Genomic DNA, 60,948 nt, shown 5'->3' with positions numbered 1-60,948 from the left:
AATGCCCAGTTTGCATTTAATAACAGAGATCTTCTCTGTCTCCAGACAAATCCCCATTTTGCTGCAGCATTCCTGTTTCACTCTCATTGCCTAAAGGGCCACGGGGGAGACTCGTGATTAAACATACCAGTTTGCTGGAGAGCAGCCAAGCCCTCGGCATCTCCAGAGTTTTCATTTGTCATCAGAGATGACCCTTCCCCTCGCTCCTTTGGAAACCTGACAGCATTATTAAGCGTCACCTGGTTCCCTTCCCAGTCTTGCGCCTTTGACTGTGCCAAACGGAAATTGCGGCTCTTTGGGCAACACAGACAGAGAGAGATGCTATCAGTCACAGGCTGGTTGTTTTTTTTCAGTTTCTCCTAGCAGAAATGTGATACGTGGGGGGTGATCTTGCGTGAGATATTTTTTAGGTGTGTTTGATCTGGAGGGCAGCCTCAAAGCCTTCTGAGATTCAGCCAATATAGAGAGGTCAAAGGTTCTTCTCATACAACGGTCTTCACAAATCCCCCACCAAGGTTTCTATCAAAAAGCGAAAGCTCAAAGGCATCAATGTACCGTATATATGATAAACCACACATCTCAGAACAGCATACTGACCTAGTCCAAGTAGGTGTTACTTTATTACTTTGACCCAAGTCAAAGATATCTTACTGTCTTTATTGGGAAGAGTTAAAATCTTCTTTTTCAGGCCTGTTAAAGTCTCTTCTCTATACCTCTTCTTGTGGAGGTTGGCAGCAACAGGCAGTGTTCCCTCTAAGCTGAATTAGAGTGAGCTAGCTCACAGATTATTAGCCTCCAGCTCACAGATTTTTGTCTTAGCTCAGGAAGAATGACCCCCAGAGCACAACAATTTATGCAGTAGCTCACAACTTTAATACCAGTAGCTCATAACTTTAATACCATTAGCTCACAAAGTAGAATTTTTGCTCACAAGACTGCAATTTAGAGGAAACATTGGCAACAGGGTCTCTTTCAGTGGTGCCCCCTTCCCTTTGGAATTCTCTTCCCTCTTGAGGTTCACCTGGCATCTACCTTACTTTCCTTTGGGTGCCAGTTCAAAACATGCCTCAAATAGGTAGTGGCCTCCACTGCTGCTGGAGAGGAAGCTGGAGAACCAGACAGCCCAGCAGTGACCTATAAGAGTGAAGGCTGGCAACTGGGGAGGGCTAGCATAAGAAGGAAGATGGAGAAGGGAGGCTGGGCTTGCTACCTTTAAAGCCGAGGAGGGGCAGCAAAGGACAGACAACCCTGAGAGTTGCTATTCATCCTCATTTTATCATTTTCAAGAAGAGGTTGGGCTGAGCTCTGATTGTAGCCAAAGTCCAGAGGGTGGGTCCAATGGGGGTACAGGAAGGGAGGCAGCCAAGCCAAGGAGGAAAAACTGGGTGGGGGAACAGGGTGAGTGAGTGAGCTCACGTGGAGGGAAAGAAAACGACCAGGGGGTCTGAACCCCCTTTCCTTCCCATTCTGAGGCCAACAGAGAGCCTGGCCAGCCCACATCTCTCCAGGATGGCAGAGGGAGGGTGAGAGAGCCAGAACGGCAAAGGGGAAGCCACGGTGTTTGTTTTATGCTGTTCTGAATGGCTTTGTAGGTTTTATTTGTTGTTTTAGTTGTGACTTGAGCAGGTCTCTGGAGAGGCAACCTATACATTTTCTGAATCAAGGAAACCCATACTGGAAAGATCAAAAAGACAAAAAGATCCTACATGTAACAGCCACACATAGGATAACGAAACGAGCTCTGACCTCCAAGTGTTTATGCTGCAATAAAGGTTGTTAGTCTTTCAGGTGCTACTGGACTCCTGTTTTATTTTGCTGCAGCGAGGGCTTTTCAGCCATGAATCACAACTACTTTTTACACACTAAATAAGACATCTTGATATCATTGAGCTCACCCCTAAGCACAGATGATACCGTGGGAGGAAATTGCTTTACAGCAGCAGCTGCTTTCTTTGAAGATGAGAAGCAGACGGGTGACTAACTGATGTTTGCTCAGAGTTCCAGTAGCAAAAGGTGCAGGCTAGCTGAAGGTGGAACCCAAAATTCCTGGCATTGGCCCCGATATCACTAAGCTCCATTGACCCACAGAGGGAAGAAAGTCAACCAGGGAGCTCTCCGCTTCTTGGAGGAGGCGAGGTGGACTTTGTGGCTGGGGGTGCTTTGACAGGACTTTCTTCTATTCTTCACTCTCCACTTCCTCATCACTGATGTCGGTCAATGGAAAATCCCGGAGAACTTTTTGGGTGGTGTAGCTTTTGGTCTGCATGGAGCATCCCTCACTGAGAATTGCCTGAGGGGTGAAGGAAACAAGAAATTCAGCTGTTTGATGCTAAGTCAGATCAGTTTCACTGGTGAGGTGTGATGAAAAAGCGCACCAGATAGATTGGGGTACCCACTGGCCCCACCCAGCAACAGCCATGGTCACAGTACATGGCTCTAAGCCACAGTGTTACCCTTGTAAATTTCTTGCAGCTTCATCTGGCAAATGATACTGTGACAGCCATTCTATCCTGATGGTGGATGCAAAATTCCAGGTACATTTTGGACATTGTGGAAGCAGCTTCTGCTTCCGCTTTCCCTAGGAGTTCTCCCTGGTGCTGCAGGACCCAAGTTCTAGTTCAGGGGTGGCCAAACTGCGGCTCAGGAGCCACATGTGACTCACACATACTGTGTGGCCCTCAGAGGCCCCACTGCCCTGTCAGTCAGTTCAGGGAAGGCAGTATTATTATTATCATTATTATTTTATTTACATTCCACCCATTCCCCCATTTGGGGACTCAGAGCAGAGTACATCAAAATAGAAATAAAATCATAATAAAACCAATTACAACATTCAGTAAAGTGCAACAAGATGATTCAGAAAGATATGACAGCAAGGTGGTATAGCACAAAAATAGTACCACAATACAGCACCAGAATACAGTAGTGCAGTAGAGCAGTAGGGAGGAGGCCAATGGATCAAATAAATAGATGTCCGTTGCCTCATCTAAAAATCTGGTGGAACAGCTCCATTTTGCAGGCCCTACAAAAGGCTAACAAGCCAGGTAGGGCCCAGGTCTCCATAGGGAGCTGATTCCACCTGGTCGGGACCAGAACCGAAAAAGTCCTGGCCCTGGTAGAGGCAAGACAGGCATCTCTTGGGCCGGGGACTATCAGAAGATCTTGGGGCGACCTCCGGGGCGTATATGGGAGGAGACGGTCCCATAGGTATGTTGGTCCCAGGCCACGCAAGGCTTTGAAAGTCAAAACTAACACCTTGAAATGGATCCAGTACTCTATAGGCAGCCAGTGCCGGCGGTATGCTCACCCATACAGGTGATGCAGTCAGCAGGTGAGCTGCTGCATTCTGCACCCGCTGCAGTTTCCAGATCAGTTTCAGGGGCAAGTGAGTGCAGAGCGAGTTACAGTAGTCCAGCCTGGAAGTAACCATTGGGTCACTGTAGTCAGGTCTTGGGAGGATAGATATGGTGCTAGCTGCCTGATCTAAATCACTTCTCCAAGGCAAGCCAGCTGGCAGCTTAGAGAATACATTTAAAGTTAACATTCCTTTCTTTCCACCTCTCCCTCCCTCTTCCCTCCCCCATCTTCTTTCTCTCTCTCTCTCTCTGATAACTGTGTCTGATCACCCAGCAGGTTTCAGGTGGAGGATCAAACCTTGTCTCTAGATTAGAGTCTGACACTGTTAACCACTACACCACCCTGACTCTTAGGATGGCATGAGGGTGAACATCATCCTGCACAGTCTTCTACTTTTCACAATCCCACTATTGCACAGAATTGTCATACATGATACAGACATGCATGACACTGGATTGATGAGACCTAGAAAATGTGAGGACTCCTTGGATCCAGCTAGTTTACCATTTCAGAGAAAAACTTACAATCTTTTCCTCTTTGGCTGGAGGGCTTCGTAGGAACCAGCAGAAAGGGGCATATAGAAGGTTGATTCCCCCAATGACAACCATTAGCCAGGGAAAGCCGATGGCTCGTACAAGAGCACCCCCCGTAGAAGGACCTGGAAATAAGGAATGACAGGATGTTGTTTCTTTTCCCTCCACTTTTATGTCTCACCTTTCCTCCATGGGACTTATGGCAGCATAAGTAAGGTTCCCCGGTGGTCTCCTATCCAGACAGATTTAAGAAACTTTGCCATTAAAAATGGTGCTTGCTATAGTTTCGTTCAAATCAGTGGAACTGAAATGACTTCCAAGGAACAACTGGAAGCAGGCAAATTGCCAGGGAAATAAGTGATTCACTGCCCATGCACAGAAATTAAAAGATACCTCTTCACACAAAACTTATTTTACTAAATTTATACCCTTTCTTTCTCCCCAGCGGGGAGTTTACATCCTTCTCCTCTCCTCCATTATATCATCACAACAACCCTGTGAGGTAGGTGAGGCTGAGAACATAATCACCCAGCTAGATTCCATGTTATCTTCTTTCCTTTTCTGCACAAATTCAGCACCATTTCACTCCACTTTTCAACCCATTCGTGTGCCCTTGTCACTGACATGCAAAGTGTAGTTCTTTGCAGTTACTCCAATACATGCCCACTGAAATCTGGATTATGACTCTGAGTCAGTAAAAGGACTTGTAGTGGTGCCCTTAGAAGACTATAGCGTACCATCAATTATGCTGTAAATGCACACTTTTATGGTTGCATCTTCCTTCCAAAGCCATGCCATTTCAATACACTGCTATGGGTTCAGAGGAAATGCACTGTCCAGATTGCTCAGTCATTGCCATTGCGCTGACCCACCCGGGAACTGTCCTCACTGTCTCTCAGGTAACACATCTCTTTGTTCCCTCTCCCCCCAAGGCTGCTTGTTAAAAGATCAAAAGCTTACTGACAGTGCTCTGAAGATCAATTGTTTTTTTGGTTTTTTTTAAACCCAGAACCCTAAAAGCTATGTACCGGTAATTTAAAAACTGGAAATGAACAACATGAAGATTTAAAAACTGGAAGTGAACAATCTGGAACATAAGAAATAAACAAAAACAAGAGCAGCAGGGTGACTTTGCGTTCATTCATACCAATAGCAAAGCCCATGCAGAGAGCCACGTCAGCAATGGCATAGACGCTGCCATAGACAGAGGCGTGCCGAAGATCCACCAGGTATCCCATGATAGGTATCATTGAGGAATCCACCATTCCTACCCTCAGAACAGAAAAAAAAATACTATGAGAAATTAATCCAGGTGTGTACATATAGAGGGGGCATTCCCTCTTACCCCATATTGCAAACTTAGGGTCACCAACCTCCAAGGAGTAGCTGGAGATCTCCTGGGATTATAACTGATCTCCAGGCAACAGAGACCACTTTACCTGGAGAAAATGGCCTTTTTGAAAGATGGACTCCTATACACCATTAAAGTCCCTCCCCTCCCCAAATCCTTCCTCAGGTTTCACCTCCAAAATCTCCAGGCATTTTCCAACCTGGAGCTGGCAACCTTACCACATGTGCTTATTCTTTGGGGGTACATATTTCTGACTACTGTGAAATAACCATAGCAAATGTTCTTAAAATAGGCTAGGGGAGAGTTGAATTTTGTCTTTATTTGAGAGCAGACCTCTCAGTTTTGCTATAAAACCACACAAATGCATGCACACACAGTGTGAAGCCTCCACCCCACCCCCCAAAAACCCTGAAATATCCCCTCATAAAACCTTGAATTTCTTACCAGTAAGTCAAAAAAATGAATCAAAATAGAATGCATTTCCTGGGACAGTTCACATGGTCCAACCAATTGCTACCTAAGGCACAGCTGCTGTAGGTACATCCCCCCCTCTCATGCATGACTTTATGTATTTAGCATTGCTTGTGAACACTTTTGTACAAACCCAGAATCTTACCAAGGGCAATACCAACACCACCATTGGGCCCAATGAGTCCATAGATATTTTCTGCCATGGGAATCTGCAGGGGAGAACCAGGAAGGAAATGGGTGGACCAAAGGAATCAAATACAATTCACAGCAGTATCTCTTGTCTGCTTTATAGACTAAGGAAGTGTATGGACTAATACAACACTTGGGTAGGGGGGCGGCCCCATCTCTTTTCTGTCTTCTTTTTTGCCTTGCTGGGAAAAGGAAGGGAAGGGAGGGGAGGTTTCCCTCAATCCAACTTAACTATTCAAGCACTCAGCATGACTTTTATTTTAAAAATTTAAGAAAGATGTCCAGCCTCACTTCTTTCTGTAAATGTACCCAACTTCTGACCAGCATCCCTTTCCAATAAGCCCACTGCTTTTCCAGTGACCTTCAGGAATGAATCTCTTTAGAAGAGTGGAGTCTTGGTTATTCCATAGAAAGGGGGATCTTATCTTGCTTAGGACTGAAGCTCCCACCACTAAAACCCCTTCTGAAGTTCCTGTCCCAGCACAGGCAGTGGAAGAGAACATGGTCTTTTTCATGGTTTCCCAACTGACTATTCTGTGCATCAGTCTTGGAGGGAGCACAGATCTGGCATCATACTCACACAAAGGAGGCTGATCCCCACCAGCACCATCCCAATCAGTGAGCAAAGCCACCTTTTAAAAATGAAAAGAAGGAATTAGGAACGAAATGATGGAACATCACAGGGGAAGGGAGGAAGGAAAACACAGACAGAGTCCACTTAGTGGTGAAAAGTACCTGCCAGGCACTACTGACTTATGACAACCCCATAGGGTTTCCAAGGCAAGAGACAAACAAAGGTGGTTTGCCATTGCCTGACTCTGCATAGCAACCCTGGACTTCCTTGGTGGGGTCTCCCATCCAAGTATTAGCCAGGGCTGACCCTGCTTAGCTTCCAAGATCTAGGTCTAGGCAGATTCTACTTACCGCCCCATTTTGTTGGCCAGTATCCCAAACAGGTTGGTCCCAATCAGGTAAGACACACTGGCAGGCAGAAAAGCCACCCCTGTAAAACACAGAAGCACCAGGCTTAAAGAAAGGTACACAAAGGCTGCAGAGCTCTTGGGATACTTGTAGCATCTGCCTTTTTTTACAAATGTATGAGCAGAAAGCCCAAGGGGAGGCAAACAGGCACTGCTCCAGCACAGCACATCCATATCAGAGATCCAGCAGCTTCCAAGATGCTCCAGTCATCTCACAGCAGTGTCTCTGTGCCCCTGTTAGAATCTAAAACTGTGCTTTCTCGTCACACAGACACATGGCTGTCACCACTGGGAGGGGGAGGTCACCTCTTCCAAGCACTGATAGGCATTTGGACAGAGCTACTTCCTAGCAATAAAGGGCCATCTAGAAAATATCACTAAAAAGCATCATTGTTCTTTTTGCCCTTGCCTCTGGCTTATTGTCTTCTTTATGTACTTCATTTGTACACAGCCTTTCCACTCACTGGGTGCCCTGGAGCTTGCTTACATTGTTGTCCTCTCCTCCATTTTATTGTCATAACAAGCCCATGAGATAAGTTAGGCTGAGAGTGTATGACATGCTCCAGGTCTTCCAGCAAGCTTCCGCAGAAAACCAGGGGTTTGGACCTGGGTCTCCCCAATACTAACCTATTCCAACCACTCCAGCACAATAGCTGTCCCCAGTTCCCTCTAGGCATATTATCTCAGGGTTAGCTCACTGGATTAACTGATCCACAGCAATTAGAATCTGAACAATAGACTTCACAGCTGAGCTCCAATCAAACCAGCTTCCATTGGTGCTAACTCTCCTTATCTGCATCTGGTTTTCTGGTCCTTTTCCCTGGTAAATAATTGTCCCTATTTTTCCCCTTAGTGGAGCAATTTGTTGGAATACTGTTAGCACGAGTTGCTAGTGTGGTCTTTCTTCAGCATTCTACATCCTATACCACAGGGGTGGCCAACGGTAGCTCTCCAGATGTTTTTTGCCTACAACTCCCATCAGTCCCAGCCATTGGCCATGCTGATGGGAGTTGTAGGCAAAAAAATCTGGAGAGCTACCGTTGGCCACCCCTGCTATACCAGATCTCCAGAATTTAAAGCAGAGATGTCAACCATATTGCCTCCAGCACATGCACATTTCAGCTGCCCTGAGCCTGCCTCGGCGGGGAGGGCGGGATAGAAATAAAAAGTTATTATTATTATTATGAACAATAAGGTGCCCTATGGTGCACAGCCTACCATTTCATATACTGCAGCTGCTGAGCATGTTTCTACACTGTTAGTATTATGCAGAGGACATAGATCCAGAATCCAGCTGATGGAGCAGAGCTACACCCCGGGCATTAATTCTAGGAATGAGAATTCAGAATGGGAATGCTGCAAGGGTTGCCAACTGCCTGGAGAAAGAACACCTTGTCCCTTTAACAGAGGCTTAGTGGGACAGTATTTCCCAAGTGATGTTATTCATCTGCACACCATGAAAAACTTCAGCTACCCAGGGCTTTTTTTGTAGAAAAAACCCAGCAGGAATTCATTAGCATATTAAGACACACACCCTGGTGTCCCTGGAAATGTGGTTACCCTGCCAGTAATGATTAGTAGCAGTAGAGAAAACAGACAGAATAAGGTGAGTGTAAGTAACTTGTGAACAGATGGGTGTTATGCATCAACAGCCCCCACCTCCATTCCAACACAGATGTTCACTAGCAATACACTTTCCTGAGATAGAACTCTTTCCCTTCCTTCTTCCCTTCCTCACCAGCACTTTGTGCATGCTCCAAGAGGAGACGCCAGGGAAGAGAAGAGCCTGTGACTGCCTTCCGGGGCTATTTTTGAGCTGGAGCACTGGCCAAGTCAGCTGGAACTGCGTTCCTGTGCGTTCCTGCTCAAAAAAAAGCTCTGCAGCTACCCATTTCTACACACAACCTCTCTATCAAAGGGACCTGATATTTTTTGCAAAGCCTGTTGGAAGCCCTTTGCAGTCATATCTGGATTTTCCTCTGTGCAATATTTGAGGGGATGGGCTGGGTCCTTTGGTGCCTAGCCCAAATGAAATTCTGCCCCCTTTTCTCCCTCCTCCATTTCCAGCCCACACGCCGTACCAGATTCGTGGTGCACTGCAGTCACAATTAAACCAGACTCAAATATTTGATTGGTTATAGGTTCACAGTAGCCTATTGTTAATTTACTCTCCTGCAGACTATAAATACCTCCCAGACCACTCTGTTTGCTCCAATAAAACACAGCTTTCTTATTGAAACTCAATCGTTAGCATTTAATTTCCTCCATCTGTCCCTTTCATTTATCTTCCAGGTTTTCTGGGAAAAATCTGTGCCCTGTCCATTTTGCTAAGAAATGCCAGGAAAACAAACAGAAGCAACCATCCAAACTGACTTGTGTTGGTTTCACTGTTAAATGACTCAGTACAAGGACAGTGTCTATTATCACTCATCTGTATCCCGTCTCTATGCCATGCCTTCCAAAAGTAATAAAGAACTTCATCTAGTGTGCCTATTTAATAAGGTGCTCAGTTGTTTCTCTGTACAAAGCAGAAAAACAAGAACCATATTATTTCAACTTGCAGGTCATCCATGCTCCAGGCTTGACCACTGCAAAACAGGCTACCTGGGGCTGCCTTCATTTTGGGGCAGCCAGACTTTGCAGTGTGACTAGCTATTTGGAGTACATTTTTTCAGTTTTGACCTATATTGAATCCAGATTTGTTTCTGAGTGCTTTCAGAAGGGATGTGGCTGGGGATGATAGCCCTAAATGGCCTTGGATGCTTGCCTCCATAGGAACCCACCTGTGTGGAAGCCAACTCTGGATGATACCTGAGACAACACTCAACATACTAAAAGGTGGTCTGAAGAGAGTATGCTATAAACCAAGAGAATGATCAGTCAGCAAGCACCAGCAACAGAGAAGCTGGAAGAACCTTCAACAAGCACTGAGAAAGCATGCTCACCTAAGGATGCATCACTTGCTGGGCCAAGCTGACAGCCTTAGGGTTGCCAACCCTGGGTTGGGAAATTCCTGGAGGCTTTGGGGTGGGGTGGGTTTGGGGAGGGGAGGGTCCAGGATACAGTGCCATAGAGTCCACCCTCCAAAGCAGCCATTTGCTCCAACTGAACTGATCTCTGTAAGTCAGAGATCAATTGTAACATTGGGGAATCCCATGGCCCCACCTAGAGGTTGGTAACCTTAGCAGGCATTGCTCTGGCAATAGTAACTCCCCAGCCACAGGAGGGAGTCATGTACAAAGAAGGAAGTGGCTGGGGGAGTGTCAATACAGAGAAGAATTGTATCCAAAACTAGGGTGAAGTGGAGACTTGTCTGGAAATCCAAGTTAAGAGAACACAGAGAGGAAGAGCAGGATGCTAGGGGGAGAAGCCCTTTCCCTCTTGTGCAGGGCCCCCCAACTTGCTAAGTGTGAGGGCAGTTTTGGAATTTTGTGAACAAGTAGTGGGCAGCACCACAAAATGGCTGCTGCAGGAAATGGGAACCATCACAAAATGACTGCTGCAGAGGTGGGATTAATCACATAATGTTGGAAGGCTCTACAGAATGTCACGATGTTCCATGTGCTGATGGCTACTAATAAGCTTCCCCGGGGGGGGGGGGGTGGCAAACAGAGGATCTCTGGGACCTTTTCAGGTCAGGTAAATGTAGGGTTGCCAACCTCAAGGTGGTGGCTAGAGATCCTCTGGGATTACAATTGATCTCCAGGTGACAGAGCTCAGTTCACCTGGGGAAAATAGCCACTCTGGATGGTAGAACCCTGCTGAGGTCCCTCCCCCTCCCCAAACCCCACCTTCCTCAGGCTCCACCCCCAAAATATCCAGATATTTCCGAATCTGGAGCTGGCAACCCTAAGTAAATGGCATAGGGAAAATGGCTAATCTCTCTGAGTACACTGTGGTCCAGTTTTGAAAGTGAGCCCCTTGCACACCTAAAAATGGAGATCCCAGCATGGAACTTCAGGCGTTTGCTGGGTCCAGGGTCTTTATGATGGCCACATGTCCAATACATGGACCTTGTAATTTGGCCCTTGCAGTCTTCTGCCCTGTATGGATTTTATACATAACCTTATTGTGAAAAGAATTTTCCCCAGATCCAGTACAACAAACCTTCAGCAACCGCCTCCATCCTTGCTGTGCTGCCCATCCCAGGAAACTCGAAGCCAGCAGAAGAAAGTGCCTGCCTGCATCCTCCCTGGATGTCCTTATCTGGCTGAGGGCTCCTCCTGGATGACTGGCTATTAATATGATGAGTAGCTGTCAGGGGCTGTGCTCAGCCTAGGTAGCTGGTCCTTTTGGGCAGTAAGTGCAGCCCTGAGAGCATCCCCAAAGGTCATTCCTCCACAAATTGGATTTCAGTGGTTTTTGCAACAAAGGTAGCAATTTTATCTCATTATCCTGACCGGTATCCTAGGCAGCCGGTTAATTGGCTTGTACTGATCTGTCCTCCTTGTGCTTCTGAAAATGACTGGGTTTTGTTTTTAATCATCAGGTGCCTCTGCAAAAGCCATGTGGTTTTTTTCCTCTCAAATGTCCAGATTTTTTAAGAAGCGCCCCTTTCTACCCAGATGCCACAAATGTTACGTGTAAAAACACATACACACACATCTGTTCTGAGGTGTGTACGTGCGCCAAACAGACATCACATACTTCCCTCCCATGGTCTCTTTACCCAATTTGGTACCCAGAGTGCTTACAAATTTATATTTAAAATAGATAGCACATAATAAATGACAAGAAAATAACAAGTGGAACAGTCAGTGGCAATAAGATAGGTTTCTTTTAACAAAACCAAATGAAGAAAGTACTAAAATCAAAGAGCAAAAAGCACCATCCTGAGTTATTCCCTTCTAAGTCCATTGAAATCAGTGGGCTTAGGTATAACTCTGCTTAGGACTGTACTGACAGGCTGTGAGTAGACTCCCAATCATAAGACCATTTTCGTGAGGATAGTTTCCATTGGAGAGAACTGAGTAGGATCCTGAGCAGACCTGCTAGGGTAGCACTGGAAGTGCTGAATCCTGCTTTATCCCCACCTTTCTTAGGTTTCAGCCTCCTAAGGGAGAGTATAGATGGACATCAAAACAGAAGCCACTCAGATCTGGAAAGGGCACTCATCACAGGATTCTCTTGAGGATCGAGTTCAGGCAGAACATGTTCTGCCAATTCACAGCAAAAAGAGCTATGCAAAGTGCAGAGTGGCTTGTTCCTGCGACATCAAGACCTGTTATTTATTTATTTAGCCTGATATTTATATTCCATTTTTTCAAACTGATAAATAGATAAAGCCATAAATTAAAAACCCTGTTCTTTTTTTAAAAAAAAAATGGAGTAAATTAACAGCGCATGAAGTAAATTAATGGTGCTTCCCTAAGCACCTCTAAGCCCATTGAGTGCAATGGGTTTATAAGGATGTAACTCTGTTTAGGACTGCCTATGAGCAAGGTTGCTGCTGATTCAACCCTGGCCACAGACTTGGCCACAGGAGAAGTCTGACATGTATTTTATTTGAAGACTGAAGACAGAGAAAATCTAGAGAAATCTGACACAGTCCATGGTACAGAATAAAAAGTGTACAGCCTTCTGTTTTTATGGCCTGGTGATAGGGTACCAGCCTGCAGGTGGTGGATGGAGATCTCCAACGGATCTCCAGGCAACAGAAATCAGTTTGCCTGGATAAAATGGCCACTTTGGAAAGTGAGGTCTATGCCATTATACCCTGCTTAGGTCCCTCCCCTCCCCAAACCCTGCCCTCCTCAGGCTCCACCCAAAAATCTCCAGTTATTTCCCAACTCAGAATTGACAGTCCTGCCCAGTGACCTTTGTTCCCTCTAAGCTGAGTTAGTGTGAGGTAGCTCACAATTTTTTATTCTCTGACTCACACATTTTTGTCTTAGCTCAGGAAAAATGGCCCTGAGCAAAGTAATTTATGCAGTAGCTCACAAAGTAGAATTTTTGCTCACAAGACTCCACAGCTTAGAGGGAATACTGCCAGTGACCCTGAGGTGCAGACCCTAACAAGCCTCTTAGTAAATCAAACTGAGGCAGAACAGTGTGGGTTCTCATTGAAAAGCAACACATTGCCATTTCTGCCTCAAGAAACTCTAAATACTGCATAAGGCATATTTAGCATGCATAAATTGTTCAGCTTCTGACAGTCACAAGGCAGGGCAAGGAATTATCCTTCTGAGGCCTTTAGGGTTCATCTGTGCCCCCTTCTTTTGGTCTGGAGGATGAGTCTCATTAGCTGTTGCTTGCATCCTTTAACGATTTCTCTGCACTTAAATAGAAAGCAGCAGTACTTGATTCAGATTCCAAGTGCTTCAGACTGAGCTGCGCACCTTTGATCGTGTTTGGATGGCTGCATGCAGATGTACCACTCCAGGACTGGGTGCAGGGTTGCCAACCTGCAGGTGGGGCCTGGAGTTCACCCGGAATCACTACTGAGATCAGTTCTTCTGAAGGACGTGGCAATTTCCAGGTCTTTATGGAACTGTATTCCTGCTGAGCTCCCTCACCCCTCAAACTTCACCCTCTCCAGGCTTCACCCCCCCCCAGATCATCAGGAGCAAGATTTCCAAAATGAGGCAAATGCTACTGTCGCAGCTGATACAAAGCTGTCAATCAATTCTCTTCTAATTTTAAAAAGGTAAAGGTAGTTCCCTGTGCAAGCACTGAGTCATTACTGATCCATAGGGCGACATCACATCACAACGTTTTCTTGGCAGACTTTTTATGGAGTGGTTTGCCATTGCCTTCTCCACTCATATACACTTTACCCCCAGCAAGCTGGGTATTCATTTTACGGAATGACAGAAGGCTGAGTCAACCTTGTGCCAGCTACCTGAACCCAGCTTCCACCGGGATCAAACTCAGCTCATGAGCAGAGCTAGTTCGGGATTGAACAGTATTGGGTATCCTGTAATAAGAGCAAATTGGGCAATCACCTTTTCCCAGAAGGTCTCTATTGACACGCACTGCCACCAACAGCGTGCAAAGGTGATGATGGATGCTACAACACCCTTTCCAGCAAGATGGAGAATGAGAGGCTGATAGGAATGCTAATTTTCTAGGGGTAAGGTGCCCTATCTGATATCTGTAGGCTATGGCACTGTAGTAGCTATGTATAGCATTATCCACATCTGTATTACAGTTTGATCTTCACTTTATTCTTTGTATGCTGTTTATGAGATCAATAAAATGCATTTTGAAATTTTAAAAAAGGAATTTCCCAGGCCACAGCTGGCAACCCAAAGTGAGTCTGTGTTTTTAAGTGTCCAGCCAATAATCAGGAGAGACAGAAAAAGGAACCTACCCAGCTGCCACTCTGGGGAGCACATGGTTTGCATCATCCAGATGGGCAGAGTGGCTTCCAGGATAGCCACTCCCATGTTGGCAAAGCAGAGAGAGCCTGGGGGAGAGGAAACATACTGGATCAGTACCCTTGTTCTCACCCATCAGTGAGCCCAATGCTTTTTGCAGAAGAGTAGAGCAAATGACAGCTCTCTGCTGCTCTGAAGTACTTACCTTTGACTTTCAGACAACATACCAATGAAAGGGGCAGATCAGAGAGCCAAGAAATTAACGTAAGCCTGTGCAGTTACTTACACTTAGGCAGCCGAACAAATGTAGTTAGATACAACTCTTAGAATGAGATGAATAGAATAAATTAGACTTGAGGGAAAGACCAGTTAGAGAGCTACAAATTGAATCAGGGCTGGAAGACTAGAGTAATGATCCCCAATTTGGCCTTGTAGGCACCATGCTGCCTGTCAATACATTTTTTGCACTGCTTTACTGGTTTCTAAACAACTGTCTATTAATTTGCTATTGCTTAATTTCTTATAGATTTTAGTTCAAGCTAGCCTGGGCCCTCTTTCCAGGGGTAACGTGGATAAAGAAATCAAACCCTCATAAATGCAAAAAAATGGCTATTTATTCAAAGGGTGAAAAGACAAATATTTATTTAATTTATTTAACTTCATTTCTACCCTGCCTTTCTTCCCAGTTGAGAGAACCAATGTAGCATACATAATTCCCCTCTCCTCCATTTTATCCTCCCAACAGTCCTGTTAGGCAGGTTAGGCTGAGAGTGTGTGATTGCATAGGTTTGCCAGATTGCACACTACATATGGCTAATAGGGCCTTGTGGAGGAAGAATGAGATAGACCAGTCTAAGGAAAGGATAACACCTCATATCTTCTGGCACAAGGATACTATTCTGATTCAAGCCCTTCCATGGAGTTGCTTTGAGCTTTTAAACAAGCCTGAGATCTCAGTCATGGAACTCCAACCTCATGCCTTGTTTGGTCCTTAATTTGCTGCTTCCTCTTTGAAATAGTAATTTTATATTAAAGATTTTTAATATAAAATATTCCAAATAAAAATTATTTCAACTTCCAAATAAAAATTATTAGAAACACTTTGATGTTTCTAAATAACAGATATTTCTTTTTGCCCTTTCCCCTCTTTTTTCCCTGTGCTTGCATTATTGCAAAGAAATTGATTGATCAAGGGTGACAAAGAGGAGAATCAGAAAGGAGGAGAGGTGCCAGGGCTCTCCAACAATTTTTTTTTCATTTTTAATTGACAGATGTGTTTCTTCTGGTGTTGGAAAACACCTTAATCAGTGCTGAAAGAATTAGTCCCCCCCCCAAAAAAAAAACCCTTTCCTTTCCCCAACTCTTGCTTCAGAGAAGGTTTAATTCTATCCTGGAATATCTACAACCTCAAAACAATAACCCCATAGGAACCGAATCGTGACTTACCGGCAGCAATCAGAATGTAGGGGTCCCATAGCAAGGTGAGCAGCGGGGTCCCTTTGGTGCTCTACACAGAAGAGAAGAGGGGTTGCTCAGAGGGTTCAGAGATGCATCCTATCACTTTAGGCCCAGCTCTATCAACCCCCACTGGTCACATGAAACCATCCTCAGCTGGAGATCCTCTCTGCTGACAGAGGATGCTTAAGATCTAAGATGGGGTCCCCAACACCATTCCTGGCCCATGGGTACCATGATGCCTGCCAACACCATTCCTGGCACTTACTAAGTGTTTTTAGAAAGTGGGAGCAGCCAGGTGGGGCTTCTGCTGCCCAGCAAGGCTTCTGTTTGGCTGTAGACATTTTTAAAAAAAAAACATTTATGTTGCAGCAGCTGCCACCGCAACACAAGGATCTTCACTGTATGACTGATAGCAAGCTGCGGTGACTTATTTGTGGCTGGCTCCACCACCTGCAGCAGTCATTTTGTGGCTGTGTCTACTGCACTTTGTCACAATTCCAAAGATGCTCATAGGCTCAAAAAGGTTGAGGACTCCTGATCTAGGATATTCTCAGCAAGCGCTTCCAAGTGATTCTGTTCATGAGGCATGGAAGTGAATTTGAGCACCTTCCCATGCTATTCCTAAGAATGCTTTCTGGGGGATCAGCCCTGTTGAATACACTTTAGCAGGATCCTGAGTAGACCTGCTTAGAATAGCTAACTTTAGACATGAAGTGGATATGTTATAAATTCAGAGACCTTTGCATGGGGCAATTCTCCATTGGCCCCATGTGGAAGCTGTCATTGTTTAGTTTTCATGTTTGGATTCAATTGTGGGGAAAGTTCGCTTTGAAAGCTTTAAAAAGTATAGAGGTGGTATAGAAGTCTCTTAAAGAACTAAATAATTTTTAAGGTTGCTTAGATTGTAAAATAGAAAATGAATTTTTTTAAAAGAATGGGGTATGTAAATGGAAGAAATATTTGCTCTCCCCCTTCAAATCCCTTTGTTCCCTTCCGCCCCCCAACCTTTCCCTTCCTTGTTCCCTTATAAGAAACTTAATAAAAATTTTAAACCAAAAAAAGGAACTAAATAAATATGTTATCCAAATGCCTTGCACCTGAAAAGCAGACACTGGGCACTATCTCTCTCTCACACACACACTAAATAACACACTTTCAATCCACTTTCAATGCACTTTGCAACTGAATTTTACTATGTGAAATGGTAAAATCCACTTGTAAACAGTCACTGAAGTGGATTGAAACTGCAGCTGTGATACTGCTCTCCAGCTGTCTTTCTAAGACTTTCCCAACCCCTATAATTCTCCAGAGGGATCCCAATCAATTTCTGGCCTCATCTGATGGCAAGGCCTGCTTGCTACTTTCTCTTTTGTTGCCATGCCCCTACCGTCGTACCTACCTCTGGTGAAATCTTTGAAGGCTGCAGGATGCACAACTGTAAAGCTAAGGGAGAAATAGCATTATCTATTACAGGTGTCTTCTACTCTCTCTGCAAGAATATGCCTCCCACCTCCCTCATTTACAACAAATCCTGTAAGGTAAGTTAGGCTAAGAGAAGAGGACCAGCCTAAGAACTTCCAGGGAGCTTCATGGACAAACTAACCACTACACCACACTGATTCTCCATGCCAGCTTCTTTCTGGAAATGGCATTTCAGCTTTGCTGTTCCTGACATTTGACCATCTCCCAATTTCTGTCCCCCAGCTAAACTTTCCTTTGTTCCTTTCCAACCCACCTGGCCTCAACCACACTGGAAATGAATCTCCCTGGGATGCCAGAGGACTCACCTCCATCCAACAAGGCTAAGAATGCCAAGATCAGAAAGGGAGATGATTTCCCAACAAACTCGTACATCACACTTCCAAAGGGTGCACCAACTGAAGAAGAGAAAAAGGAATCAAAGAAATGAGGTCATCAGGAGGAAAATAGTGCTTGGCTCTTTCAAGACTCTAGCAAGAAAGTAACTGAATCTAAGGGGAATCAAAGGGGAATCTAAGGGGAGGGCAATACAGCTTAGTACACACAGTCAGGGAGCTGGTGGTAATAGTTGTACTCTCAAAGATACCTAGGCAGGTCTAAGTGTGCCCTGCATATAAGAGGTGGGTGGACAGGAAGACCGCAGGAAGTTTACTCTGCAAACGCAGTCTACCAGATAGTGAGCTTTGGTTGGACAATGGAAATTCAGTTTCACTGAGGTGGCAAACCTGCATTTCAGGCAGTAAATGTCAGGTAATCTCATATGATGGAGTGCTCCTCCATTTAAAGAAAAAACTTTTCTTACCATGATCTGAGCTGTGAACAGTGGAGAGCACATAAGCATGGAAGAGGGGGTACCAAAATTCATTAGGAACCTGGAGACATAGGCTGTGGAGGAACCAAGTGCAGGCCCCAATACAAATACTGTGACAAGGCTCTGAAGCCAGGAGCCCTGAGAGCTGGAGCTGAATCTGAGTCCCACCAAGTTCCATTCACATCCACAAGGAACCACAGCCCACATCATGAGCAACTCATGATCACCTGATCCTTCTTAAGCAAGAAGACAGCAAGCCCATTTGCAGTTAAAGGAAAGAAGGTGGATTGAAAGGTTCCAGGAAGGAATTTTTCCTTTAATGATATTTGTTCCTCAGGTAAAGACAGAGTCCAGGACTGGTAGTGGGTGCAATAGGGAATATAAGGGCTCAGTCCAACTCTGGAGTTTGTTGGAACAAATGGTCTATTGCCTGAGAGCTGTCCTTGGTGCTGAAAAGCCAATCTCCATTCATGATTCCTTCCCGCTCCTTACTTGTTTCCAGTTCAGCTCACCAGCATTGCTCTCTGTTTGCTTGATGGATAATTTTTTCTTGACTCTCACATGGGTTTGAATCTCCTCCCTTGACAGTTCCCTCTCCCCATAAACAACTATCTGTAAATGATAGCGTTGGACTAGAATCACTTCGCCTGATCTAGCTGTGCAAGTCCACATTTTTTAAGGAGAATAATTCTTTCATGTGAACTTGCAGCTGAAGCAGGACAATCCAGATATGGGTCTACCACTTCAGGAAGGGTTTCACTAGATGAATAGTAGAAAAGCCATAATTGGATCTCCTGGTGTCTTAAATGCCATGTAACAGTTGCTGCTGCTGCAGTAGAGGGGACAGAAACAAAGTGAGAAGCACAGATAAGCAAGGCAAAAAACCTCCAAAACTACTGTGCTTAATAATGTAATCAAACAACTCTGAACATGTTCAACACTGTTCTTATTTTGTTTACACTACAACACAGTTGAACATGTTCTGAGTTCTTTGATTATGTTATTAAGCACAGTAGTTTTGATTTTTTGCTGCTGTAATGGGGGAGCAGAGAGAGGATAATCCATCCATCTTTTCTCCCCACTGGAGCTAATAGCCATTCAGTGTGCATTATTTCTAGCTGTGAAATGGCAGGGGGGATGCCCTCTGCCACAGTACCACATCCTTGATTCAAAGCAGCCCTGTACCCCTCACAGCTGTTTTTAAAAACATCTAGAGATCCAATCACAGGTTTCTAAAATCTACTAAATCTCTGAGAAATAGACCTGTAACCTTAAGTTATTTGCTCTCATTCTCCATTCCTCATATAGTCATTTTAGTGTAAGGTACTTGTCAAATTTAAAGTGTGATATATAAAAACTAGCAAAGTGCTTGGCATGATGATGGGCTGTACTTCGGCTAGATCAGGGGTGGGGAACAGTGGCTCTCCAGATGTTTTTTGCCTACAACTCCCATCAGCCCCAGCCAGCATGGCCAATGGCTGGGGCTGATGGGAGTTGTAGGCAAAAAAACATCTGGAGAGCCACTGTTCCCCACCCCTGGGCTAGATTAAACATCTGCTCAGTTTTATACTATGAAGCTTCATTTGTGATGTTACGGGGGAGAAAATCAAAGGGGATGTTTCATATCTTGCCAGGCCATCATCACAGGCAAGAGACATGTGGGCTAGGTCTCATGGTGTAGGGCTCTGGCCCACATCCTCCACTCCCTGATCTTCCTTGTTGGTGAAAAACACTTGGGCACAGTTGTCACTCAGGAAGCTGGGATGGCTTCATGCATCAATGTAGTTTATAAAGTACACCATGGTCAAACAAAACAACACGAAATAAGATTCTGATGCATGCACATGAAAACTTATACTATGAATAAAACTTTGTTGATCTTAAAGGTGCCAAACTGTGCTCAGGCATGAAATAAATACAGGAGAGGATCTCCAGGAGCAAAAGGAATCTAGCAGCTGAGAATAAGAATGTAAAAGCCGCAGGGGACAAGAGCCATCAAAGAGAGCTCTGCTGGTAACATGACAATGTTTTCCTATTCACTGTGGATCAAGAGTTAGTTACTCACCAAGAACCCCCAAAGCCAAGCCACCTAAGGCTATTCCCATAGCACTTCCCCTTTCATCATCATCAGTGTAAACACTTGCCAGCATCCCAAGACCTGCAAACAGGGTGAACAAAGTCAAGACAAATCTGAGTTTCTCTCTGGGTACCACACCTGTTTCAGCTATGCCCACCAATTATGCATTTATTTAAGAAAATGGCCAACTCACACTTCCACCAAAGTGGCCCTCTGGGTGGTTTACAAGGCTAAAACTAAATAACACTGAGCATATTATAACCACAAATTAAATGCAACATCTTCTCTTGGAGTATGCACACAGGCTGTAAGGAGTTGGGGCAGTACCTGTTCCCATGACATTCTTTCACCTGCCCAAGTCCTTTGGCCATTCTAGTGACATCTACCGCCCTGTTTACCTGCAACAGACGAACAGGCAGACCCAATGCCTTGCAATGCTCGAGCCACAAACAGCAAGCCATAAGTACTAGAGAAAGCAAACACTAAGGGAGGGAGAGAAAAGCAACAGAATCAGGATTTTTACAAGTACAAAGTACTGAGGAAATACATGTGAAGGCCTGGAAAATCAAGCACCATATAAATGCTAAGGAAAATCATAATGGTTGTGATTTGTTCATTTGTACCTCTCCTTTCTCCCTAAAGGGGTCCCAAAGTGGCCAGCATCATTCTCCTCTCCTCCATTTTATCCTCACAACAACCCCATGAGGTTGGTTAGGCTGAGACAGTGTGATTGGCCCTGGGGTCACTAAGTGAGTTTTCATGGGAATCTCACCCTGGGTCTGCCAGACAGTAGTTTGATTTTCCTAGATGATGCCGCTTTCTGATTAAGGCATAGCAGCTGGCGATGAATTGATCTGGACATTTTAATTTCTTTTTTCTTTTGTATCTCATCATCAGTCTTGGTTAACCTCATTTTTGTTCCTGTCATTTCTTCAGCTTCCTTTTAATTCCATTCATATGTCAATTTGGAGGCTATTTCCATCTCCCTCCCCCCCCCCCCCACAGCATTTCACAGATATAAATAAGGATGTGCACGTAACACCTCTATTTGCATATAATGCATGGCCGTTCAGGTCCTCCATCCCAGTATTTACACAGCTGAAAGCTCTTCTCTGCCTGCTGTATACTATATTCATGTATTCTGCTCATTTAAAAGATAAGATTGTTCTTTTGATAAAGAAATATTAGAAAACACAATCTGTCCTACACTGTACTACCACCATGCAAAAGATATCTCAGCACTTGCCAAGTTTGAAATGGCAGGTTGCACAATGAATGGTAGCTTAGTGTTTATACACATGAGTTTGACCACAATACATGCAAGAGACTGGGTGCATTCATTCCCCCACCCCAAAAAAGCCCAGTTTTTACATAGGGCTCAACTTACACCATACAATTTCTTCTGTGCTTATTTTAATGACTTGCTTTTCCTTTGCAAATGTAGTTGCCACAATTGCTTTATCAAGAAGGAAAATTATGAGGGGAGAGAGGGAAACCTGAACTCTTTCCTGTTCTCCCATTTTTTTACCCTTGGAAATAATACACTCTTACGCTGCTTTAACATTTACTGAGGAAAAATCAGTATCTGTAAGTTTTCCACAGCAAAAGTAAAAGCCTACTTTCCTAGAGAGAAAACAGTTGGAGAGGAAAGGGTTCAAATTTCCATCTCTCTTCAAACCACTCTCCTTCTTGATAAAGCAATTCAAGAGTCTGCATTTGCAAAAATCAAAAAATCATTTCAAATAAACATGTAGCTGAGTAGTTAATCAGTCCATGGGTGGCTGGGGAGAGGGTCTTCCTTTCCCATTTTTGATTCTCCCATCAGATATTTACATTATGGTTGTAGGGATCACTTAGCTAGTTTAGATAAGAAAACTGACAAATAATTGCAAAGTGAAATACTCACGAAGTGTGGAGAGGAACATGATGATGAACCCAAGAAACATGGGGATATGGTATCCTATCCTACAAGAAGAAAGATGATATATGCATATCTTTTATTTGCAAAATTGCATTTATCTATTATCTTGCCATAATTTAGAGTCATGAGCCAATAATAGACACAAAACTAAAATGCATCTAATTCAGTTCAAAGACAAAACAACTAACTCACAAGCCAGCACTGACCGTATCATGTCCTTTTTAGAGATTAAGAGAGACTTCAGTTCACCCCGGAGTATTTTTCCAAAACAGCCTTGTACATATGGTGTGTTTTGTGGGGTGGGTGGGAGAGAATGTCTGAGATCTCTTTCATATCTATATCCACTTACACTGAATGATTCACCAGTTACCACAGGTGAAGTCAAAAGCAGAAGAGGCAGCTTTCCAGCATGTCCGGATCCTGCTCTAGAAAAAATCCCTCCCCTCAGGTTTCCTTAGTAAGGCAGCAGCCAGTGCAGGGCCTAGATGCAGTCCCAGCTGATAGCTTCCTTCTACCCAATTCTCAACAGCCATCACTTCATTGCTAAGGACAGAGGCAATGGCCAAGCATCCTTCCCTTACACCTGAATCCAGTTGCAGCTGAGAGCTCCTCTCTTTCCGGCTCTCAGCTGCTCTCAGCAATGGCAGGCGGAAAAGAAGCAGCAGCCAGGCATCCTTTCACCATGCCTGGATGACAACCCTATTCAAATTACACTTTAACAAGTGAGGATCTGCAATACTCATGTGATGATCTCTTCCCCCTCTTAGCTTCCCCCTTCACTGCCTCCAGGACTGCTGCAGCTCCTGGCCATGCACACCCAATCAGGTCTGCCAGGTCTGAGTTGCAAAATACCTGGAGACTTTGGGGGTGGATTTGGGAGAGGGTGGAGTTTGAGAAGGGGAGGGACCTCAGCAGGGTACAATGCCATAGAATCCACCCTTCAACAGAGACATTTTGACATTTTGAGCAGATCTCTGCCACCTGGAGATCAGTTGTAAAAGGGAGAGACCTCCAGGCCCCACTTGGAGGCTGGCAGCCCTTCACCCAATGCTGCTGGGCCTGCTGCAGCTTCCCCTCACCCCCCCCCCCATCACCAGTGCTGCCGGGCCCACAGCACATGTGCAGACAGCACTTTTGCTTTTAGGGGAATTTAAGCCCCTGCAATGTAATTTTTTCAACAATTTCAGATTTTTCTGCAAACCTGGGGGATCCCCCAAGTTTGCAGAACTACCTGGTTTATGTCAGTGCAGCCCCAATCCCCAGATTTAAGTATCCGCAGCTTAAGCCACACTTGACTATTAGTATAGAAGATATCTGTATTTGCTTTTACTCACTGCCATTTGCTTGGGAGCCAATTTTCTTTTTAAGGGCTGAAAAGCAGGTTAGAAACACAGCAAGTCCATAAACAAATATACCTCACACCAGGCCTTGAATTCAGCAGAAGCTCAAAGGAACCTTTCTGAGGGTTTCCCCTCCTCCTCCCCATCTACCTACCTTGTGCATTGAATAGTAGGTGCAGCTGCATAACAATCCCTGGATGAGCTCCACTACTTATTTTTCTGCAAAATGACCCCTGCCTCACACACACACCATTGGTGGGTGTAAAAGCTGGCCTACCTGTTGGTAAGGGGTCCTACAAAGGGATTGGCTATAAGTTGCATCAAAGCCTTGGAAGCAAACAGCAATCCAACACGCATGTTCTCTTGAGTCAGAAAGTCAGCTCCCTCTGTACAATTGTCACTGGAAATCAAAGCGGTATTGGGGAGATGAGATGCGTTCCACCCTTGGGTCTCACTTGTACTGTTTGAGTCCCTGTTGGCAGTATAGTCCGAAATGACCACTGCGGTATTGTTATAGTAAGAGAAGATTGTATTGTAGGAAGCAGCTGAGACTGCCGTTGGAACCACACTTTGCAGAACAGCAGAGTGGCTGGCATTTTTGTAGGTGGTAAACAGGAAGGAAGGGATGATGGGCACTGAAAGGAAAGCAGTAAAAGTTTAGATAGCAATTCAAGGGTGGCATGCACAAACCAGGAATGGTGAATATAATTCCTTCAGGGTGAACATTATGCAAGATTCTGCTACAGAGTGTCCCTATGGAGTGGTCCACATCTCTTTCAGTCCACATCTCCCTTCCACATGTCCTTTGCCCATCCCCTTCATGTCCCTGCCCATCCACACTGCAGGACAGTATAAGGCTGCTATTGTTGGTCTCTCCAGTCCTAGTCCCAGAATTCTATATGCCACATCACTCGCTGTCATACAACCTTGAGAAAAGGCAGGCAAAACAACACACCACATACCCACAACAGTCAACAGCATGTTGTCTACCAGCAGGGCGACAAAGACGACCAGTAGCACCAGCTTCCGGGATTCCCTCCCCTCCCGCAGCCAGATCCAGGGAGCAAATTTCATAGGTTTGGGCATCTCTGGCAGAGCAGAGTGGTCAGATTGGTCAGCTTCTGGGTTTGCTCCCCTTCTTCTTGAAGAGCCTATGAGCCTCGAATCTGGAAGAGAAAGAATGTGACCAGATCCCTATTCCAAAAGTCCAGCTTCCAAATGAACATTTAGTGTTAAATCCCAAAACAAAAGCCACACAATACCTTTTTATTGAGACCAATCTAAAAGATGCAACCTGGCACCAGGTCCACCCAGCACCATCTTATCTGTTCATATCTTCCCTGTAATCAACCCAGGATGCTTGCAAAAGATCTTACAGTCAGGGCCTGAAATCTTCCCCCCCACCGCCCCCATACACACACACACACTTTCCCTGCCCTTTTACCAGCCAAAGGGTTCTGTAGGACCTGAACCTTTGCACACTATTTTGTGTTACGTTGGCTGGGCTACATAACAGATTTTACACAGCTGCTTGCAACTTCGCCCTCTTCCTTGTTGCTCTGTGCCTCCCCCTGCCCAGCAAAAAGAAAACCCAATAGGAAAGTTTCAGCATTTGTTCAGAAGTTTTCCAATTGCTTTCAAAATGTCAGAAATCTATTCGGAATGGGAGTATTTAAGTTACTGACAGATGGGCACTGTTTTGGCTGGTTCTTGATGAGGAAATTTTTTACTAAGCATCCCTACTGGTTAGCTGGGATCCCTAGGGAAGGAAGAAGAACAGCAGCACCCTCCCATCCCACAAACTGAATCAGGGCAGCATGTGATGGGCAGAAATCTAGATTTGTGAAGAACGATAAAAAGGTGCTGTTTAGAGGACTGGTAAAGGGGGGAATCCCTCAAAAAAAACCCCCTTTCACTCTGAAGATTTCAAAGAGTGAAAATTCAGTAACCATCGACTGTTTATATTGTTTTCCCTAAAGAACTAGCCTACTTTAAAAAAAAAAATCTCTGCTCTTACTGTTTATCATTGTTCACAGCATCTTCTTTTTTTGACTTTGCCAACAAGTACAGCAGCACATCTTATTAATCAAATCATACTTTCTACCTCTAAAGCTGGGAGACACTCCCCCCCCATTTTGCTCCAGCGACATTACAGTTTTATAACAAGACCATTCCCACTTAGACATGTCATCTCAGTCTCTAATCTGAATATTTTAGGTAGATCACATAAATAACAGATCTTACTCACTTCGTTGAGGTTTTCTTACTAGCAAATAAGTTTAGGATTGCAGCCCAAATTGTATCTTTTCTTTCTTCGCCACTTAATTAAATAGGGTTTACTTACTAGCAAATAAGATTGCAATTCATATCATATATATATATTTAATTTCTTTCTTTCCTTCTTATCCAGCTATCTCTCCAGCTACAAAAAGGCAAGTCAGATTCGACTTGAAACTCCTGTTCTCTTGCTCAGTCTCCAGTTTGTTGCCTCAGTATTAGAAATGGGATCCTTACCATTATTGAGCGCCTCACAGCCTGCTCGTCTCCCTGGCACTGGTGGTGGCACAGAAGAAGCATGCCCCTCCTGGTGAATTTATTCTAGCCTTTTATCTGGGGAGGATATGAGGAATCCTTGCCCAGGAAGATGTAATTGGAAGCTCAAACATGTTCCATTCAGCCCTCTAGCTCTGTTTGCGTCAGAGGCTGGGAAGGGGGGAATGTGGACCAGTCAGGGGGGAGGTTGCAGAGATTATCTACCGCCCTGAAGCACCTGCAATCCACGGCTTTTTATCAGGGTTTGTCTCTCAAACACATGTGTTGTCACAGCATTCAGAAAGCAAGCAGCAGAATCCTGACTAAGGATGCCAACTCTGCCTTGGGAAATTCCTGGATATTTAGGAAAGGTACTGAGGAGGATAGAGTTGAATGTGGGGAGCTCAGCAAAGCCTTGATGCCATAGAGTCCTCCCTCTAAAATGGCCCTTTCTTCCAGGGGAATTGATCTCTGTAGCCCCGAGATCAACTATCATTCTCAAAGAACTAGAGGCCTCAATATGAAGTTGGTAGTCTTAAAATCCTCAGTTCCACACCTTCCCTGGACCCCAAAAACCTTCCCAATTCATGGGAGGCAGGCTTCTCCCTTGAGGTCTCCCCTCAAAATCCCCCTACACAAAATCTCTGGATGGTCAGACCAAAGTGAGCTGAAAAATCACCTAGCTCTTCCCTTTATCTGAGACAGCATCCATCAACCAGAGGAAACCGTATATTGAGAGATTGCCAACCAAGATACAATGGGGCACAGAAAGACAATGAGAAGAATTAAAAAGATAAGCCTTTTCTGGGCCTAAAATCTTCAAGCCGAGGCCAACTCATGTTTGGCCTCATCCAAATCCAAAATGTGCATGGAGGAGTGAAATCAAATTCCAGTCAGAACTTCCAACCTATGCCAGTTCGGTGTAGTGGTTAAGAGCGTGGATTTTTATCTAGGAGAACTGGGTTTGATTCCCCAGTCCTCTACATTCACTTGCTGGTGTGACCATGGGTCAGTTACAAGTTCTTTCAGAGCTTCTCTCTCAAGAGCGGTTTCTGTCAGAGCTCTCTCAGCCCCACCAACCTTACAAGGGTGTGGGGAAGGGAAGGGAAAGGAAATTGTAAGCTTCTCTGAGACTCCAAGTGAAGGATGGGGTATAAATCCAATTTCTTCTTCTTCATTATTTGGGCTCAGAATGACTGGGATCCCCAAACAATTCCACTCTCTTTATAGAGTCATGTTCCCTAAGGACTTAGCACAACCCAAATATTAACCATAGTTACAGAAGTAACAGCAACCTTGGTAGGCAGGGCTCCTAATTCCAGGTTGGGAAATTCCTGAAGGTTTGGGGATAGAGCCTCGGGAGGGCATGGTTTGGGGAGGGGAAGGATCTCAGCAGAGCACACTGCCAAAAAGTCTACCCTCCAAAGTGTTGGGAAACTTTGTGAGGGAAATTGTTTAAAATTTCCCAGACAGTTCAATGGACCAATGGATTGCAAAAGAAACTGAGAGATCTTTAGTATTGAAAAATATATAGTTTATTTCTAAAGGGATAGGGACACTGGAATGAAAAAACTAACACTATAGACTACATCCTTACTCTATTGCTAAAAAGCATGGAACTCCATCAGCTCCCCACAGATGCAAAGCTGCCAACCGCTCTTTTCTAACCATCTTTTCCAACCCTCTCCTTAACATTCCATCAGCTCTCATCTGAGTCAGCTAAACAATATGAACTGGGAAACATATTTAACCGTATATTGACTGAACTTAGACATTGCCTAGGCATGCAATATAAATACTCAGAATTCCAACACAAAGGAGCAATTTTCTCCAGGGAAACTGATTTCTGTAATCTGGAGATCAATTGTAATTCCAGGAGAATTATACCACCTGAAGATTGTCAAGCCTAGGTATAGGGTTCCCAGCCTTCCACTGGGGGCAGGGGTTCCCCTGCATGGGGACCCCCAACCAGCTGGCATGGAGCTGACCCCCAGGGGGATCCCCACCCCCAAAGAATTCCATTGCATGCGATGTGCCCGGCATGATGACAGCACGTCACATGGGGAACACTCTAGCAAACTGTGTAAAAACTCTATGAGGACCATCCCCAACCCAGAGCAAGGTAGGACCTGGCAACCTACCTAGGTAGGAGTGCTAATAGGCAGAGAAGCAGTGGTAAAACCAGTAGTTGCAGGAACAGGAGTAGCAAGACCAGGAGCAGCACCTTTAAAAACATTAGTAACGGCAACAGGAGTACTAGTAATAATCACAACAGTAAAGCAGGACGATTCATATGCCAAGAGATCCTTGTGGCATCACTTGTTCTTGAGCTGTATTATATTCTTGTGGAAGTCACCACAATAGGCTATAGGTAAAACTGAGACTATAGTGAGGGATAAGATGCTGGCCAGAAAAGCTCCAAAATAAGGAACAAGTCATAAGAAAATGTCATCTGAGGACAGATGGATTGGCAGCTCCAGGTTGGGAAATACCTGGAGATTTGGGGGGTGGAGCCTGAGGAAGGTAGGGTTTGGGGAGGGGAAGGGCTTCAATGAGGTACAACAATGTTCCCTCTAAGATGAGTTAGCGTGAGCTAGCTCACAGATTTTTAGTCTCCAGCTCACATATTTTTGTCTTAGCTCAGGAAGGATGACCCCAGAACACACTAATTTTATGCAGTAGCTCCCAACTTTAATGCCAGTAGCTCACAAAGTAGAATTTTTTGCTCTGCAGCTTAGAGAGAATATTCCAAAACTGTCATTTTTTCCAGGTGGAAGCTTGATGGTAACAAACTGTTTGACCTGGATGAGGCTGCATAGTCAACAAAGAAATTTGAGCTGAATCTCAAATAAATTAAAAATTTCCACCAATTCCCCCCTTCTTGCTGCTGACTTCCTACATGTCATTCTTCAGGGTCCTCTATGCCCGAGGAGCAGCCTTTCATGGAGATCAGTGGGGGGCACTGAGAAGCAGGAAAGTTCCATACCACTTATGAAAAATGTACAGTGCAACTCTAAACAGGGTTACATCCTTTTAAGGTTTAAGAAGATACTCTGTTTAGGACAGGGGGCCAAACATGCTTAACACAAGAGCTACACAGAATAAATATCAGATGTTTGAGAGCTGCAAGATATGAACATCAGAGGAAGGAAGGAAAAAAGGAAGGAAGGAAGGAAGGAAGGAAGGAAGGAAGGAAGGAAGGAAGGAAGGAAGGAAGGAAGGAAGGAAGGAAGGAAGGAAGGAAGGAAGGAAGGAAGGAAGGAAGGAAGATAATAGATGGGGGAATGGGAGGGAGGGAAAGAAAGCAACTTTAACCTTAAATGTGTTCTCCAAGCCACCAGCTGGCTTGACTTGGTGAAGTGATTTAAAGAGACAAATGCCTTCTCCAAGCCAGTTGATGGGGTTGTGGGGGCTTCAAGAGCCACACAATATGTGTGAAAGAGCCACAGTTTGGCCACCTCTGGTTTAGGAAAATACAATAAGTCTGGCTTCAGTTCCCTCCCCCCCCCCTTTTTTACACAGTGGTGTGGGCCTATAAGAAGGAGTTGATGAGGGGGGAGTTATGTTGCTCCTTGTGACTTTTTTTCCAGTTGCATGTAACATGTTTATTTCAAAGCTGAGTACCTTAATTACACAAAGATGCAACAACAAAAAGGGATTCTGAGGGGTGCTTTTGTGTTCAAGGTTAGCCTTTTCTTTACAAATACAGATGTCAGCATTCTCAGGAAAAGGTCCCGTGCCTGCCTGTTTGCTTTGCCTAGCTTGTGCAATGAAAGCTAAGGTCACACAGAAGTCAACCATCTTTGTCGTGAGATAGTTTTCATTTCATTTTCCCCTCCAGCATAGAGTGTTTCTCCTTATGTTGCTGGTAAAAGATGACTAGTCTCTCCTGTGAGACATGCCCAGTTTCCCTCACAGCCAACTAATGTACTGAAGATCACAGGGACAGAGAGACAAATCCTATTTGTGCTGGTGACACACAACCACACGTAGCAAATACAAGAGCAATGAATGCACCATCTGGGAGAAGGGCTGTGTTTTCCCAGATGCAATTTTGTTACAGATACCACGTCCCCATGATGTCAAACCAGCCTGGAGAGGAAGTTGGGGTTTCCGTTGTGGGCTACATGTAACAGACCAGGAACTAATGTACAATTTTTGTGAAAGCCTTGTGAAAATATTGAATTATTATTTAAAGGTTTGTGATGTGTTTTCACCTGCTTAGTGTGGGCCAGACCCTGGCCTGGAAACACTGTCCCGTGGAGGGAGGTGCTTTCTACAGAGAGGCTAGGGAGGTTGCCTGGCAACCAGACAGGAGGCGAGTGAACTCCAAGGGAGAACAAGGGAAGAAGCGGAGGCTTTTTGTCCTGAGTAGACAAAGTGTGAAGAAGTTCCAGATGGGGGAAACCCCAAGAAACAGAGAAAGGCAGTTGGCAGAAGAGTGCCCATCTTCTGCCATCAGCCTTTGATCCTGTTTATTGGCCTTCTCCTGTGGGACTGCAAGGGAAACTGCCTTCACAACCTCTGAGACATGTGAGAACAAGATCCATCTGCATCTTGGGAGTCAGAGCCCAGAGGCTAAAAAGACTTCCTTCTCTTCTCATCCTAACTTGGAATCCACTGATAATTATCTTATGACATTATGTGTAGAATAGCCAGGAGATCTAGCTCTTTTTTGATAAGCACCACTAGGTGGCAAGACTTGTTTTTTTGGGCAAGAGACATTTCAGAGGAGGTTTGCCATTACCTGCCTTTGCTTCACAACCCTGCTATTCCTTGGAAGTCGCCCTTCCAAATACTAGCCAAGGTTGACCCTGCTTAGCTTCTGGGATCTGATGAGGTCGGGCTAGCCTGGACCCACTGTTTAAACTGTTGTGTTTAAAACTCCCATTGTAAACACATTGTTTCCTCCACTTTGATAAAAGCTGTTTGTTTAAGTGTTGTTTGGATTATGAATCCACAGTTCTGTGACCACTGACACAGCCCTTTTAAGGCTACTAAAAGGGTTACCATTGCATAATAAAGTGACAATGCTGTGGGAACGCCAGACCCTAGGGAAGGTTCCGGAAAACAATCTGTTGCTTTTTCAAAAATATGTTGCTATTGTGTGGTTGTGAGTAGGTGACCTGGTTACTGTATATCACATACTGTTCTAGGGGAGCATCTTAATTTACTGATCGGATCAAAGAGTAAGGAAATTGAATATGGTTCTGAAACAGCCACAGTATGTGGACTTTCACAGATATCTTAGTGGGGAACTACCAGCATTGTATGCAGAGGTGAGTCATAGGTGTTTTCCTTACATGGGTGCCCTTTTTACATGGCATCAAGAATCTGATATATTTAGTAAGCAACTGTTTTGACAGACCAGATCTTGGAGGAAAACATATCTTCTCTTAAATTTAATTTGTAATGAACCTGTATTTAAACATAAAATTATTTTTTAGAAAAAATATCCCTTATTCTACTTGAAAAATTTATAAATATACATCACACACTTGCCATTCTGTTTCTTCTTCATTGTTCCCCTGAGGAGAAGGAAAAGATGACATTTGTGAACCAGAAAAAGGAAGCAAAACATGTTGAGTCATTACTGGCCTTTATTGTACTGGATTCTCAGAAGCACTGTTTATATTTATGGTTGACATTTCTCTGCAGCAAATGACAGACCAGAACTCTGCACATGTTCATTGGCAATAAGATTTTTTTTTACTTTATATTTGGAATCCTGTTGAGGAAACTCTGTAGCAGAGGACAGGTGACACTGAACTTTATCACTTTATGTATTTGGATATGAGTCCAATAGCAGCTTAGAGACCAACAAGATTTTCAGGGTATGTGCAGTTAAAACTCCCTTAGTCAGTCACAAATAGGACTGGAGAACTGAGTCTTTTTATCCCAGACAGATGGATAAACATCATACTGTCTACATCGGACAAACAGGTCAGTCCCTGTGCAAAAAATAAATGGATGTAAATCCAACATTAAAAACTGCAAAACTCAAAAACCAATGGAAGAACATTTTAATCTTCCAGGTCATTCCATTACTGACCTAAGAGTGGCAGTTCTCAAACAAGGTAACTTCATGGGGGAAATTAAAATGTGAGATTGCTGAACTTGAGTTCATTCACAATTTCAGAACAATCGACCCCCGCCCCCAGGGCTGAATAGGACCATAGGAATCTTATCTCACTACAGATGCTAATTTTCTGCCCCCAAGCATCATTTCTCCTCTCCCCTAATCAAGCTAAATACAGAATGCCTTGAGTGGGCATGCACATGAAAGCTTACACCAAAAATTAAACTTTATTGGTCTTAAAGGTGCCACTGGACTCAAATTTTATTCTACTGCAGACCAACATGGGTGCCCGTCGAAACTATTTTTCTATTTGGGTCTGGTTGACGTTATTCTGTAGTAAAGGTGAGGAGGCACTCTGTACATGCTCAGGGGCGCTGCATTTTACTGTTTTATGTTAGAACCGGTGTTATGACTGGTTGAGATTACTCAGTCTACAGCACAGAAGAGGAGCAGGCACATGCTGAGGATTTTATGCTTTCTGATATTATACGTGACTGAACTCACCTCGCATGGGAGGAGAGCTCTGCACATGATCGGGGATACCATCTGTGAAAGCAAAGCATCTAAGTTGCTGAGGTGGGGCTGGAAGGAATCTAAGCATGCGTTCCCGCCTTTCCCCGAAAAGCCTCCCTGCCCAGCCCGGGTTCCCCTCGGCCCTCAGCACTCTGGCCAGCTCCTTCTCCCGGCCCCGCATTTCCCTCCCTCCGTTTCCCTGCCCGGCACTTCCGGGTCTGTCGGCCTTGAGCAAGAGGAGGGAGGGGCTGGGGAACCGAGAGGGCCTATTTCAGCGCCTGCGCAGTGGCGCTGCAGCCGAGACAGGGAAATAAGATGGCGGCGCTGCGGGCTATCCGAGGGATGGTGAACGGAGCCGTGTCCGAGTTGAGCGGGGGAGGCGGCGCGCGGGAGCAGGCGGCCGCGGTCACTCGTGACTACCTCTCGCAGCCCCGTCTCAGTGAGTAGCCGGGGCAGGCGGGGATGGGGGCTGCCCTGGAACCTCTCCTACCTTTGCCCCCCAAGGATGGCCAGGCTCTGTCATGGTTTGGCTCCCGCAGATACCGGCGTCCCCCCTCCACCCTTGAGCCTTCTCCTTCTGGGCCGCCCATGCGGAGACACTGTGGCGTGGTGGAGGGGAGATATAGGTTCCGCTTGGGGCTCCATCGAAAAACCGGGTCTTTTGCTTCTGCAGTGTAAACAGGGCCCCTGAGTGTGTGCAGAGTAGCTGCAGCTTCCCGCCGAGCTTAGGGAGTCGCTCATTTGTTTTTTCCTCAGTGTAGACGACCTCCCAGGACTGTTATGAGGATAAAATGTGAATAGGGAAAGCTCTAATTCCTGGCTGGGTGGATGAGATTAAGCTAATTAAGAGCGATGCAGTAATAATATTGCTCCCCCTCTCTTGTTCCTTTTCTGGCGTCCAAGATCGATCTCTTCTTTCTCCCCTGGCTATGTATTTTTTTCTGGCAAGGCGGAATTCCTTCCCTCCCTGTCTGTCCTGTGTGCGCCTTCCTATTGTATTCAGCTGGAATGCTCCCTTCTGGTTTTGCATTTTCGCTTTTCCTCTTCAAGGGTATTTTAAGGCCCTTTTGCCCTTAATCACTGCCTTCGTATCTGAGTTGAAGTGGTTGAGTCTCATGCTTTTGCTTCTGTGAATCAATTGTGGGGTGTTCTGCAGTGCCAGGTGTGTGTGTTACATTTGGGGCAAATTTGAGGGGCTCTGAGAGGGCAGGTGCTCTTGCAAGGGAAGGAGATCAGGTTAGAAGGCCTCCTTTTATCCAGAGCATTGGGGTGCTTTGGTTACTAAACAAGTCCAATGCCTTGCATTGAACAGCCAGTTTTTATTCTGCAGTTCTTGGGTCCTTTACTTGGAAGTAAGCCGTATTGAGCACAGTGGCTTTTGCTTTTGAATAACAGGGGCCTAGAAGTAGGCTTCACAGCTTGCTTGGAAAGGGAATTCTCACCTGTTTGTGCAAAGGTGTGAAATGGCACAAGTACTGAAAAGCCTGGTACAGATCAGACTGAGCTTTCTAGGCCAGTTCGTCACTTGTGCTGATTGGTGCCGCTCAGTGTGCAAGAGAATCCCTGCTGTCAAGATTTTGTTTCCATATCAACAGAAGGGGCAGGTTGTGGGTGCTGCTCTCTGTCACGACTTGAAGTTTCTACCAGCTCCTTCCCCTTCTCCAAGCAAAGCTATTCTGGGTCTTATTTGAATGGGAAGTAACAGTAAGTGGTTGTGAAATATTTCTTCCGTAGGTTGACTAATATGCCCTGGCTGAGTCTCAAGGTCATGTGATACACTGCAGGATGACACAGAACGTGTAGCAGCCCAGAGAGGCAAGATGGCCTAGTATTTTGGGACTCCTAACACTAATATCTGTATCTTTAAAAAAAAGTTAGCATGTGAAAACAGCTTAGATCTCTTCCTAGCCCTATAATATGTAGATTTATTGCTGTGTGATTAAAATTTAGTAGAAAAGACAAGCATGCAGAGACCGTCATTGTGGGAAGCTGTTTGCTTCCAGAAATGTTGGAGGATAAACAGTATAGAAATTAAAGCATACAATAGCTGTATCTTGTTGCATGTGACTATTCATGGGATTTTTCAGCAACATCTAAAAATGAGAGAAGCATCAAGCAAAGATTAAGGGTGTTACACAGGAGGCACATCATATAATCCCTGCTTCACCAGCTGAACATTTCAGATGATGGAGGTTATGGTCCTGTGCACATTCACTTAAGTGTACATTCCATTGGATTCAGTGAGACTTCCCACCTAGGAAATATTTCATATATGAACATATGTTTCATATATGAACATATGAAGCTGCCTTATACTGAATCAGACCCTTGGTCCATCAAAGTCAGTATTGTCTTCTCAGACTGGCAGCGGCTCTCCAGGGTCTCAAGCTGAGCTTTTTCACACCTGTTTGCCTAGACCCTTTTTTGGAGATGCCAGGGATTGAACCTGGGACCTTCTGCTTCCCAAGCAGATGCTCTACCACTGAGCCACCGTCCCTCCCCAATGAGGGACCTCACACATGAACATATAAAGCTGCCTTATACTGAGTGAAACCATTGGTTCATCAAAGTCAATCTTGCCTACTCAAACTGGCAACAGCACTCCAATGTCTCAGGCAGAGGTCTTTCACCTCACCTATGACATGATCTTTAACTGGAGATGCCAGGGATTGAACCTGGGATTGTCTGCATACCAAGCAGATGCTCTACCACTGAACTATTCACCCTCCCCAAATATATACTCAAATGTGTGCAGGACTTGTGAGATTATAGATAGTTGAGATCATAGATGACAACAATCATGAGCTTTGAAAATAGTATGTGCATTTTCTGGAGACCTAAAAATTTTAGAGAAGTGAAAGGTGGCCATTCTCCCAGTAGGACTAGGAACTCCTGGACCTGTCTTTTTTTTTTACCCTAACAAAATATTTATTATGGGTTTTTTAATCATATTCCCCATATCTATTAGTATTTACATCTGACTTTTCTTGGCAATGGAGATCCAGAGCAGTTTACAGCATCATTCTGGCCTCCTCTGTTTTTCTTTTGTCAACAACCGTGTAAGGTAGGTTAGACTGAGAATACCAGGCCCAGGATCACCAATTGAGCTTCCATGGCAGAATGGGAATTTGAATCTAGCTCTTCTGGATGCTGGTTAAACACTCGAAGTGCAATACTGCTCTGATCCTCCATTTCTCTCAGATTAAAGACCGTGGTGTTCCTGAACTGTTTTTTTTGTATTTGATCCTGCTAGACCTAACGCTGCTGAAGCTGGGCATGTGTTCAATGATATTTACCCAGTGATGAATGCTTGCCCAGTTTTGGCATAGCTTCAAGAGTCCCAATGAACCAATGCCAAATACTTAAGTGATTTTCATGGAGGGTTACTGGACTGCCACCAATCTCAAGTGTATTTGTCATAGTTACAGGGTTGGGGATGTGAAACAAGGTTCAAAAAGTCTCTTGGGGTCAGTTCTTTAGCCAGCAGTTCCCAACATGAATTCCCATCACCTGTGTTTTGTAAAGCTGCAAGCAGTGAGGTGTTTGTGGCTGAGCTCTCTTGCTGAAATATCATGTTGGCTGGTCCTTATCTCTGCTCTGAATCTCATTGTGTGGCTTCTTCCATGCATTGTCCTTCAGTCTGAACTCTTGGAGGAAAGCGAGGATGCAAATGAAGCAAAATAAACCATATGCAGGCGATGAAATAGGGATCAGATCATAGAAACACAAAAATAACTACTCGGTGTAAAAACTAGACTTTTCTTTCTACTCAAGACAGGTGGGCACAAAGGTTGTGCATCCTAATCCTGTTTCTGTCGTTTGCGGGGGGTGGGATATATACAAGTGTGCAGCACACTAAGCAGTTACAATTGTGCAGCTCACAGAAAGTGGAAGTATAGCATCCCCTGGGATTGCATGGGCTTTCCAGCCTTGTGCAAGCACAGAAATGAGCAGACTGGATTATGTTCATAGTCCATGTGACCAAGTACTGTAATTCTGTCAACGGCTTGCATCTTGAGTAGCCAATAGCATTCTCCCTTCACAGGATAACTTGCCTCCATAAAGATACCTTCCTGAATCATCTCAGACTGAAGCTGAAAGTCCAATTTTGATGTGTCCTGTTTTAGATTCTGGCTTCCTTTTTACTGAATGCTATCATTCTTCTTTCCACCCCCCCCTTTGGGGTGTCTGTCCTCACCTCAAGCAGTTTATACTCCAGTGTCCATGGCTGTAGGCTGACTGAGACAAAGGTTGCGTGGGGGGTATTTATTATTTGTTTATTAAAGTATTTATATTCTACCTTTCCTCTTAATTCAAGGTGGATTTCAATAATAGTTAAAACATCCCTGGCTAAAGTCCTTCCTCTACAAAGATAGCAGTTCTGGGTGACACTTTTGAGCAGCTAGCTCCACCAATAGTGTTAAAACAAAGAAAGTAGACAATCTAGCAAAATTCCAGGAAGGAAGTGTTCCACCCAGTGTTGGGAGGGGGGAGGGAGCGTTGACAGGAGTGTCATGAGTTAGGGGATTCTCTCTGCTTTGAGAATAAAAGGATGGCAGCGTTTTTATTCAGTTCTGAGCTCTAAACTTGCCTTGCCAGATATCAAATGCAGCTGAGCTTTCTGTCTCAATCTACATATTGATAGTCAAATACAATGAAAAGTTCTCCACAGTCAGCACATTGTGAGGTGATAGGCCGGATTCTGCTGATTATTTTTGCATTTCTCAATGGGGGAGGGTGATTTCCACCCTGTGTCAGATCTCCAGCTCCCCTGAAAGTAGCAAGGAGGGGTGGGCTTTTGGGCAGTCCCAGAAAGGGAGAGGCAGAGAAACGCTTTCATCAGTGGCAGTTTTGAGCAGGATCCAAGCCTTTGTCTTTATGTTAGTGGCTGATGTAAAACTTTAACTTAAGCAGGCACACAGTAGATTAAAATAAGATGTCAAGATCAGCTGCATTGTCTTATTTTGTGTGTGACACAGCTCAAAGAGACTCAGCCTTGGACTTTGGTAGGGTTCCAGCAGAAGTTGTTTGTAGCTGTGAGTTTGTGACGAGGAATGTTTCTAAGTACCGTATATCGTGGCTGTCTGAATGTACTGTGCAGGTTGGTTTTCTTGGGCTGTCTGAGGCAAAGGCACTTCTCAACAAACTTGTTACTCTTTATTTCCAGTGTAAATATCTTTGTGTTGACGCAATACCACTTTCATGTACATTCCTCCCTTGGATAAACATGAATTGGCCAAGCTTCTGTCGCTCTGCCACTAAGCTCTGAGTTGCTTCATAAGTGTCCCCAAAACAAAGAATGTCACCTATATACATTTGTTGAATATTTTAAGTAAAATTCTAACATTTAAAGTGTCTGTGATCGTGACTGTTAAAAGTACACTATTGTGGTTATAATGGTTTTGATTTCAGTTCTTCAACACTTGGTGGCTTTAAGACCAACAAAGTTTTATTCAGTGTGTGAGTTTTTAGTGTGCCAAGCACACTTCCTCAGGAAGTGTTCTTGGCAAACAAAAGTTCACACTTCGAACAGAACTTTGTTGGTTCCAGTGTCACTGGAACTCCAACTTTGTCCTGTTGCTTCTGACCAACATGACTGCCCCACCTGGATGAACCTATTCAGGTCACTAGTCCCCAGTAATCTGATGGGTTTATTTTACTTCTGTCTGTATGTGCATAAATGCCCTGTTGCTCTTTCATCCTGATCTTATGCATGCTACTTGGCTGTAAATCCCACTGAGTTCTGTGGAACTTGAGTGTGCTTAGAATTGCGGTCTTAGTGATGTTAGTTTGTTCTGCTGTTGTAGGAATCATCAAGCTTGTTCATCCTTTCCCCAATTCCAGGGGTGGCTGATTAATGATTAGCCCAGTCTTGTGAGTCTGGCAAAGCCGTGTGGCTCACTAAGACATTTCTGTATCCCCAGATCATGTGAGACTGAACCCAAGGGTTTGGTGATGCATGCAGATTGGGAGTTGATTCCTAAATGAAGAACCTTTATTCCTTACTAATAGGTTCTTACTCCACCCTTCTTCTTTCCGTTTTCCAAAAGAAGTCATCTGGGACAAATTCATGTTCCCTATACCTAGACATTCTTCCTGAGGTTGGAAATAGGGGAAAGATGGCTGAGGTCCCAAGAAAGTTTGTGCCAGAGTGGGAATCTGTTGCATTAGTTTCTAGGCAAAGAAGGTTGATTCTCCTCTCCAAGAGTCATACAGGTGGTACAACAGCACCAGGAAAATGATGCCAAAAACGCATGCCCACTGCTCCTGGCAAGGAGTGCATTGTGTCAGTCATTGTTCAGTCATCAATGATGAATGCTGTTCCTCTGAAATGAAACATTTTTTGCTACCTAGACAACAAAATGGTTCATCTGAAACTGACTTCTACTAGAGTTAAGGCATTGGTGCAGATGATGCAATGTTGCTTATTGCAGCAGCTCTCCCTAGATTTGGATCTTTCTCAGCCATGCTACCTGAGATGCCTTAACTGGAGAATACCAGGGATTGAATCTAGGATATTATGCAGGCCAAAAATGTGCCTCTACTTTTGAACTGTGGGATTCCCCTTGAAGTACCTGCAGCTTGGGACTGTGTCCTTATAGCAAAGGGGACTTTGAGGTGTAGGTGCTGTCTCCACAGTTGCAGAACAATGTATCATCCCGTCTGTCAAAGTGCCTTTCATCCAGATCTTATTACTTATAAGGTTTTTTAAAACTTCTTTTCAGCATATAAGACAGTATCTGGAGTCAATGGACCACTGGTAATCTTGGATCAAGTGAAGGTAAGTTTGGTTGCTTAAAAATGGGCCCACCCGTCCAACTTCTAAAACTTGATATCCTACAGATTGCCTGACACATTTCCAAACGCACTGATGTGCAGGGGTCGTTTTGTAGAAAAATAGGTAGTGGGGCTCATCCAAGGACTGTTATGCAGCTCCACATACTATTCAATGGACAAGGTGGGGAGGAGGAGCGGGAACCCTCAGAAAGGTTCAGGAGCTGTGCTCCTGTGAGCTCCTGCTGAATCCGAGGCTTGCTGATGTGTAATGCACCTTCCTTCTATGGGGTCTCCACAGCAGGGCAATATTCTTGCAGTAAGTATATTGGGGTGAAAAGTGGTATTCTCCACAAAGTTTCTGATTAACCTCCGGTTTTGAAAGTGCTGTGCTGGAGATTCAAGCAAGGTCTAATTGCAGTTTCTTTTAGTGTACCAAAATTAAAATGTGCAGAATCTCTTTAACTGTAAGCTGCTAGCTGCAATTTTGGAAGGCCCATGTTGTGTTTTATGATGTGGCTGCTTAGTCTTGCATGATTTGCAGACTGAGCCATCATCTTAAGCAGCAGACAGAAATCTGGGCAATTGAAGGCTCTTCAAGAGGGCCTGATTTCAGTGCTAGTACAGAGGCTTTGTGGGCACATAACTGCAGTGCTGTGTCAGCTGTTGCACATTGCTGTAATTTAGGGTGCCCTGGAAAGCCCTAGAGAGGAATTTCCAGAGTTCAGTTTCCTCTGCAACACCTCCATCCCTGAGACAGCACTGTTGATATTCCAGAGCTGTGAAGGCAGATTGTATCCTACGCTTCCTTCAAGGTGAGAATCAGGTGCTATTGAAAGGGCTAGTTTTGATGGGAAGCCCACTTGGCAAGAGTTACAGTGCTGATAGGAATGACGCAAAGGAGCTCTACTATGTCTGACACACTAGCTTTTTTAAAAAAGCTAGAATTCCAGGTTCCGGAACTGTGGGGTGACAAAAACTTCCTGAACTCTGAAATCCCAAGCAGCAGCCTTTATCTAAATTATAATTGTCTTGAATTCAGGGTGTCTGAGCTTCACAAACAATGTGCAATTGCTCACTGTCTGTTTTGGGGACTCTGATGTTTGCATCCATTTGTTCTGAACAGAAACCTGTTGACCTACCTTACCTTGATTCCCATGGCTTAGTTTCCTAGATATGCAGAGATTGTGCATTTGACACTTCCTGATGGGACAAAGAGAAGTGGGCAAGTGTTGGAAGTCAGCGGATCCAAAGCTGTGGTTCAGGTAAATGGCAGAGTGGCACATTGGGGTGGCATGGGGGGGCCGGTCCTGTGACTCTCTTCTTGACTAGAAAAAGACCTTCTGGGTATCTCGTGGCTGTATAGAGATCTTTGTTGAGCCTAGTCAAACACAATCCTTAAGCAATAGTTAGTAGTCATAGCAGAAAACACCAGATTCTTCTGCAAATGCAGCCACCTCATCTGCAGCACATGGGGTGAAGCTTTGTGTTTGAGTGACAGTGTTGATTTATGTGCTCTCTGTTCTTAACATCTTGGGAGCAAAGGAACCTGGTTGCTGAAAGCTTTAAGCATGAGCTGCACAGAAACTTCAGAGATCCATCCCGTTAGTGGTGCGATACAGGCTGCCCTAAAATCCTTCTGCCTACCTCACTGCTAAGGTTGCTGATCTCCTGGGATCAGTTCATCTGGAGAAAATGGCTATCTTGGAAGGTGGATGCTATGGTGTTATACCCTACTGAGGTCCCTGCCTTTTCCAGATTTCTGTCCTCCCTTGGCTACACCCTCAAAATCCCCAAGTATTTTCCAGCCCAGAGCTGGCAACCCTGCTCTCTGCCCATTCAGTTGTGGTAACTGTTTAATAATTTAAATCAGAGTTTATTGTTGCAGTTGTAAAAAGCTGGTGAGAATGTATAATGTGACATATTAATAAATAGTATCCATTCCATTATTTAACTATTCCAGTAAGAAATAAATGGTTCCCAAGCTCTTAGAACTTACAAAGTATCCAGTTTCCCTCAGTTCACTCATAAAGTTCCCATGTTCTTTGTCGCCATTCTGTAATTGAAAGCCTCTTTGCCTCAGTCACCAGTCGTTTGCTTATCAAGTTTGTTAAAAAATAAAGAGTACAACAGGCTGATCTGACACAGAATCTGTTTACCAGCTGAAGTATATGTAGCAAAACTCTGGAGATCTACAAAGTATTTCCTGTTATTTTTGCAATACTGCCCGATGTTAATTTCCAGTATCTTTTCAGTAATTCCACCATTAATGTATCAGATTTGTCCTTTCTTTACTTGAATGCCTATATTCATCTGAAGATGTAGTGGTATACCACCTAACTAGCATTCTAAAAATCTTTATCCAGAAATCGAATATCTAGGGCAGGGGTGTCAAACATACGGCCCGCGGGCTGGATCAGGCCCGCAGAGGGCTCCAATTAGGTCCTCCAGCAACTAGCTGTCATCTGCTTCATTTTCCCCTGCCTGCTTTTTTTGGTCACCATTTTGTGTTTCTCCCCGGACAGGCCAGAGCAGCAAATCACCCTTTCCCTCTCCCCACTTCCTTTTCCCTAAGGGAGGAGGAGGGAGGAGCAGCCTCAACCAATGAGGGAGCTTGGCTCTATAGCTCTTTTGGTTGATTAAGTTTGCCAGGCTCAATTAATCACTCTGCAGAGCTACTGAGACAAGCCTCTCTAGGAATGGCTGAGGCTCCTCCCCCTCCTCCTGCCCTGGGGAAGGAAAGAAAGAGCCAGAGCTTCTTTAGCCAGTCCCCACCATCAGGAGAGCTACAAAGAATGATTTTAAGATTAGCAACGTTTTAGTGATGGTATGAACTTTTTGCCTTGCTACAGAGAGACAGTTTTGTTGGGCTTGTAACTGGGTTCCCCTCCTCTTTTTCACTGTACCCATGCCCTCCAGTCTTTCTCAATAAGAAAGCATGTGAACTATTTAGAAGAGAAATATCAGCATTAGGCTGTGAGTGTTCCACCCCAGGTTTACCCAGCAAATTTTCCTTATTTTTTCTTTCACATTTTCCTTTGATTGGGTTCTTGAATTTAGACTTCCCAGGTAGTAGGCTGACACTGACCACTGTACATGGCTGTCTCTCTGTTCTTGTAGTTTGGGGGGGGGGGGGGGAGTTGTATTTTTTTTTTTAGTTGTAGTCATTTTTCTGGGGGAAATTATAGTTTTGTAGACAAGCACAAAGCCCTCAGTCTGTGCCATGGTGCCTTCACATGTTCTTGACTAGTACATGAAGCAACTTCTGTACAAAAGCTCACAATGCCCAGCTACTTCATGTTCCTCTGGGTCTTAGGCTCAAAGCATTGACCATGAGATGTCTGTAATGTATGTCAATGAATCAAAAGTAGGTTTGCAACTTACAGATGTGCACACCTGAACAGCACATATTCAAGACTGGTACAGCACAGACATTGTCTGCGTTTTTGATGCAAGAATTCATAGCAAGAGGTGACATTTATCAGATTGTAAAACAAAATATTGCAAGCGGGCTAATGTTTTAAGCATGTTTTATTTTAAGCAAAAAAATCTTTAATTGTGTGTCTGTGCCCTTTATAAAGTTTATATGTCTGTTACCTGGCATTACATTTTATGATACACATGGCTTGGCCCAACATGGTCTCATTTATGTCAAATCTGGCCCTCATAACAAATGAGTTTGACACCCCTGATCTATGGTTTTTTAAAAAATGTATAAGAAATCAAGAAATATGTACTCTAAAAGATATGCATGCTTCCAATTCATAGTTATGTCCTTCAGATTATTGCCCTCCATTCAGTTTTTTATAATTTTGAGAGGAGTCTTTTGTGATCTTTGGACTTGAACGGCCATTTCACTTGGACTGAGGGATTCACATCCTGGTAGCTGCATGATAATGCATCCATGAAGCTTCTAAGTTGGCATTGGGGCTAATTTCTCTACTGCTCATACAACTGAAATTTCTGATGTGCATAAAAATCCTCTGAGCATCATTTGCTTTCTCCCAGTGTAAACATTTCTTGCTGCTCTGAACTTTGGAAACTTTTAATACAAGGCAGGCATTATTAATGATATCTGAGAACTCTATTGTTTGCAGTACTTGTGTCATGGTTGTAATATTGTAAAAACAATAAATCGGATTATGTATCGTTATTCGTCAAAACTTCCAAATGGATTTCTGAGAAGCTTCTATTTTAAGTATCATCAGTATGAAAACAGGCTATCTGTGCAACCAGCACAGTTCAGAATATTATTCAGAGTCGTGCCACTATTGAAATTATCTCTATATAAAATACCTTGCTTTTTGATGGTTGGCATGTTATTCCGTGTAATTGTGTTTAACAAAATAAAATTTGAGAATATTCATTTTACCTTACAGATGCTCTGCATATTCATGAAAGTTTCAAATTCTTCCACTTTCTCAGATGTTACCGTCATGAATGTTTCATATTTTAATGCAGTTATGCTCTGAAATTTAGCCTTCCTTTCCTTTCAGTGTCAAATTAAACTACTTTGGATTTCTCAGACATTATGTACAAGGACATTTCAATCTGTTTCTAGCTAATGTTTATCTGTTAGAAAATTATTCTGCCCCACTGCTCAACAAGAACTTCAGTGGTCAGACTTCTCCACATTTTTAAAAAATATTCATCTTTTTTTCAAGGTTTTTGAAGGGACATCAGGAATTGATGCGAAGAAAACATCCTGTGAATTCACGGGGGATATCCTTCGAACCCCAGTATCTGAAGACATGCTTGGTAGGTTTAAGATCTACTTGGACTGATGATGTTTCCAGGATGTCAGTCTTTTACATATAAAAAATACAAAAATAGAACTGTGATATAAAGGCTACCATGCTTTTACTTATGATTTTCAATAGACAATAAAAACAATTTTCCACAGAGCTCATTGTAAATTAAACATACAGCATGAAATTAATAATAGACATGTTTCATGTTTCCACTTCAGTATTATTGATTGATTTCTTCTTGTTAAGCTGTATGAAGTGAAAGAGTAAGCCAGTATTTCTTTTTTAAAACTTGAGTAAAGCCTTCCATTTTATTGCTGGCCAAACCACTCTCCATTAAGGAACCACCTTAAAAATACAGATAACAATGCTCTGAAAAAATTTATTACATTAATGTGGTGCATTTAAAAGACCCTGGGATGAATTCAAAACTTTATCCCCAAATTATGTACTCGTAGGACTCACCCATTGTTGCAGTTTACTTTTTACTTCTCTATATGGTGCTGCCAATCATTTTTCTTTTATCTGGAATAAAGCCATCACTTTTAAAGCTCGCATAATGTTCTCAAGCTGTAAGCAAATAATTCCAAATTTCTTATAAGCCATTCATCACTTTGACCAGGAACAAAACCTCTTCCTCTTGTTGATGGCCAAAAAACTTTAGAGATACTACCAACTACAGGGAACACACTCTTAAGGGCCAGTAGTTGGTAGTATCTCTAAAGTTTGCTCTACTGTGCATTGATGATACTTGATAGTACTTTTCACCCAGTAGAGCAATAATAGACGCGTCTATTATTATTATTTATTATTTTCATGCTGTATGTTTAATTAACAATGAGCTCTGTGGAAAATTGTTTTTACTGTCTATTATTGAAAATTATAAGTAAAAGTATGGTAGCCTTTATAGCAAAGTTCTATTTTTGTATTTTTTGAATATATCCAAACTGTGATCCCATAGTTGTTTTTTGCACAAGTCTTTTACATAGAGCAAGTATTAATATGGCTGTATTCATATGGCTATTAATATTAATCTGCTAATACGACTGCTGCTGTTTTTCTTGTCTTTGAAGGGCGCGTGTTTAATGGATCAGGAAAGCCCATAGACAGAGGCCCTATGGTTCTGGCTGAAGATTACCTTGATATCATGGGTATGTTTAAGAAAATATTGTTGAGCGCTGGAGCCTGATGTTCACAGATGAACTGAAAGCTTTGTGTGTATATGTTCTTAGCATAAATAAAGCGGGAATTCAGTTAATATCTGCTGTGCTGATTGCAAAATCCAGCAATCTGTATTGTACCCTTTCAGAAAATTGTATTCAGGATGGCCTTTTCAAGTCTGCCCTTTAGCTCAAAGTCAATATTGGCAGTAGAGGGCCTTAGCCATGCATAAGCTCAGTTAGCTTGTGTCCAGTTAGTTGGCAGCTTCTATTTGTTTGGTATTTTTAGTGTTTCTATGCTGCATTCTGGACATATGTTCTCAAGCCAGTACAGATTTTGAAATAGCAAATAAAATTATTGTCTGAATTAACACAATAATAATTATAGCTAGGAAATCTACCAGCAAGACCAAAGACCAAACAAGAAATGTTCAAATATGCAGATGTAGTAGTTAAAGGGTCTAACTAGGCACAGGTTCAGATCCCTACTCTGCCATGAAGCTTGCTGGGTGACCTTGGGCCAGTTGTAAGCACACAGCCTAGCCTGCCTCACAAGTCTGTTGTGGATAAAAATGAAGAGGAGAGAAGGATGTAAGCTGCTTTGGATTCCCATTGAGGAGAAAAGGGACATCTAGGGATCTTAAATAGGACACTGACTTATTCAAAATGTGTTAATAGATTATTGATACCAGATCTTGTTTCCCTCAGACTGTGCTGCTCAAACTTCTTGTCAGCCCTTAAGTCTCTGAACCAAAATACTGAATTTTATATCCTTTCCTTGAAGTTGTCTTAAGCTGCCTTTAAAGCAAGGTGTGGGCTTTAAATGACTGACTTTCTCTCATTAAAATAGGTCAACCAATCAATCCTCAGTGTCGAATCTACCCAGAAGAGATGATTCAGACTGGAATTTCTGCTATAGATGGCATGAACAGCATTGCCAGAGGACAGAAAATCCCCATTTTCTCAGCTGCTGGCTTGCCCCATAATGAGGTAGGTTCTTTAACAGTGCTTTATGTTGATACACACACACATTCTAGAACTATTTATATGGGGGTGGTTTCTCACTGTAACTTTGACTTTTAGAAGTAGATCAATGTTCTTAAAGAGAAATTACATCTTCTAGTGTTTTCTGGAGAATAGTCCTCCTTTCGCATACAACCTGGCTTTCAGGCAGCTAGGTTTCATTTAGGATTAAATGTTGACAGAAATGAGCATAGCTGCAGCAGTTATCGTCTCCACACAAGGAGAGAGAATTCTCATCCTTTCCAATAATTTTTCAGTCTCCTGATCTGAGTTTCAGCTGCGCAGTATTTGTGTCCCTTCAGCCTTGTTCTACTATATGGGTGCTGAGTGGAAAGATTCCAATCTACATAGCAGCTGTCTCATTCTTGACACATGTGAATGGAAACTGTGTCCAGTCTCCGCCTCCTTGTCCCTTGAGTTCTTTCTGGAAGTCAATGCACAGTGCATGGAAGACCAGCTCTTTCTTCTTTCTTTCAGATAGCAGCGCAGATCTGTCGCCAGGCAGGCTTGGTGAAGAAATCCAAAGATGTGATGGACTACAGTGAACAGAATTTTGCCATTGTGTTTGCTGCTATGGGAGTAAGTGGATAAATGGGCAGGCAGGAAGTGTAAGCAGTTCTGAATGGATGTAGTAATGCAAACTGCCACTTTGGGGGCAGGAAGGAATTTTCCTCCAGGCCATATTGGCCCAGGGATCCTAGAGGTTTTTTGCCTTCCTCTAGGCATAGCGCAGGAGTCACTGGGGGAGTGAGGCAGGGAGGTTGCTGTGAATTTCCTGCATGCAGGGGGTTAGATTAGATGACCTTTGGGATCCCTTCCAGCTCTGTTTTTATGTAGTGTTATAGCATATCTACAGACAAGTCCCATGGTCTCCTTATTTCCATGAGCTCTAATGTTAGTCCTCGACACTAGGTCATTAGACCTTGTCATTTTTGTTCACCTATATAAAAGATGAACTGTAGGTAGCTTTGTCTGTAAGAACTTCCAAAAAACAAAGAGGACTCTAATGTAATGAACAGCAGATATTGGTTCTCAGTGGGTTTAATGTATACCACACACTTCTGTTCTAGAAAAAAATTGACTGCAGACAAAATGGAGGAAAAGCAGATTGTTTTATTGGGAGAAAAATAATGTTGAGAGATGACATTTGAGAGTCTTGCTCTGTCGTTTCACTGATAAAGTGGGAAATAGAGTAGCTCCAGTTTCACCTTCCTGTTCCTTCATCAGCCTTTTGGTTTGCTTTCTCCTCCACCTGGCTGTGGCAGGCTGGACTTGGCATAAACAGAGTTGGAGGATGTGAGGGCTGGGGAAATATGGCTTCTGCATCTCCCACTTGTTTGGCTTGTTTTGAAGGGACAATCTCTTGGTGGTAGCCTAGCAACTGTGATCAAAAAAATTATCATGTTTCCATTGATAATACATTTATTAGAAGTATGAGTGGTGCACCCATCCTACCATTAAGTGAAGTGTTGCCTCTTTGGCCTCTCTTTCCTGATGGGTCGAAGGGACAATTGGGCAAGTGTATAGAATAAATTAATCATCCCATATAGGTTACCACGTGGCAGAGCTGGTGAAGCTCCTTGAACTGTAATGCTTTAGAATTACATTTTTTCACAGCCGAGTTTTAAGTTGCCTTTTTGCTTTACAACCAATCATCTTGCTGTAGGTGAACATGGAAACGGCTCGGTTCTTCAAATCAGACTTTGAGGAAAATGGCTCCATGGATAACGTGTGCCTGTTCTTGAACTTGGCAAATGATCCAACGTAAGTAGGTAAAACTTGGCACTGTTCACATCACAACAGGAAGTGAGCAGAGGCTTCTTCCCAAAGCAAGTTGGGAGGCAGCCATTGTGGGAGGAAGATGACTGAGTAAATCACAAACCACTCAGAAGCGTCACTGTGACCAGTGACCTTCCCTAGTTTGAAAGAGGGTATGGTTTTGTACAGTACATTTAGAGTGACAACATAAGATGGCCATCATGTGAAGCCCAAAGACACACATTCCATCTCAGGTACTGAACATTAAGAATTACTGCTGGGAAGAAAAATAACCTTCCAATATACACAAAGCAACCTGCTGAGCCCCCAGTTCTATTAGACATTGTAAAAAACACTTGCTCCTTCACTGAGAAAAGTGGGTGGGAAACAGGTTTTCACTGTTCGTGAGCCATCTCTAAGGAAGGTGAGAAGAGAGAAGCTTCAACAGCCCATACTGCCTTACACTCCTGACAGCTGTTACTAAAGTGACATAAGTGTCCTTTTGCCATGGTCTTTACTGGAGTGTTGTGTAGGTTGATCTCATGTTGGACTACATCACCAGACCTGTCTCCACTGCTTTCATTAATGACATTTCTGTCTATAGTTAAAGGGTTTTATCCCCAGCTAAATTGACAGCTTCCACCAATTTCCCCTTCCTGGTGGAGACCCCCTGATGTCACTCCTGAGGGTATCCTATTCTCCAGGAGCAGCATTTCATGGAGAACAGTGAGAGACAGGGAAGTTCTGTTCCGCTGTTGAAAAACTTAAGTCTGTATCCATCCTACAATATGCTGCGGTGCTTGTAACATCTTTCTGTTTGGTATTTCAGAAAAACCATTGTGCTGTATCTTGATTACTGTGTCCAGCTTTCGTTTTCCTAACTGCCCTTTCTGAAGAGCAGATTTTAGCTTGTGTTCAATACAGACTGCCTGTCTGGGACCCAAATTAATCAGCCTCTGTTGTTCTTTTTCAGCATTGAGCGCATTATCACACCTCGTCTTGCGTTGACCACAGCAGAGTTCTTGGCTTATCAGTGTGAGAAGCATGTCTTAGTTATCCTGACAGATATGAGCTCCTATGCCGAAGCTCTGAGAGAGGTATTTATTCATCCTGTTCAGCATATACGTCTCTGCCTGGCGGGCAACTGCTGTTCTAAGGTGGGGTGAGATTACTGAAGTCAGAAAGTGGAAACTCCTAGTTGGCCTACAACTGAGTAGCATCCCTGGTTCTGAGCCAGGCTATAAATTACTTCAACTAAATCATATCCAGGAATGGAAAGCACACATTGCACCCAATTATTAAATTTTCTGCCTATTTATGAAGTCCATGTTCAAAAAAATTACTGCGGTAAATCTGCCACTTATTCTTGATGAATAAATATTACTTCCAAACACTTGAGCATATGTCCATGCTTACCCACAACCTTTCCCTCATTTTTTTTTTAAAGTAGGACAGTTTGGCATAGAGGCAGGGAATGAAATTTAGAAAGGCATGCGATAGACTTCCAAATCCTGCAACACTTACGGTAATTTCCCCTCTTCTTGATCTTGGGGACTGGGCAAGGTTTGGGACTGTCCCTGTTGTTTTGCACACCTGGTTTACAGAGCCTGAAGCAGAAGAAATGCTCATTGAGGGGCTCTTCCTGTGTTTCCTAAGATTCCAGATTCGTGCTCTGTCACTGCCATGGCAGTGCAGAGTTGCCTTTAAAGATGCCCTGAGATGTGGTACTTCAAGTCTTGCATAGCTGCTGCAAGAGATGGTTACGCATCCAATGAGTGTACATGGTGCTCTGTTGTGCAAGGAGGAGAATCTAAGTACAGTTTTAACAGAGAGGAGGAGGTGTTGGTCTTTTGGTCGACCTCTGATCAGCACTCCACTTTGTAGAGGTGGGAAGAGTGCTGTATGGCCAAGGATTGAAAGAATTTTTGGAGCTGGTGATCTGTTCTCTGTGCTCTCCCATTCCCAGACGGCTTTGATGCTTCTGCTGCTGGCCCCAGCTTTTTGATAATTTTCTTTTTCCATTTTCTACAGGTCTCGGCTGCCAGGGAAGAAGTGCCAGGTCGCCGTGGCTTTCCTGGTTACATGTACACAGATCTGGCCACTATCTATGAGCGGGCTGGAAGAGTGGAAGGCAGGAATGGGTCCATTACTCAGATTCCTATTCTCACTATGCCCAATGATGGTGAGTCCTCATCGAGTATGCTTTTCTGTCTAGGCATGTGTCCCTGCATGGGGCTGTCATGCCTGTTGCTGGCAGGAAGGGAGCGTGATTGCATTGAGATTGAAGGGAAGCCCAGTTTTTTGGTAGCTGAAGAGTTTGGGAAAGGCTTGGGACCAGAGCTGATTGCCATTTCTTGTTAGCTCTGCTGGTGGACATTAACTTGGCACCTTTCATGGTGTACCTTTCACAAAAGACCCTTGAAGGGGTCCTGCTCTGTGTCTTGTATACTAGTAATGCAGACAAACTCTTGATGCATATTTAGTTTGACAAGTGTCCAAATTTGCATGCCTGTGGTCAGAGAGAAAGGGGGAGGGTTCCCAGGCATTTTGCTCCTCTTCCCACGCAGTTTTCTTCTGCCAGGACAGAAACTTCTTAGGTATTTTCCTCTTCAGCCTCCTTCTGCCCAGGCATTACACATCTTCCCTGTCCCACAAGAATCCCTGTTTTGTTGATGCTGGCTGACAGCCCAGTTATCGAGCAATGCTGCAGGTACTACCTGGGCTGCTGGGAGAAAACACCACCCTTTGTTTCCAGCCCTCCTGTTGGCTGAGTCTCACTGTTCGCTTCTGGAGTGGTCAGAGGAAGCTGGGAAGCACTAACATGCATTCTTTCCACAGATATTACTCACCCCATCCCTGACTTGACGGGATACATTACTGAAGGCCAGATCTACGTGGACAGGCAGCTGCACAATAGACAGGTCAGGCTGCTGTATGGGGAACAGGGGGCTTGTCTGGTCATTTACCGAATGAAATTCCTCTCTACTTCTGGCAGTTGTAATTTTACAGTGTGTCAGAGTCCTGCATGGCTCAGATTTTTCAGGCTGCTTGATCACAAAAAGTGTATTACTAGCGTGTAACTTGAAGGCCTGTGAGTGAGTTAAAGCAGCTTCATTTCAGCCATGCAGTACTGGGTTTCTTGTAAGATTGCCAAAAAGCTCTGTTGTTCATATGCTGCTAGAATATTTGCTGTGCAGGTTAGGAAGCAAATGCTTACTTAGGGTCAAGTTCCTTGATATTAAAAGTCCAGTGACACCTACAAACTGATTGTTTTGACACAGGCTTATATTGGAGTAAATTTTGCCTCTCAGCTCCTTTGTTTTGCTGCTATAGAACTTAACTACTGCCCATCTGGAAAGTTTCTTGGTGGAGATGTTAGTCTTCAGAATTCTCAAAGAGGTCAGGCTAGGAGATATCAGGCAGACACATGTTTGTGAGCAGCATCTTGGCTCATTGCCTTGTTTGCTGCATTTTATCCTTCCCTTCAAAGAGACATAGGTGATCCTCCAGGCCATGCTTACAAACACCTTGAGCAGGAGATTATGTGGAAATGAGCTATATAACAAACAAGGATTGGAGCCAGGGTCTCCCCAAGCCTAGCCCAAAACATTAAGCATTGAATCGCACTTGTTCTTGATGCCACTCGCTTATCCTAAATTAGTATGTTTAATTGCTTGCCAGCCACACTTGTATTAATCACCTTGCTTGATGGCTCATAGTCTTCAGACATCACTGAAACCCATTTCTCCTTCCAGATTTACCCACCTATCAATGTACTTCCCTCTTTGTCTCGATTGATGAAGTCTGCTATTGGAGAGGGGATGACAAGAAAGGATCATGCTGAGGTTTCAAATCAGTTGGTAGGTGTGACCTTAACACTAACAAGCATGTGGTGGGTGGGTGGGAATACAGTGACACGGTAATAATAAACATAGTAGTTAGAAACATTTCTATCTTTGTCTCCCAACAAGATCATTAAGACACATATTGATTAAAACATACATCAATAACAGTAGATTCTGTTTGCTGCTGTTTATAAACTGTTTTCAGACTAAAGCCAGTGTCACCCATAATGCAGAACAGAGCAAAAATTAGCTTAGTTCTCTGATCTGGTTTTTAGAGTCATCAAAAGCGAAGGGTAAGAGTCAGGGCTGGGGAAACAAGTTCTTATGACACGCCTAAACACAACAGACTTGCTACCAGGTGAACCATTGCAGGAAAAATGTCTAGCTTCAGCACACGATTCTGCTCAGTATAGCTTGGCTCCTAGCTGGCTATTTCTGAACCCTCCTCCCTTCCTTCCTCCCAGTATGCCTGCTATGCCATTGGGAAAGACGTCCAAGCCATGAAAGCTGTTGTAGGGGAGGAAGCCCTTACTTCAGACGATCTTCTCTATCTTGAATTCCTGCAGAAGTTTGAGAGGAACTTCATTGCTCAGGGTAGGTGTCAGATGCCCACGCAGGGCGACAAGTGCCCTTATTGCTGTCACAAAGTCTCGGTCTTTGTCAATATGTGACCATGCCAATGGCTGTCCTTACAGGGCCCTACGAAAACCGCACTGTTTACGAGACGCTGGACATCGGCTGGCAGCTCTTGCGTATCTTCCCCAAGGAGATGCTGAAGAGAATCCCTCAGAGCACCCTGGCAGAATTCTACCCTCGAGACTCCACTGCAAAGCACTAGCCGCACCTTTTAGCTTTGTGAAAACGCTGGGTTTTTTTTCGTCCCTCGTGTTGGTGTTTACTTGTCCTCCCTATGATTAAACCAAGAATAAGTGACATATATGTGCCAGTGTTCCTGATGAGCTTACGCTGACAACAGAGTTTAAAATATACTCCCCTTTCTCAGACTACTGGGTCTTGAATGGTTTACATTAACGGGGGCAGGGAGTGGTCCATCTTCACAATTGTATCATGCTAACTCTGCCCTCTTGGTTTACGGGGGTGGGGGTTGGACTCTTTGGAAGTGCTTGAAGGCTGCATTTTCGTTCGTTGGAACAATGAACAAATATCAGTCACATGGAAAGGCTGAGTCAAACAAGAGTCAATGGGGGAAAATTATCTGTTCCTTTCTCAGGTCATCAGAATTTTTCCACTCTGTCCAACAGTGTAGCACATATTAATCCACCTGAGCTAGCTTGCCGAGGAGATATGGCAGGGGGGCGGGAGGCATCCATAACACAGTAGGACGATTGTTGTGGCAGGTTGAACCCACAGATCACTGCTAGCTCCAATTTATGATGGGGAAAATGCAGAGTAACTTACATTGCAAATATTTGCACGCCTGGTGCTTGCCTGGTAACAGTTACAAGATTCCTACCTCTTCTGTGAGTTAGACAGGGGAGCCACTGCTGGGACTACCAGTTGAATTGGCCAAATGGGACTCTCTGGCCTGCAAGTTTTGTACATGTGTGAATGCAAAGTTGTGACAGAGTAAGGGACTCCTTCCACCTGTTCCCTTCAATTCCAGAATAGCCACAGCTGGAATCCTGTGCTTAGAGTGGCCGTTCCCCCCACCCCAGCTAGTAAATATTTACCCTGAACAGTATTAATCTTCACAAGATGATCCTGACAGGTAGCTCAGTGCTTTCAGATACAAACCACGAAACAGGCCAAGGTGTGAACCTGATAGAGTTAAGTGCTTCGGCTTAAGGTCTAATGGTACCAAATGAAGAGCAAAGGCAACAGGGACGTGAGATGAAAATATTTTAAATTCTGTTAAACAGCCCTCTTGTGTGACACTCGGCTTTGAACTGTGTCTTGCCTTGGTTTGTGTTCTAAACCACCTTCCAAACGCGGAGCTGGCTAGCCGTGTGACACTGGGCAAAAGAGCTCGAGTTCGTATGTCGCTGACAGCCAAACACTTGTATGGCATAGGCTTCAAAGCCCAGGGCCAGCAGGATGTCGGTACCTTCTTGGTCAGCCTGCCAGGCTATTCCAGAGGAGCTGTGCCTCGTACTGGCTTGAGTGACCCGGGTTGCAAGCTGCTGGCCAGCCTCCTCTCTGGTAACTAGGAGCTGGCTCAGAAAGGTTTATGATGGTTCAGGTGGCGTAGAGTGCGCCGACTCCATCATCTCTCCACCCCCGCACACACCCATGCGACCCTCCAGCTCTCTTTCTCCGATGCAGATCTTCCTCGTACTGTTTTTTGGTCTGTGTGCTCCGTAACTTGGGTGCAGTTGCCTTTTTTCCCCCCTTTATTCTAGCGCATTCCATCGAAGGTGTGTCAATTCTATTTTTCTCTGGATGAAGGCAGGGGATTGGGGCTGAAGTGGGAGATAGCATGAAAATATTTTAATGTAGAAAAAAATTGTGATATCTGAATAAGTTAAACATGGAAAAATAAACGTCAAACAAAATGAGTGTCTGTTTTGTGTTTTGGGGGGAAGCAGTCTGTCATAAATCATAAACCTGGCCGTGTCAGCTTTCTAACTCCTTTTGAAGGTTGGAACATAACCGCTGAGGAGAAATTGAATTCTGCAAGTTGCTGTTTTGGCCTTTGAAGGGAATAAGGACCCTCCCCTTCCGTACACATTTTCCCATTGGTCTGCACCTGATTTGTGAAGCTTGATTTAAATGTGACGCTCCCCAGTATGGATCCCCTGTCAAAGGGCCTTTAGCCTGTGGACCTGATTCAGCCAGGCTCCTGAAACCAGCACCACTAGGACTTTTTTTTGTAGCAGAAACTCCTTTGCATATTAAGCCACACTCCCCTGATGTAGCCAATCCTTCAAGAGCTTACAGGACTCTATTATTTTTTTGTAGCGGGAATTCCTTTGCTGCGATTTTCCTGGAGTTGGTTCTACTTTGAGCTGATTCTTTTGTGCTGTATGCATGTGCTCCTTTTCTTTGGGCATTCTGAAACTTCTTTTCTATGGCATGTTATTACTCCCAAAAGTGCAAGGTTATTTCGCTGCATCTCCAGCTTTACCAGCAGATTTAGGTATTGGAGAGTTTTATGTGGGTGATAAATTTAGTTGTATCACTTGCCCCAAGAGTAAGAGTCCAGTAGCACCTTAAAGACTTAACAAAATTTGTGGTAAGGTATGATTTCTGTCAGTCACTACTTCAGATATATGAAAAAGTGAGCAGTGATACGAAAGCTCATACCCTACCACAAATTTTATTAGCTTGCCTGTAGCAGTAGAAAAGAGTGCAGTAGCAGCTTAAAGGCTAACATGGCTACCTGTCCTGAAGCCCAAAGAGTTCTATGGGGCTGTCTTGTGTTGAAGGGAAAGTGGTGTCTCAGTTATAAATGTATACACAGGTTATCTGCACAGCTGCAATATGGATTAGCATAACTGTTCTATGGTACTCGGTACAGATTCAGTGAAATAAAATGGGTAGGAGATTATTCTAGGGGAAGTTAAAATTATGCTTGGAAATGTACAAATCTGAGCGGGTTTCTCAGATTATCTTCTTGCAGGGTTTCCAGATCACAGCCAGGAAGTTTTTACTCTTTCTTTACAATGATCAATGTGTGCATAAGGCATTGCAGTGCTCTTCCTTCCACCCCATCCATTCTTTTCCAGTCCTTTCTACCTACTCCCTTCACCTGATAAGCAGACATGGTTCCAGAAATGCTGCATAGCAGGTAGGTGATAAATCACTGGGAAATTCTGACGTGGAATTTAACTGCAAACAAGCAGATGGAGGGATAGGAGGTTATATAGGTCAGGACTATGGCACTGTGGTGGGGATAACCCCCCCTTCCCCTCCCCCTCCAAAAAAGGCCCCTGCTTCCTTGAAAACATTGTGTGGGATATACTCTGGCTGCTCCATTCAATTGGTCTGCTCCCCTAAGCATGCCAGTGGAAAGGTGGAGATATACATTTTATAAATCTTATCCTTCCATAAAACTCAGGGCAGCACTGTTGTCTCGTTCTCTCACCACTGAATTTTCACAACAGCCCTGTGAGGAAGGTTAAGCTGGGAAAGAACTGGCCCAAGAACACCTGGTGAGTTTTATGGCAGAAAGGAAATTTGTTTATTTAGAATATTTATTTGCCTCTTTTTTCCCTGAAACTCAGAAAATGATATTGGATTAATACTCCACCCTTCACTCTGATCTCAGAGCAGCTCACAATCTCCTTTACCTTCCTCCCTGACAACGGACACCATGTGAGGTAGGTGGGGCTGAAAGAGCTCTCCCAGAAGCTGCCCTTCCAAGGACAATTCTGTGAGAGCTATGGCTGACCCAAGCCCAAGCAGCTGCATGTAGAGGAGTGGGGAATCAAACCTGGTTCTCCCAGATAAGAATCCATGCACTTAACCACTACACCAAACTGCCTCAAAACAGCTTGTCAATCATGGTCACAGATAAACTGAAACAAAAATATAATCACTTAAAATCCAAATACATCAAGGTATCCATTACTACTACATGTATTACAAAACATCCCCTGTCCCCCTCTTGATGTTATTAACAGCTTTGCAATTTGAACCCTGTTTTGGCTGCTCCTACACCTACTTGCTAGACAAGCTGGCTTTCTCAGAGTGTGTTCTCACACCCCCAAGTCAACTGGCAAAGGCTAAGGCGGGACCCCACAAACACAGCTGGATTCACTATTCAATTAATGACCATGTGGTACTCCCTGATTGGCTTGGCTTCCCAATAAGGGATTCGCAAGCAGGGATAAGAAGGAGAAGACCCAGCATCTGGGTAAGGTTGGTTGGGTGTGTCTTAATTATGACTGACCAGAACAGCAGGTGGACCAGCATCAGGCAGATATTGTGCTGTATTACTGATAAAGGTTTGTGTTGCTGGGCATGTTTGTTTGCTTGCACAGGCCAAAGGGATATTCTCAAATATATGGAAGTTAAAGGCCAGTTATAAAAGTCTGGCATTTCTATGAGTAGACTTTTAGGTGCTCAGACTCACAATGAAAGTTTTATCAGGATCTTGATACAATTTACTCAAATGTTCTGGGTTTCCCCCGTATTTTGCTAATAGCAACATTTTCTAATGTGTGTTAAAAATGCCTGTAATAAAAGAATATCAGAAATCTTACTGGAACAAAATTTGAGACCAGTGGCAATATCTGAGGAAGCACATGGAAGTTCATACCTGGAATAAAACTCTGTTGGTCTTAAACTTTGCCACTTTGTTCAGCTGCTTCAGACCAACATGGCTACTCACCTGAAGAAATCCTATTGCATAGCTTTGGCCCCTCTAATGGGACAACTGGTGTGGCTGGCTGTGTGTAGGCTTCAAAATGGGAGTGGCTCTCTCACTATGTAATCCTAAACAGAGTTAACCTTTTAAAATCTGATTTCAGTGGGTTTGGAAAGGTGCAGCGTTAGGACTGCCCTGTAAGCCACCATCAAATATCATGTTAAAATAGCAAGTATTTTTTTTCCTGGCAGTTCTCCAAGGTAAAGAAGAAATGTTACCTCTGCAGTGTAACAGGGAGGGGGAGTGTTTCTGAAAAAGCAGCTTAGTCAAGACTATCTAAAGAAGCCCATATGCAGAGCTGGAGTTCTATAGCTGAATCAATAGCTTCTGCTTTGTAACAAACTGTTGAAGCCTAGAATCTCAGAGTAGAGAAATCAAAATTTCTAATTGTTTTAAGGGCAGCTGTGTCCATGTTACTCTTAAGTGTTAAGGGTTTTGGTCTTAATGTACTGGTAGCTTTGTCTGATTGGGAGGATTATGTAAGGCATAATATAGTAGGAAAAACTTTAAATGAATGCTTGTGGCATGGATAAAAACAGCTTTAAGGACAGGTGCTCATGATCTGGGTGAGGAAATACCTGGGGATTTGGGGGGTGGGGTTTGGGGAGGCACTTCATAGAATCCACTCTCCAAAGCTGCCATTTTTTCCAGAGGAACTATCAGCTGGGATCAGTTGTAATAGCAGGAGATCTCCAGGGACCATCTGGAGGTTGGCAGCCTTAATTCTGAGATCAGCTAGGGGAATATTAAATGCATGAGAGACTGCCAGTCTTTAAGTGGTGGGACAAGGAAGAGGGCTGAAATGCTTACATATCTCTTAGTATTATCCCTGGTGGTATTCCACTTTAAGACATGTAGTAGCTTTCCAAAGCAGGCCTCATTTTGAGCAGAAGCTCTCAGGAGGGGAGCTCCAGAACCTCTACATTTTATTGTGCTTTCTTACCCCTCCCCGCAAAAAAACTTGCTTCTAGTCTCCATTGTTCAAACCTCCTGTAAGAATTTTGCTGAACTCTAAGATCTGACAAACTTTCTAATATTTTTTCCCCACAAAAAAAATGGGAAAATAACCAAAGCCTATAAAGCAGAGAGATGGATATCTTCATCATGCCACTGTGGCCACACAGGAGAAAATCATTGAAAAAGTATGATGGGAGTAAGGTTTTATTATGACAATTAGAATTCAATAGGCATTTTAAGGGAGATGCATTGCTGATATAATTTAGTACATCTTCCGGTGATGTCAGGAGTGTGTGGCATATGCAAATAAGTTGTGCTAATGAGCTCTGGCACCTTTTTTTCTATGAAATGACCTGTTTCCAAGCATTACTATCCCAAACTGGTCTCAAATGGATGGAGTAAATGACCAGAGAGCTTTCTGTTCTTCTTGTGGGGTGTTATTTTGCTCTAGGAGGTAGTAGCCACTATGCTGCTTCTGTGATCCACCTCGAGTTCTCTTCTTCATCTTAGATGCTGCCACAGATTCCCAAGAGGAGCAGCAGCAATCTTCTAATGCCTCTGATTACAGTGATCTAGAAATTATCCCTGATCTGGTAAGCTTGCGTCTTGTTTGCTCTGGCCATGAAACTCAGTGATGCGTCCCGCTGCAAACTGGGAATGGAACTTCTGCACTTGAGTCAACTTCCTGCAACCTCTGCGAGTCCCTCAGCTAAATGGCCCCAGCTAGGCTAATAACACTGGGCACTGTTTTCACCACTTCAAATGCCATTTAGGATGGGGGAAAGACCCCATCCTTGAATCTTTGCACTGAAATAATAGGGAGAAATTGAGTCAAATTCAGTCTAAGACCAGAGGCCAACTGTTAGTCAGATTCTCCAGCACAGGTCACTATATCAGGCATCCCTTACTTGTTAGAGAGTGAGTCAATGTGGTGCAGCGGTTAAGAGTACCTGGCCAGGATTTGGGGGAGACAGTTTTGAATCTCCACTCTGCCATAGAAGCTGGCTGAGTGACACTGGGCCAATCACACTCTTTCTCAGCCTAACCTAACTTGTTAGGGTAGAAAGGCAGAATTTAAATGCAAAATAAAAAAAAAAAAACCTACCTCAAAGGCTTGTGATGATGAGGGAAGAATTATGTAAACTGCTTTGGGTCCCCGCTGGGAAGAAAGGCAAGGTATAAACGAAGTATATAAATAGGTGTCTTTTTGGCGATGTATCACTGTAGGTTTCTGATAAGCATGTGAGAAGTACAGGGCTACATTGCAACTTTCTTGTCTGTCAGTATTGAATAAGATTCAGAACTAGCATCACCAGGTCCCTCCTAGCCACTGGCAGAGGATTTGGGCCATAGGATTTCCCGATCCTGGCTGGGAAACTGGAAATGAGCTGCAATTCCAGGAGATCCCTGGATCCCACCTGGAGGCTGCCATCCCTATCCAGAATAGATGTGATGGAAATCATAGATCTCAGGGAACAGGAAGGGGAATTGACCCTTCATCCTTCCCCTTCAGTTTTGTTAACTGAAACTTGCACTGGGGAAAAAGACAAGGTTTTTAAAGGAAATGCATAGTAGATGACTGGGGAAGGCAATGGCAAACCACCCCGTAAAAAGTCTGCTGTGAAAATGCCATGGTGTGACATCACCCCAGAGTCGGAAACGACTGGTGCTTGCACAGGGGAATACCTTTATAGACACCAGGCGACTTGGCTAGGGGAACTTGATGCAATATATATACAGGCCAATTCCAAACTAGACCTTTAATCCTGGTTAAGCCCTGTCCCCAAACTGACATTCTACACTTGAATCATGGATTCATAGAAACTAGTTCTATGTGTTTATAATTATATTATTCTAATGTAGAAAATCAGTTTGGGGACAGGGCTGAACCAGGATTAAAGGTCTGGTGTGGAATTAGAGTAACAGAGTAGGAACTTTCACCGGGTTATGCTGACTTCACACTGCTGTGTATGTGCATTTAATCTTGGTTTCAGTAGGGTGCAATTACCGTTTCAATTAATTCAATAGATTACAAAATCTGTTCTTTGCATGAACAGTGAAAGGGAAGCCCCCAGCTCAGCCCCTGGAACTTGAATACAGTGCTGTATCTCAGCACATGGCTCGTGATGCTTAACAGTTGTGCATCTTGGGGTGACATACAAGACCTCCTGATCTCTCTCATCCTAAAGAACTGCATGCAGAAGCATCTGTTTAAACAAGATAATGATCAGTAATGAATTGCTCTTCCCTTCCAGCCAGCCCGAACCTCTCTATCCCAAGACGTGTCTGAGATCATGAACTTGCCTAGGTGGGAAGACAGAGAAGAGATGTACAAAAGGCGTATCCATGGTAAACAAGCAAGTAAAGGGGCAATACAGGGGCGGGGCAGGAATGGCCATGGGGGATACATGGAGCTAGCCAAGTCAGGAGACTTGTTTTCATTGGAGGATTAGGTTGGATCTGGGTGATCCCTGTCTAAGGGGTCATGTCAGCTGTTGACAGTGTGGTCAAATTACAGTTTTAACTCTGCTGAAAGCAGGAGAAAATTGGCCACTTGGATCAGAAGAACTCATTGCCCAGCACAGACATTGGCATACAGAGGGTGGAGTCAGCTGACTTTATAAAGCAAACTTACAGCTTCTAAAATGGTATCAAGAGGTGTGCAAATACCATCTTGAAAGGGAGTGGGACTTCATTGGCTCAGGCTTGAGTACTCTGTGTAGATCTCTAGTCTTCCTTATAACGGGAAGTACAAGATGTGCAGACACTCAAGTAGGGTTGCTAAATCTCCTGGAGATTTGGGGATGGAGTCTGGGGAGGACAAGGATCACAGTGGGGTACAATGCCATTGTGTCCACCTTCCAAAGCATCCATTTTCTGTAAGAGAACTGATCGCTGTGGTCTGGAGAAGAACTATAATTCCGGGGGATGCCCAGGTCCCACT

The 60,948-nt window shown here is 44.0% G+C and overlaps 3 protein-coding genes across 4 annotated transcripts in view; 2 read left to right on the top strand and 1 right to left on the bottom strand.

Moving 5' to 3' along the window:
- Nucleotides 1-1,789: 1,789 nt before the first annotated feature.
- SLC18A1 (solute carrier family 18 member A1) lies at nt 1,790-26,067 on the bottom strand. Of its 2 annotated transcripts, XM_060251134.1 has the most exons (16): nt 25,801-26,067; nt 24,249-24,374; nt 23,564-23,921; nt 21,932-21,990; nt 20,424-20,507; nt 20,014-20,106; nt 17,446-17,535; nt 17,058-17,101; nt 15,647-15,707; nt 14,194-14,289; nt 6,826-6,904; nt 6,482-6,533; nt 5,858-5,921; nt 5,038-5,157; nt 3,882-4,015; nt 1,790-2,290 (listed from the first exon to the last, which is right to left on the bottom strand). In XM_060251134.1, exons 2-16 carry the CDS (start codon nt 24,370-24,372, stop codon nt 2,177-2,179), a joined length of 1,572 nt encoding a protein of 523 aa, XP_060107117.1. In that variant the 5' UTR covers nt 24,373-24,374; nt 25,801-26,067; the 3' UTR covers nt 1,790-2,176. The 2 variants fall into 2 exon arrangements, with proteins under 2 accessions (XP_060107117.1, XP_060107118.1); XM_060251135.1 differs by lacking the exon at nt 25,801-26,067 and having other exon boundaries at nt 24,249-24,392.
- A 6,606-nt stretch (nt 26,068-32,673) lies between these two features.
- Nucleotides 32,674-54,234, top strand: ATP6V1B2 (ATPase H+ transporting V1 subunit B2). Its single transcript, XM_060251136.1, has 14 exons — nt 32,674-32,849; nt 39,136-39,191; nt 40,351-40,449; nt 43,849-43,942; nt 45,006-45,083; nt 45,943-46,082; nt 46,593-46,694; nt 47,782-47,879; nt 48,847-48,970; nt 49,905-50,055; nt 50,712-50,794; nt 51,629-51,733; nt 52,183-52,312; nt 52,414-54,234. Exons 1-14 carry the CDS (start codon nt 32,726-32,728, stop codon nt 52,554-52,556), a joined length of 1,527 nt encoding a protein of 508 aa, XP_060107119.1. The 5' UTR covers nt 32,674-32,725; the 3' UTR covers nt 52,557-54,234.
- Nucleotides 54,235-56,519: 2,285 nt separating this feature from the next.
- LOC132580374 (uncharacterized) overlaps nt 56,520-60,948 on the top strand; it is a 14,101-nt gene continuing 9,672 nt past the window's right edge. Inside the window, exons 1-3 of the mRNA XM_060251133.1 lie at nt 56,520-56,625; nt 58,515-58,597; nt 60,260-60,353. Coding sequence (XP_060107116.1) covers nt 56,562-56,625; nt 58,515-58,597; nt 60,260-60,353 — 241 coding nt within the window. The 5' untranslated portion in view covers nt 56,520-56,561. The remainder of the gene's footprint in view (nt 56,626-58,514; nt 58,598-60,259; nt 60,354-60,948) is intronic.

The sequence above is a fragment of the Heteronotia binoei genome, chromosome 12 (genome assembly GCF_032191835.1).
Source record: "Heteronotia binoei isolate CCM8104 ecotype False Entrance Well chromosome 12, APGP_CSIRO_Hbin_v1, whole genome shotgun sequence".
In the NCBI taxonomy this organism is placed as follows: domain Eukaryota; kingdom Metazoa; phylum Chordata; class Lepidosauria; order Squamata; family Gekkonidae; genus Heteronotia; species Heteronotia binoei.
Note: the sequence above shows the minus strand (reverse complement) of the source record. Positions and strands in the feature narration are given on the sequence as shown.

What these genes read in the sequence shown, in the direction of transcription:
- ATP6V1B2 (XM_060251136.1), top strand. Translation starts at nt 32,726, where the DNA reads ATGGCGGCGCTGCGGGCTATCCGAGGGATGGTGAACGGAGCCGTGTCC. An exon ending in TTGTGTTTGCTGCTATGGGA is followed by an intron (nt 46,695 to 47,781) that starts GTAAGTGGATAA and finishes ATCTTGCTGTAG; the next exon opens with GTGAACATGGAAACGGCTCG. An exon ending in GGCAGCTGCACAATAGACAG is followed by an intron (nt 50,795 to 51,628) that starts GTCAGGCTGCTG and finishes TTCTCCTTCCAG; the next exon opens with ATTTACCCACCTATCAATGT.
- SLC18A1 (XM_060251134.1), bottom strand. Translation starts at nt 24,372, where the DNA reads ATGCCCAAACCTATGAAATTTGCTCCCTGGATCTGGCTGCGGGAGGGG. An exon ending in CATGCTGTTGACTGTTGTGG is followed by an intron (nt 23,922 to 24,248) that starts GTATGTGGTGTG and finishes CTTTCCTTTCAG; the next exon opens with TGCCCATCATCCCTTCCTTC. An exon ending in CTCCCCAGAGTGGCAGCTGG is followed by an intron (nt 6,905 to 14,193) that starts GTAGGTTCCTTT and finishes TGTGTTTTACAG; the next exon opens with GGGTGGCTTTTCTGCCTGCC.